At 41.1% G+C, this 51,200-nt stretch overlaps 1 protein-coding gene and 1 pseudogene across 1 annotated transcript; one reads left to right on the plus strand and one right to left on the minus strand.

Annotated features, from left to right (window-relative positions):
• Window positions 1-10,741: 10,741 nt before the first annotated feature.
• Window positions 10,742-10,797, minus strand: LOC120098347 (U7 small nuclear RNA; annotated as a pseudogene).
• Window positions 10,798-13,065: 2,268 nt separating this feature from the next.
• Window positions 13,066-49,402, plus strand: Dcp2 (decapping mRNA 2). The gene is given in 11 exon segments (NM_001170469.1): window positions 13,066-13,251; window positions 20,964-21,115; window positions 24,988-25,115; window positions 25,750-25,848; window positions 30,651-30,803; window positions 30,898-31,010; window positions 31,092-31,199; window positions 35,469-35,601; window positions 37,752-37,862; window positions 46,837-46,888; window positions 49,017-49,402. Coding segments are annotated over 11 exon segments (1,266 nt in total). The 5' UTR covers window positions 13,066-13,198; the 3' UTR covers window positions 49,181-49,402.
• The last annotated feature ends 1,798 nt before the right edge of the window (window positions 49,403-51,200 follow it).

Raw genomic sequence — 51,200 nt, forward strand, 5'->3', positions numbered from 1 at the left:
TAAAATGTCATCCTGAAAACCCTAATAAAGACATTGTGCTTGAAGCTGAAGGGATGGGACAGTCATTAAGAGTACTTGCTGCTATTACAGAGGACCTGGGTTCAGTCCTCAGCACATATGACAACTCACAACTTCCTGAAACTCTAGTTCTAGGTTATCCAATTCCTGTCCTGGCTTCTTGGGGCACTGCAGGAACTTGATGTATATACACACATGCAGGAAAACATTCACACACATAAAATAAAATCATTTTGTATATATGTATTTAAAAGTAAGGCTTTACTCATTATGCATTTGTGTTCTGGTCTGAGAAATATACACTTCCATTAAGTCTCTGTATTGGAGTTAACAGCAACTGAACTTATGAACTGTTTAGCCAGTAGGGAAGCTAAAGGCTTCAGAACTCCATACTTAGCTCCTTGCCTGCCCCAAGCTCTGAGCAAGTAGAATAACAAAACGAGAGCAAAGGTACTAGCTAACCAACCCATCAGAGCTGAGAGGAAGCAAAACATTCAAATGTGCAGAGAGGAAAACAAGGTCTTACTGAACATAAGTGTCTCAGGCTTAGTAGCTGTCAGTGATTTACAACTGACAGTGACTTGGAAAGACAGAACCAGAACTCAAAGTCTCTGTCTTTCTTGCCTTTTGATTTTGGTTTCTGCCTCTTCTCTGTTGCGGGAACTCTTCTGTTTACAGTTAGAGAAACATAGATAAACCAAGAAGGCAAAATTGGGCTCTCCAATTTAGCTGCTTCTCATAGAAGTTTACACAAGGAGAAAGTGGCAAGAAGGCATGGGGCCAGGTGTTTAGACAGGAACAATAGGAGAAAGGGGAGAGGCAGGAGCACTATTCAATATCCAAGCCAGTGTCAGTTTACAAGACATCCAACCTTAGGTTTTCCCCATCCTGAATGTATAGTTACTACTTTTCTTTTCTCTACGGCTTAAACTTGTGTATTTAGATGTCCATTTTGTTGTTATTGTTGTTGTTGTTGTTGCTGCTGCTGCTGCTGCTGCTGTTGTTCCTGCTAAGGAGCACACCTGGCAATGCCCTACACAACCTCTGGCACACTCCTCCCACCGCTTATATCAGCAATTTGGAAGCTCAGGGCAGGAGGATACCTTCAGTCCAGGATTCAGAAACAAACCTGGGCAACACAATGAAACTCAGTATAAATGTAGAAAACTAAGGTTGTAGCTCAGTGATAAAGCACTTGCCTAGCATGCAGATGACTCTGAGCTTGATCCTTGCAAACTTCGGAGTTTTTCAAATAAGGATTTGCTATGTGATCCAGGCAGACCTGAACTAAGGACCCACTTGCCTCAGCCATACATTGGCTTCTTTTTCTTCTGATATCTGGGGGGTGGGGGTTGAGTGTGTGTGTGTGTGTGTGTGTGTGTGTGTGTGTGTGTGTGTGTGTGTCTGCATATGTATCTATGTATGTGTGTCTGTATGTGTGCATATGTATGTATGTATGTATGTATGTATGTATGTATGTATTACAGCTTAGCATGGGATGTGATTTGCTCTGGAAAGTTGGGAAGCAGTTTAGAAGCCCATGGAGATTTTCTCTCTCCTTCAGCAATTGTAGGAACATATCAGGATAGGAAGTGTTGAGACAGAGTCATCCCAGCCACTCAGCTATCACAGATAGGACAGTGGACTGTGTGTGTATAAAAAGTGATCTTATTTTCTGTTAGGTCACCATTTTGATAGTGCTTAGTAGAACAGGATAACACCAAGACCATCTAATGGCAATACACTATATGTGCAATAAAGTGAATGAGATTGGCAGATAGATATGTGTTCAAATTACAAATATGCAGAACACATTAAGTGGAAGGGGATATAACCATATATAAAATTATTATTTGTGGGGTTTTTAAAAAAAAAAAAACTTTGTAGAGTATGGAAGGCAGAGACGCTCTTTCAGCTCTTCCAGACTAGATTATACAAATAAGACATAAAAATTTGGGGCTGAAGAGGTAGCTCAACAGTTCAGCAGGTGACTAAACAGGACTAGCTGCTCCTGCAGAAGACTCAGGTTTGATTCCCATAATCCAAATGGCAGCTCCCAATCCTCTGTCACTCTGGTTGCAAGGGATCTGACACCCTGTGCTAACCTAAGTGGGCACCACACATGTGTCAGATACACATGCAGGCAAAACAACCAAAGACATAAAGGAATTAAACAATAAGATATGCAGCTGCTACAATATACATCTTAGATTGGCTCCTGAGCCAAGACCAAAGGTAGTTTTATCTTGCTGTACGATCTATTAATGGGGTAAATAGTGAGCTTTGAATCAATACATGGACTTATTCACTTTTATATCACTATCAAATGTTTGTGGTGTTAGAATTAAATGAGAGTCTGAACCAAAGACAGGAGTTAGTAGTGTGTCTAATTTGGAAATATAAAATGGAATGAGCACCCTCTGCTGGTAGCAGAGGTTTTTTTTCTTAAATTGTTTTTAAATTTTTATTTTTCTTGGATATTTTATGTATTTACATCTCAAATGTTATTCCCTTTCCCTGCTCTCTTGTACCTCCTCTATTCCCCCTGCTTTGAGGATGCTCCCACTGCCACCCACCCACTCACTCCCACCTCAACACCCTGGCATTCTCCTACATTGGGAAAACGAGCCTTTACAGGTCCAAGGGCTTTTCCTCCTATTAATGCTGGACAATGCCATCCCACATGCAGCCACCAAACCCAGTCACTATTGCTGATGCCAATAAGTGCTTGCTGAGAAGAGCATGATATGTATGTCTCCTGAGAGGCTCTTCCAGAACCTTACTTATACAGATGAGGATTCTTGCAGCTAACCATCGAACTGATCATGGGGCCCAATGAAGGAGTTAGAGAAAGGACTGAAGGAAATGAAGGGGATTGCAAACCCATAGGAAGAACAAAAATATCAACCAACCAGAATTCCCAGAACTCCGGGGGGACTAAACCACCAACCAATGAGTACATACGCAGGGACCTGTGGCTCCAGCCACAGATGTACCAGAGCAGAGTTTCAAGGAATGGCCATTCAGAGACTGATCCACATGTGGCCCATAAAACTAGATAATATTGATGAAGCTAGAAAATGCACGCTGAGAGACACATCCAGAGCATGTCCGAAACAGAGGTCAATGCTAGCAGCAAATCACTGAACTGAGAACAGGACCCCCTTGAGGGGAAATAGAGGAAGTATAGAAAGAGTTTAAGGAGTTTGCAACCCCATAAAAACAACAATGCCAACCAACCAGAGCTTCCAGGGACTAAACCACTATCGAAAGTCTATACATGGACTGACCCAGGGCTCCAACTGCAAATGTTGCAGAGAATAGCCTTGTTGGGGCACCAGGGGAAGGAAAAGCCCTTGGTCCTGCCAAGGTTGGACCCCCAGTGCAGAGGAATATGGGGGGCAATAAGGGGGATGTATAGGGGGAATATCTATATTGGGGAGGGGAAGGGGAGGGAATTGGGGCTTATGGACAGGAAACCTGGAAGGGGAATAACCTTTGAAATGTAAATAAAGAAATATATCTAATAAAAAATTTTAAAAAAGAAGAAAGAAACAGATTCAGCAACAAAATCCACTCACAGATTTAACATAACCTTGTTGATAATTTAGCTGCTGAGACTTTATACAGTTAGCCAAAGGAAATTAGTAGAATGAGAAGTGCTGTGGAGATTGGATTTCTGACTTTTAAATTACATGGTCACTTTAAAAAGTCCTTAAATATTTTTAAACATTTTTCCTCCTTTTTTTTCACATAAAAGAATGTTGTTTGTCAGTAGCTTGGCACTATCTTGCTTTTGCATTTGCTCTGTTGACTCTTTCTGTGCACACATCAGTGTCTGAGGGTAAGATATGATAGTAAGAAGATGTTGATGGAGAAAAAGGAGAGAATCTAAAGTCTTACCATTGTTTTATGCAACATATATTTACACATATGCCTTTATTTAATGCCGACAGCCATGAAGGAGGAACGACAAATGGCTTTAGAACTCATGGAATGCAGCCCATGGGTTACCACAGCCACATGGTAAACCTCAGTGTGTCACTGCTCCAGGACTCTGTGTCCTGAAGACTTTATGCTGTTATGGAGTTCTGCTCTGCTTGCTACCCTATAGACTTCTTAATCTAAGAATTGTATGAAAACTCTAAGGAGGCTTCCAGTCCCTCACTGGGCAGTATGTTTGGCCCTCACAATAATAATGCTTGCTCACTTTCAGGCATTGCTGCTGGAGCAGATGAATGATTCAAACAACACCCTAGGAAAGAATTTAGAGAAGCAGATTGTCAGTAATGATTACCACCATTAGAAAGCATTTGGAAAAATAAGGTCATTCATAAAGCTAGGATGAGATGGTTTTACTACTGGCTCTGATGTAGAAAATCTTGGGGAGCATTTTGAAGTTCAGAAAGGCACACTTTTCCTAGGTACCTTTTGTTGGTCAGAGAACAAGAACAATGGCACCACTGGCTGATGTGACTCTCACTGAGGATGGACTGTTGATGGTTGATTTCTCATCCCCTCAACTTGATTTTTGCCTTCAACTTCCTGATATCATTTATTAAGAATTGCTGATGAGTAGATATGCATTTTGAGGATTTAAGGTAGCTATGACTGATTTTTATATAAAAGTTCAGATTTATGTAGTTTATTTTTATAATCTAAAATAAATAATAAAATAATCACTTCTTTCTTTGTAACTACAAATTGTTGCCTGCCAGTAAGAGAAACTGACTGAGAAAACTATGGTGTTTGATTGCACTTTGTTAATTTATTACAAGTTTGTTAGTTAGAAACATACAGGGGTTTCAGGAATAATTTGTTTTCTCTACCTGTACTATGTAATGTTATTTTTTGTAAAGATATTGGGGAACATACTGTTTTTTCATAGTTATTCACTAGAAGAAAAATAGAATACAATCACATTGTAATTTTATACTACTTGAAATATTTTGCTGGGATATATAAGTGGTGGAAGAAAGAATAAAGTATGAAGGTTGGAGTATCCACCAACTATGTGTATGTGTAAGGCTTGTGTGTGTGCTGGGTTGGAGCATTGTTCCATGTATCCACTAACAATGTGCATGTATATATGTGTGTAAAGTTTGTGTGAATGGGGGCTAGAACATTGTTCCTTCCACCAATCACTTATGTTTATGTATGTATATATGTAAAGCTTGTCTGGGTGTGTTGGAGTTTGATGCATCCAGTAATTGTGCGTATTTATGTATGTATGTGTGAAATTCTTGGAGCCTGCTTGCTGGAGATTTGCTTTAACTATTCTATGTGTGAATGTATATATGTCTGTCAGTAGTTCTGTATGTATGTATGTATGTATGTATGTGTATATATTTGTGTGTATGAAGTTTTTGGACTCTGTCTTTTGTTTCATCCACTCAGTGTGTGTGTGTGTGTGTGTGTGTGTGTGTGTGTGTGTGTGTGTCTACGTGTGAATTTCCTCTCTTCCTTTTTCTCAATGGCCCCAAGGAGTTAAAAGAGTTCATAGTTTTTCCATTGGCCATAGGGAGTGTCAGCCCCAGTAAATTAAGCTTTGCTCTCTCAGAAAAAAGTCTGCTGAGCAGCTTCTCTAATTGTTGGCTGACTTTGGCAGCAGCCCCTGTAGGTGTTTGGATCTACCTCTGTCAGCCGCTCTAAGCACTGACCCCCAGTGGCTGCCTGCCAGTTTACCCACCACATGGATGCCAAAGCTGGTTACCTGCAATTTAATATAGGTGTTTGTCTTATATTTTAGCATAATGAGTTCTGGGGATTGACACCAGGAACTTTTATGTGCTGGGCAAACATTGATGTGTTTATAAAAAGATAAAGAGAGAGGGGATATGTTCTATGGAAGTGTAGCAGGTATGGGGGAAAAGGGTGCCTCCTTGGGCCCATGCTGAGCATCCCTTCCTCCTGAGGGAGCAGCCATATGGCAGTATAACATAAAATACAGTTTATTCAGGCCATGGGGAGGGGAGTTAAGAGGATAATAGAGACAGAGAAAGGGGAGGGGAGAGGGAGAAGGAGAAGAAAGGAGGAGAGAGAGAGGGGAGAAAAGTAGAGAAGTAGAGGCTGGCCATCAGCACATGGAGAGAGAGGGGGGGAAAGGGAATGGGGAGAAAGTGGGAGCAGGAAGGCAAGAGCAAGAGAGGAATAAGAGAGCAAGAGCGCAAGAGACGGGGGAGTGGGCAAGCAGGCCCTTTTATAGTGCCAGGTAACTGTGGGTTGGAGCTTAGACAAGAATAATAATGAACATTCTACAACAGAGCAACGAACACCCTTGATATGATATGTTTATAATTTATATGTTACATTTATGTTATAGTTCAAATATGGAGTGCCTTTCTCAAGGCCATTCCACGAAAGACTTACTCTCCAGATTGGCACTTCTAGGAAACAGAAGAACCTCTAAGGAGTGTGGTCACTAGGTCACTATGGAAATAACCCTGGGAGATTATGGCAGCCTAGAAGCTAGACAAAACTAGAATTCAGTTTTTCTAAACTCAAAGAAGAAATTCTGCTATAGGTAGAATGACAAACAATAATTATTAATGCCTTATAGTAGTTTCCAGCAAATTTTTCTTTTAATATACACATAATTCACAATAAAACATCTCAATATCTAAAATATATCATTTAACCATTTAAAAAGTTATTTTTATTTATGTATGTGTGCATGTGAATGTATATACAGGTACATGCAGAGACCAAAAGAGGTCAGCAGATTATTTAGAGCTGCAATTATAGGAAGCTGTGAACTGTTCAACAGGAGTTCTGGAAAAAAAAACTCTGGTCCTCTGCAAGAGGAGCAAGAACTCTTAAACCAGTTAATGTTCATAGGACCTTTAATTTTTATAAGCTTTATTCTGATCCAATTGCCCCTTGTAGTTATAAAGATTAATTAGTGTATTTTATAACTATAAAGGTTTTCATCTATCCAATTTTTAATACCCAAATCAACATAATAATTTAGGAGCCCCAGCATCCCCATTCTCTCAAAACCAAGTTTCAATTTATTGGTACTTATCAATCCAAGGGCCATAAAAAATGAGATAGGGGTGAGGTTTTGGGTTTTGAGAATTATCGTTTGGTGTACTATCTATTAGAGACCTGTGGGTGAGAAGGCTGGGCACAGATATGAAGAGACCAAAGAAAAAAAATGCCTAGCAAGATGCTTGATAATAAACATCTCCAGAAATTTAAATTGAAGCAGCTAGGTTTAGCACTTCGTGAAAATTGGGAACTTACTTGCACCTAAAATGATATGGTTTTGTTGTGGTAAATATTTAAAAAAAAAAAAAAAAAGAGGTAGCCTTTTATCCCCTGCTGGTGGAGCACCGTTGGGTCACATGGCCCTGAAGGGTATCTTTATCTCAAAAGCCAGTTCCAGCACGTGTTACCGTTCCATGCTGGCCCCAAGTACTCTCTGACTCAGGCAGTCAGTAGCCGTTCCAGCTTAGTACCTTGCCATACTGGTCCCTAGAGTTAGTTCTGGCACCGGAGGGCCACATGGAACTAATCATGATTTATCTCTGGGTAGTCTCTCTCCCGGTGGCTCTCTACTAGCTGCAAACTCTCTGGTTCCAGGGTTTCTCTGGAATCCTGTGAGATCATGAATTAAGAAGCTGTAAATTTATCAATCAGATTTATGTGTTAAATTCTCAATTCCCAATATATCCACACAATAAACTCATAACCATTTGATAAAGATATAAACCGCCCACCGAGATAAGACATATTTACCTATTGAAATCCATCCCTTGAGAAATATACATTACTACCTAGGGCCATTCAAGATCACCCGGATCTGGGTCATCCTTCTCCATCTCCATCTTGCTTCTATCCCTTTCCCTTCTCTCTCACTTTACAAAGACTTTGTCCCGACCTTACTTTTTTACTGTCCAATCATGGCCTTGACCTAACTTGTGCCAGCCCTCACCTGCATATAGACATCAATCTATAGGATTTTGTATATCCTATATTTATGAAAGAAAGAGTTTATGGGCTTGCCGTTTTAGAGGGTTAGCCCATAACCATTAAGGTGGGGAGCATGGCATCAGGCAGGAAGTCATGGTACTAGGGGAGTAATCAAGAGCTTACATGTTGAGACAACAGCCACAAAGTAGAAAGCTCAAAGACAACCTCCAGTGACATACCTGCTCCACCAAGGCCACACCTCCTAATCCTTCCCAAAGAGTTCCATCACATGTAGACCAGGCCTTCAAATATAAGAACCTATGGAGGTCATTCTATTTTAAACTATACCCCATTTTCTGTGGACTAACTGTAAAATATGGTTTACACTATCTCCGGATTTCCACAGTAAAAGATTAAGTTCATTAAGTTCCAGTTACCATTAACATTTTCTTAATAATAAACCTTTAGTGTCTTTATTATCATCCTTGACTAGCTTCCTTGTTGTAGCAGAATTTTAGCAGACCCATGTGTCTTGCATGAATATGAAGTGATGGCACCTAAGCTTTGAAGTAGCCTTTTGTCAGTGAATGTTATCTGAGATTTTATGGGGTTATTCTTTAGAAGGATTCTCAGAGTCCTTACATAACTTAGTGTCAACATGCCTGACAAACAGGAAGTCTTTTATGGCTGAGAATTTCTAAGGTGATGGACTTTCAAGTCAACCCATAGATCCAATAAAAAGATTTGGTAAGGGGGAAATTAGTTACTAAAGGTGCCTTTTTGTATAACAATTAAAAGAGCTCTGAGTAACAAAGAAAAGAGTTTCTAGGAGCTGCTAGGAGTTAAGCAAGGTGATGTAAACCTTAAATTCCAGCACTCTGGGAACCAAGGCAGGTAGATTAAGGCCTGCCTGGTCTACAAGATAAGTTCCAGGACAGCCAGGGCTACACAGAGAAACTCTCAAACAAACAAGCAAACAACTTCTAGGAAGTTGCCAGTATCTAGTCCCTGAGAGACTGATTCCCTGCTGCTGAGAAGCCATCCTGCAATGGCTCTCTTTTCTTTGATCAATCATCCCATATAACCAAGAACACCAATACCTTGTAAGTGTTTTCTAGGATTGCTTTCTTCATACTACTTGAGCTCAACTTCTCTTCCAAGGCCTGCTTCTTATAAAAATCTAAGACTCCTCTATGAGAGAACTGGATAAATAGAATGGAATATGCCAGCCTGTATTTCCCTCCATTATTTCCAGAATGCTTTGAACCTGGAAGCATTTTTGTCCTTAAAGAATTTGTTCAGCCAGAAGGAATGAATAAGTTGCTTTGAAAACCTTTCTACTTTCTTGTTGCTCTAGGCTCCATTTTGCTGTTAAATAGGTTTCCATCTATTATGTTTCTATGATCCTTAACTATTCAAAAGTACTTACAAGTAAGGCCTTAAAACCAAAGGACAAGGGGCAGGAAGATTATAAGAACCAACAGTAGTAGAAGTCTCCAGTGAAATATTATTTGCTGGTTATAACAAGGATATTACACACATGAATTTACAGTGGCTATAACTTCATTCACAAGATCAAGTCAGCTGAAATTATATTAATTTGGAGAAAGTTAAAAAAAAATCCCTAGCTAAGAAACTATTGATAATGTACAGCTGCAGAGGGGAGGGAAAGTATGTTTCCTTCAGCGATACTGCCCATGAAATACCACGTATGCTCTACTTCATGCACATACAGGAGGAGTCCATGGATGTAGGGTGAGGGCAAGAGAAGTTGTATACAAAATATAGAGAAGTAATTGGAATAGACAGAATGGGAGGTGGGTTTGGTAAAATTCTCAATAGGAAGTATCTAAAAAATAAAAGTCAAGTACCATCCCGAACAATCTATTAGGGAAAAAAAAAAAACTCCACTGTGTTGCAAGCTTTCATAGCACTAGGCTCCGGCGTTCCTCTTAAGTGTGTGTTGTGGGGCGGGGGTCAAGGACATATGGTAGCTGGAGACCAATTTAACATCAAATGCGGCTGAGTGGGATAACAAAGTAGGAAGAAGAAAAACTTTAAAATATGTTACTTATTTTTTTCTGAGGATGAGGAAGTCAATGAAGGGAAAATACAGCCTCAGAAGAGTCACAAGAAAATAAATGTGAACTTCAGAAAGGCAAAGGCCCTGAAAATACTAGAAGATTGATTTGAGAGATTCTCTAAGAAAGGCAAAAAATATAGTCAGGAGACTGTAGAGCAAAGCAGATGACTGCAAGTTTTTAGATCTTGAGCCCAGAGAGAAGGGATAGCACCCATCTGCAGCTGATGAGGCTGATGAGGGGATAATCTAAAGCTGAAAAAATAGTAACCTGGTTCTATTGAATAAAACAAAACAAATGTATGCAAGTTTCTCAGGCCTAGAACGGATGTAGAAGTACTAATTAGGCAGCTCTTACAGGTGTGCCGATAAATTATGCAAAGCTAGAGTGTGGACTGAACAAAAATTAAGAGAAAAAAAAAGGAAATTAAATGGTAAAACAAACTGAATCTGTGACAGAGGAGATATGTTGGGTAATGGTGGGACCTAGGGTGAGAAAGATCTGATTTAAGAGGAAGTGCCAAGTACCAAACTCAGCTTAGAGAGGTGGTCCTAAGAAAGGGGTATTTGGGAGTGACTGAAGAAATGACTCGAAGTCAGTGATGGGAGCAAGCTTACAGCTCTGTAGTCTTCTTGAGATGGCCCTCTAGATAGCTCTCTGCTTAAGATAGCTCTCTGCTTGGGATAACTCTTTAGATAGCTCTCTAGATAGGTCACCAGATAGTGCTTAGGTTTTCTGACTAAAGTCAGAAAGCTAGAAAAATTTTAAAAGAGCTATATTAGCTCTTTAGGTAAGTTTTGGCTTTTTTAACCAAAGTCAGAAAACCCAACAGAAAAGAATAAAAGAGCTAATATTAGCTTTCCAAGCAGCTCTCTCTAGGTAGCTCTTGCAGACCAAAGTCTAATATTTTATTTTCATATCAATTTAGTCATTTACCCAAGATTCCCTTTTGGGTATCCCATGAATTAGCATTTTATGACCTTAGCCCCTTGGTTCTTAGAAAAGGACAAAAAGTACATTTTTTTTTTTTTTAGCATAGCAAATGAACTCAAGAGATCCGCTTGCCTTTGTAAGCACAAACAATGAGTTTAGCTGGGTGGGACCTTGCCCTGAGATCACTACTCCTGAAATCTCTTTATCTCCTTCATTAATATCTTTCTGACCAGCTGACTCATTAGTGCAGCTGCCCCTGTTCTTTTAGGCCCATGAAGCCCCCCACATATATAATTGACATTGCATCCTTATATTTTGTGTAGTTGAGAAATTCTTTAAAGGACAGCTCTTGCATTGATTTATGTATTCTTGAATTCATATTTTCAGAATTCCTTCCCACAGCCTTAAGGGCTGTCCTGCAGTCCTCTAAATCAGAGATACATTCTCACTTCCCAGGATCATGGAGTCATCAACCTTGGCAGAGAGGGCATTCCCCCAAAAGAAGAAACATAAAGTAAAATATGTACATTGTTATACAAAAAGCCTTATGGCTAGCAACTGTCAACAGTCATGGAGGCCCATACCTGTTGGCTTTGCTTCAGGGGCAGGAACCCTGTCACACTGTCCCTTCCACAGCCATGCAGAGCAGGGCAAGGAAGAACAGATGGATTCAGTTTCTCCATGTTTCCAGAATGAATTAGACTCCTCTTGGCAACATGAGCAATGAATGTGAAACAGGCATGTATAAGTGGTGTGTTTGAATGTAGGAAGTGGAATAGTGACCGCAAGTTTGTCTTTTTTGAGCTCTCCTTTGGTATCAAATAGAGGGGTGAAGTTCTTGTCTTCACTTTACAGACCTTGCTAGGGTTGGAGCCTTGGCCTACATCAGTGCTACTGAGATAGCAAGCCACTTGTCCTCCAAGGGAGAAGGGAAGCAAAGGAAGGTGATGCTTTCACTGTTTGCACACTGGGAAGAGAATAAATAAAGGGGTCCAGTGAAACTGAGAGATAGAGTTTTAAATTAGCCCAAAACTCAGCAACTGGACCTGACTAAGGAAGACAGATTGTTAAAAATGCAAGAGAACTACTTTGCTTATCACCTGGTGTGAGTAACTGTTCTTTGTTCTGCCCGGTGATGTTTATTTAAGCCCCTACTTGTGCCTTCCAGCCATTTTGTCCTGCAGAGAGCATTCCGAGAAGCTCTGGGGAATCTTTCAAAACCGTCCCCTCAGTCTAGCTTTGGAGTTCAGATGTGAGATTTAGATTTAAATACTTGAAGACAAGAGGTATGCACGACTAAGTATCCCTGGTCAAGGCGTGTCTCTGCTCAATACTCACCCATCACTATCTCAGCACCAATCTGTCCTACAAAGTAGTCCCACTGAGCTTGCTTTTAGGAGCTTAAAATCAGAGGGACCAGAAGCAGGGAGATCTCTTTGTTAGAGGCGAGCCTGGTCTACAGAGCAAGTTTCAGGATCTCAAAGACAAACAAACAAACAAGCAAACAAACAAAGCACATTGGTAGTGGGGGCAGGCCTATAATCCCAGCACTCAGAAGGCTACACAGGAGAACTGTGAGTATAAGGCCAGCCTGGACTATGTGGTGAGACCCTATCTGCCAACAAAAACCGGATTAATATTTCTTCAGAGGGTTGGCATTTGACGTAGAGGTAATGAAATACGGTGGTGAGCATGTGTGCACAATACTTGGTGACAGCAATCGTGGATAACCCCTTCTGTTTAATATGTGCTCTGGGCTTGCCGCCAAAAAACGGAGTGCCTGTTCAGTTACTTATTACCATTAGTTAGAGCCACTGTGACAAAGCCTGAGATGCTGTGGCGTGTATGTGGAAGAGAGGAGTCCTAGAATATAGGAGCTCAAAACTTTGCACTAGTATAGTAAGAAACGCACAGGACACGCAGGCGCAAAAGACACCCTCGCCTGCACTCAATCAAAGGCGGCGGGGAGTTGGTCTTAAGAGCAGGAACTGAGCAGCCTGAAGACCGATTGGAGGCCACGGCCCAATAAACAAACGTCTCATTGGCGAATCGCGCGCAGGCGCGGGTCGCCCAGCCTTACTTTGGGCCTTTCACGCAGAGGGGGCGTGGCTCCAGGGCTCCCCCCCTCGCCTCGGCCCAGCCTCTGGGTACGAGCAGAGGGTTCCACTGTCCGCGGGACCTCAGCTCCTTGCTTCTCTACGGTGCCGGCTGCGCGGAGCCGGGATGCCCTGCGCCTGCTGCGGGTCCTCACTATGGAGACCAAACGCCTGGAAATTCCCGGCAGCGTCCTGGATGATCTCTGCAGGTACTAGCGGTTCACCTTCGCCTCTGCGTTCCCTCTGCCTAGGGGCGGCCCGGACCACTGTTGCCTCTCCCCCTCTCCTCTGTTCCGCCTTGCTCTTCAGACTCGGTTCTGCCTACCCATTCCCGGGTTCCGCTACTCACCCCCGGCTCTTTATACGTCCCGGGTCTCAGCACTGAGCCCGGGCTTCGGCTCGCCCTCCCTGTCCCCGGGCCCCTCTTTTCGCCCTGGCCTTGATTCTCTATTCCCGGGTATCGCTTTGCGTCCTCGGCCTCAGCTCACCTGAGTTCCCAGGTCCCGGTTTGCACCCCGGTTCTCAGCTCTTCCTCCTTCCCCGGGTCCTGCCCGGTCTCTATTCTTCCCCATCCCTGGGACTAGGCCCTTCTCTTCCTCAGCCCGGGGTCTTTGCTGTCCCTGCCTCTCCACATCCCTTGGTCTCACTTTCCCGCCCTGTTCGCCAGTGTCCGACGCCCATTCAGTTCCTAAGTCTTTCAGTTTCTGTTTCTTTTATCCCGTCCTCCGAGGAGCACTGGAATATCTCATTTCTACTTCAAATATTCTGTTTTTTCCTGCAAGTGAATCCCCCTGGCCCAAACCTGAATTCCCTAGTGGTTTTCCGCCCAATTCCTTCTTTGAAGTGTGTGGGGCTTTTTTGTTTTGATTTTGTTTTTTTCCTGACTCTAACTTTAACCTGTGGCTTTCTTCCTCCTCCCTTCGTCTCTTCTCCACGTGGGTGGAATCCACTGTTTTAATTCAGTTATATGATCTCAGGTACCTGGATCTACACAGGGAACAATTTTCACGCTTAAACTTGTATGTTCACCTGTGGCATTTTCTGTAAAGAATTAATTATTCTTTCCAGAATTTCCCCGGATTTATCTTTGGGAACAAGAGGAAAAAGTCCAAGAGTTCCTTCCCTTTAATCTCTTGATTCTCCAACTTGGAAGGAAATGTACACCTGTGGGTCTTCACAGGAGTGAATTTCTACGTTCTTATCAACAGTAATTGCAGCCAGCCAAAAATATGTTCATGATATTTCCTTCTTTGTCAAAGTAAAGCGTTGTTATGAAGTCATTGCTAGTGCATCGACTTTGGACTATGAAATAATTTATTAAGTGTGAATGCTGGTTCTGTATTCACTTCTGGCCACTAATATCTGGGCTTAAAAATGAAACTCAGTGGTCATGCCTCATGCAAGCTGTTTACTTTTTTATTTTTTAAGTATTTGTTTTATTCCTGATTAGTGGAGGCAGGGGACATGTGTATAGGTATCTGCCCATGCCAAGAGTCTGTGGAAGTGTGTGCTAAAACCTGAGTATTTCTCTAGAGCCCCAGGCACTCTGAGTCATTTTAAGAAACGAAATATGCTTGTGAAGTTTTTACTGGTGTCCTCTCACATTGCATTAAAACAGTTGGCGCAGTGATTTCCACTGTCACCTGGACAAACAGATATGAGTATTAATTTATAGAGGGACACATCCTAATTTAGAAAATCAAGATTTGAAATCTTCCTTTCCTCTATGCCATGTGAGTGTAATGAAAAGTCTAGTCAAGCACTTTAAACGTCGCAGGTGTACATGCAGAGGACATACATAGGCAAATTGTATAGATAATAAGCGCTTAGTGCTTACTGTTTTCCCAGCACCCACATGGTGGTTTGCAATTGCCCATAATTCCAGTTTAAGGCCATCTGATTTCCTCTTCTGAACAATGTGGGCACCAGGCATGCACATGTTATATATAATACATACATGTAAGCAAAAACCACGTACTTGAATAAATTTTAAGTCTGATTTAAAAAAAGATTTAAAGTTGTAATTCTTTGGGTTTGGGAGAATTATACTTTTGACTTATGGTAGATTCACATGAATCTATAAAAGTTACAAGGAATTTATTTTCTGTATTCCAGAATTTGATAAGAGATAACTTAATGCATGTATTCGGATTAATCACTAGCAGAATTTGCGACTGAAGTGGGACTACTGGGCTGTAATTTTCATTTTCTTTATGTTTCCCAGTTTTTTATTTTTTTCCGCAGATGCAAGTTTAATAATTAGAAAAAAAAATCAAGGTGTTTGGGAAAGTGAGTGATTGTATGTGAGTTAATAAGGATGAAAGTTAAAAGACAGAGAAAGATCGTATGACTGTCCACCTTTTCCCCGGCATCTGCAACTAGTCTTCCTGGGAGTTTTCAGGCTGGTCTCTAATACCTGGGGTTCCATCATCTGAAGAAGTAACGTTAGCTGCTGTGATTGCTGTGGCTCTGACCACAGAATACTACATCCTGTTGTGCAGACAGTACGTGAAGCAACTAATAAGTGTTATAGAGGTTAGCTCTGGTGAATGTTTAAGCTGCTTTCTTACATTACATTTTATTAGACACTGATCTTTTTAGCAGGGTGATATGTTCAGCTGTTGGGGCTAGATGCTTGATAAACTAGTTACTAAGCCATTTCCTCATGCTACAGTTGGTAAAAGTTTTCAAGTTGATATTTGTCCCTCAAGCTCTAAAAAATTATTATAAGAGGGAGTGGTGCTTATCAGTGTGCATGTGTGGATAGCTCTGTGAAGTTGCTGCTGACCTTCCACCTTTACCTGGGTTCCTGGGATCTAATTCAGGTTCCAGGCTTGCACCAGGCTGACCTAGCTCTTTCCCTAGCCCTCCAGTTGGCTCTGTTGCACCATTGGATTTTGGTTCTCTAGTACATTCGTCTTAACCTTCCTTCCTAATGCCACAGCCCTTCAACACAGCTCCTGCTGCTATGGTGACTCCCATAAATTATCTTGTTCCTGTTTCATAAGTGTAATTAGCTACTGTTATGAATCATAATGTGAACATCTGATATGTGACTCCAGAAGGGTTGCAACCTACAGGTTGAGAACTGCTGCCCAGATGTGAGAGTGTTAGGGGTGATAGGTCCAGGGCCTTTTGGAGATGATGTAGGGAAAGGAGCTGTGTGTGGGTGTTGGGAGTAGGGATTCTTTATGAGAACAGTTCATAAAGGTAGCCATGATGGCAAAAGTGGGCCGGGAAGGGCCTGGGGAGATGGCTTGGTGGTTAAGAACACTTCTTGCCCTTCCAGAAGACCCAGGTTAAATTCTCAGTTCCCACATGACACTGACAACTATCTGTAACTTAGTTCCAGAGAATCTGATGCCGTCTCCTGGCATCTGTGAGCACTACACGAATGTGCACAGGCATAAGTGCACATTCCAGAGTTCATAGCCTAGCCCACCAGTAAGAGACTCTGCATCAAGAAGTAAGGTAGGAAGCTGTTTTGTTGTGCCTGTGAGGAGAGCCTGGGAGTTTGGAGTGATGTTGGCTTCTGGTGCGTGGCTTGATGAAATGTTAAGGCCCTTCCATTGGGAAGATTCAGAAAATTGGCTTTGAAACCATCCCTCTGGGTGGTCATGAAGCCTTGGTCGTGTAAGGGGTATGTTGTGGGCATGGGATGGAGAACTAAGGCAGCAGGGAATGAAGTCCGGCTGCCTGTTGATCTGTTTGGGTGCTATCTTGAGACGTGTCAGAATGATCTTTTTGATGGGCCTTGTCATGAATAGTAGCTGCCTGTATTGGAAGCTAGGTGGCTTATACTAGGGCCAAAAATTTTGTATTTTTCTGTTGCTATGATAAATAAAACTCCTTGACTTTTCTTAAAATTCATAGAAGGAGTTTGGTTTCTTTGGTTTACTGTTCCACAGAGGTAATTGTTTTTGATGGAATGGAGGTGGCAGGTGGTAGCAGTTGAGAGAGCATACTTGAAAAGGCACAACTCTCAAAACCTGCCCCCATTGACAAACTCCTGAAACTGGGCCAACAAGGTCTCCATATTAAATATCTGATCCCACAGAGGACATTTTCATTCAAACCACCTCAGCACATTTAATCATCACATTTAGGGCAGTGAGCATGTCCTGTTCTTATGGAGAGTATAGGCTAAATTATGTAAATATTGTCATTGATGCCCCAGTTGAAAACAGCAGTAAGAGCAATTAGTTCTGCCTTTGAGGCTAATGTGGATTTACCCAGAGGGCTCCTGTGACCTATGCTTTCCTGAGGCTTACTGTCACAAACCCTGAAGATTTGCATCCTACATCCATGAACCAGGTAGCCTGCCTTGGGAACATGGAGAACCTTGTAGATCAGGTCTAGCACCACAGATAGGATTTTAACCTCCACACAGGAGTACTCCAGAGAGACCTTGGGGTTAGGATATAGTAATACGGGGACAAAACTTAAAGTTTAGCAGGGTTTTGTGTCTTTTGAGACATTAAAGAATCTGGAACCTGTCTGCTCTGTTACATGAGACATAGTGCAAGGCCCACTGGGAAGTAAAAGCTTAACTCCAGGGTCTTCCAGTTAAAACATGGAAATCATCATTCTCTGTCCAGGGTTTAGAGGCTTCCCACCAAGAGCCACAGTTGGCCAGTGCACCGACTCAGGAGAGTTCTCCCGTGCCCCCAGATGCAACTGGACTCTTGGAGGGCTTTTTGCCATCATCACTTTAACTTTTGTACATAGAAGAAAGGGTTTAGTAAGACTATAAAGAGCCAATGTTGGGGTAAGTGTTTAAGGAGGCCTAGGGCCCATATCATTTCAGAGATTGTGTTGAATGCCTCCTTTTCTGGTTTCCCCTTGATCTCATAGCAGGGTCTAACTATTAGTCTAAACTGGACATTGCAGAATTCTTCAAAATTGTGTCAAACCTAAAAAGGTCTGTAATAGTTTTGTGAAAGAGCTCCCTACAGTTAAAATGAGATCCTTATGGTACTAAAAAGGTTCCTTATGCCTGAGAGTAGTCTAGTTCCTAGAAGCTGCACCTCTTACAGGGAAGATTGGAGCCTGTTAAGAAACCTTATAGGTCTGTTTTGCTCTCACGTGAGTATGTCAAGGCTACAGATGAATTGATTGATCATCTTTGTATTGAAGCAGGCTACTCTCAGAGTAAAGAAGGACAGTCAGATCTTTGGCTAGGGACTACCCAAAAGGTGGGGGCCATCCTTAAAGCTAAAGCTCTCGTGTGCTGTCAAGTACTCTGAGCATAGTCCAGAGATTTGGAAGCAGCCAAGAACTCAGTCTGCGAATACAAATGAAAATGTCCCTTAGGTCATTGTCTGGCACAGTCACATTTGTGGCCCCCAGACTGTGGTGCGGGGGCAGGTAGTATACTCATTGTGGAAATAGTACCGAATACCTTGCTGTGTGAGGTGTGCAAAGCTGCTCCTCTTGCTAGAACTGCCTGCTTTCAGAGATCAGCAGTGCCATGTGCTGGCAGTGGTGGCACTCACCTTTAATCCCAGCTCTCTAGAGGCAGAGGCAGGCAGGTGGATCTTTGAGTCTGAGGTCAGATTGGTCTACATGGTCCAAATAGAAGCAAAGCTGCCAAACTAGACAGTGGTTTGTTGAGAGAATAGGAAGAAGGAAATGGCCTAGGACAAGTGTAGTGAGTTGATCCTCTTCTGTTGTGGAAGCTGTTCTAGGCTGAAACCTAGAAAAGAAACAGCAGTTTTAGTTAGATTTGAGACTAACCAGGCAGGAGGTCTAGTTTCTACAGTGCTCTTTTCTCTGTGCCACCTAGTGGCCAGTCAGGGATTTGGCCAGCGGTTTTTTGTTTTTTGTTTTTTTTTTTTCAGTTCACTAAAAGATTATAAACCGGCTTCTCTGGGTCTAATCAGAGCATGTGCAGAATAAACGTCAGTGCTCATACACAGTTTTATGGGCCCATTTCCCTGGAATTCTCCTCCCTTACTTCTGCATTCCTGGGCAATCCTATGTGCTGAGCTTTGGAAGGACTTTATCCTGTCTGCCAGACTCTGTCTGACCCAGGAAGAGACTTGGAGCTTGCCCACCCGTGTCCCCAGTTGCACCAGGGTATACCGAGGAGTGCGGACCTGGGACTTTGTTTTGATCTTCATCTTTTCCAAGCTTCTTCCTTCCACATGTACTCTCTTTTCAGAGAGTCGTCTAAAATAAGTTATTCCATGTATTTTGTCCAGGTCCTATGGCTGTGTCTTATGGCAGGGATCAGCCTAAATATTTAAAAGGTAAATTACAACTATCAGCATATCGTATACAATCACTAAACAAATTTGTATATTTCGTGAATCTGAGAGAGCATGAACATGTTCAGAGGAATCTAGTGTTCCGGCACAGTGAAGGTAGTGTTTCTGAGTCCCTGGGGATGAGTCTGAGGTAGACCAGCCAAGGTGAGGGTAGATAGAATAAACAGGTTCACTCAGATCCCCTTGCAGCTCTACCAGTCATTATCTCTTTATATTGATCCATCTATCATGTTTGTGCTGTTGTTGATTTATTTGAATGGGACACTGATGTTCAAATTTTAGAGTATTTTCTTTCAATTTGATTTGAAATATGAGAACAGAAATAAACCACTTGGCATCATAGCAAATAAATAATGCAATATGACTAATTAGTTGAGTGTTAGCTCTCTTTAATAAAAATGATCTGAAAGGCTAGTGCATTTATTTCGTTTAGTTGAATTTGCTTCTAATGCTTGAAGGACAAAGGAGGTTCTAAAATGCTCAACTGGGAAAGAAGCAATTAGTAAATCTTTCACACCTCCTGGCATCCATGTTCACTTAGACTTGTGTGTTCTAGCCCGTGTGCCTCACTAAATAAAGACAACTCCCATCTTTATTACCTTTATGCAACTAACTGTTGTGTGTCCCTGTAGGAAAAGCAAGCGTGCGTGTGTGTGTGTGTGTGTGTGTGTGTGTGTGTGTGTGTGTGCGCACACACACACTTTCCTCCTTTCTTGGTAAGTTTTTAAAAGTTAGTTTTGGGCTTTTGAAAGTATTTGGAAGTTAGTGTGGGTCAAGGCTCTGTGGTTTTGCATTTTGAGAAGCAGTTGTCTCTGTGTTGTTTGTATCTGGGGACTACATGGATGTCAGGCACCTTTGCTGGGTTATAATGATGCTGGTGTATTCTTGACTCCAGAAGAAATCCAAGGATTTTCTTCGCTTGCTTTAATTGCTAGGAAGTTCTTAAATTAATTTCTGTATTTGGGAACAGTATCTACACAGTTCTTCAAAATATTCTCTACAAGTCCTCTACTTTGAGCCAGTTTTAGGCCTGCAACCCTGCCTCCCTGATGGTGGTAAGTTTCTCATTACTGCTCCAGTGTTGTGGATTCTCAAGTGAAAGACAGGCACACACAGTTTTCTATTTTAATATGCCTTAATCAGCTCAGTGGTTGGGCTACTCCCAAACTTCCATGTTGCTAACACCTCCCCTCCTGAGTTATTACTTACTAAAATCTGTATTCCATCTTTGCTCCCTGGAGGGGGAAGAGTGGCTCTCTTCCCTAGCTCTTAGAAGATTGGTATGCTTTCTCTTATGCTGCCTGCTTTCAAGCCTGGATCTTACCCCTGGCTTGACAATCCGTTTTCCTCATCAACCCCTCAGCCGCAGCCCCTGCCTCCTGTGTTTCTTGTGGGAATCCTAAAAGTCTCGCCTCTGCCTCCCTGCCCAGCCATTGGTCGACAGCAACTTTATTTACCAAACGCAGCCAATTGGGGACAGGGATCCTGGGGTCTTTACCTGCAGGCATAGGAATTCCCATGTAACTTTGGGAACCCAATTAACATAATCCACCACACTACTCCTGCTCTCCTTTCTTAGTTGGTTGGTGGGGTAAATATATTAAACTGTAATGATTGTAGTTGTAATTTCTGTACGTTTTTGTTTTTGGCAGCCGATTTATTTTGCATATTCCCAGTGAGGAAAGAGACAATGCAATCCGAGTGTGCTTCCAGATTGAACTCGCCCATTGGTTTTACTTGGATTTCTACATGCAGAACACACCAGGATTACCTCAGTGTGGGATAAGAGACTTTGCCAAAGCTGATATCCTTTTTGTTCCTAATGATCGTCTTTGATTCTTTCTAATAAAACATTTTTGCACAAACTTCCCTTTAGATTTTCTTTGTAACTTCTGGATAACAATAATGAAATAGACTTGAGGCAGTTTCGTTGTGCTCTCTTTTTTCACAGCACTGAAGTGTATAGTGATTAGGAGTGAATTAGACTTGATTTTCCTTTATAAAGAGCTAGGCCATTTCTGGGACAGTTCTGATGTTTGCTCCACTCCTGCTATGCAATCATTAATCAGGTGATCAGATCGAAGACGCTTTTCTGCGTGTATAAGACATAGCTTAGTCATAAATGCTCATCCATTTATTGTCAGCACTTGAGGCTGAGGCAGGTGGATCTCTGAGTTCCAGAAGGACAACTGGTCTACAGACCAAGCTCCAGGACAGCCAGGGCTACATAAGAAATCCTTGTCTCACTATACATGGACTGACCCTGGACTCTGACCTCATAGGTAGCAATGAATATCCTAGTAAGAGCACCAGTGGAAGGAGAAGCCCTGGGTCCTGCTAAGACTGAACCCCCAGTGAACTAGACTGGTGGGGGGAGGGTGGCAATGGGGGGAGGGTCGGGAGGGGAACACCCATAAGGAAGGGGAGGGGGGAGGGGGATGTTTGCCCGGATACCAGGAAAGGGAATAACACTCGAAATGTATATAAGAAATACTCAAGTTAATAAAAAAAAAAAAAAAAAAAAAAAGGAGTCAAGCATCTGCACTTTGGGAAAAAAAAAAAAAAAAAAGAAATCCTTGTCTCAAAAACAGACAGACCAAAAAAAAAAAAAGTTTGTTTTAATGTAGTTGTTATGAATGTCTAAAATTATAAAACTGTCTACATAGCAAAAAATAATGGATCGTTGTATTAAATGTTCTTAGAATTTAGAAGTAGGATAGAAAGAATTTAGACAAAGCATTTTTAAAGAAGATTCAGAATTTCCTGTGGAGAGTTAAAAAAAAAAAAAAAAAACTAGTTGGTGCCAAACGGGATTATTGTGGGGCCATGGTGGAAGTGGGTGGAAGAGCCTAAGGTGAGGTGGGGCTCTTAAATCATGACTAGTGTGATTTTTACTTATTTGTTAGATACTGTTCTTAGCCATTCACTGTGTGTTGAGTGAATTTGTTCCCACAAATTCAATGTGTTACAACTAGCCTTACAGCAGGTACAAATGACCCAAAGTACCAAACTACTAATACCCTGTTTCTTCTTCCCACACCCGTAACATAAGGGATTCCTGAGGCTCCATAGAAAATGGGTAACATACTGTTTGGGAGACGTTAGCAGAGCCAGCCAGCGTTTTGAGCAAAGAGAATTGCTCATCATGTGAAAATGATACCCAAGATGTGTTGGTGACCTAAGCCATAGGTAAGCACTAGTACTTAAGACAGGAGTAGGGTTCTGAGCCATGGTTATAGGGTCCAGAAAGAACAGTCAAAACAAGTACTGAGGACACTTGGCAGAATAGATGTGTAGAAGTTGGTGTTGAGTCCAAGGGAAAAAAAGATCAGACTGAATACTATTTTTGCTAAGGGCTTGCTTGATGGCTGGTTCTGTACAGAAAAAAGGCCTTGCTTTTAGGAGTTATAATCCAGCTGTGGGAATCCTCTGTTTTGGTCATCTTGTGTAGACTTACAGTTTTTCCAAACAGCCATATATTCTTGGGTTCTGAATAAGAATTTACTTATGAGTACATGGAGTTTTATACTTAACCTTAGTGTTCCAGATATTAAAACCTTGGTGCAGTTTTTCTTTTTACTCTTGTTATATGGCGAAGGAACCTATATTGAGAGGGAACTCTGCTTCGTCAAATAACTAAATGGTTACTGTGTGCCAGGCATTTTGCAGTGAACAAGGTAGGCTTACATTTAGGGTCATGAGAGACAAAGGAACATGCTCTCACAATTCGGGGTAGTGGAGTGCCATAGTAGAGAACAGAGAAGAACTATTCCAGATTCAATTCGAGGGCCTCAAGACCCACCCCTGACTTGGCTGGTGGAGATGATGACGTTTTAAGTTTCTTGTACTCCCAGTTCCCTTCATCATATAATAAATAAGTGAACGTCGTCCAATCAAAGATTAAGTTCAAAAGTCAGGCTACTTGTTTAGGATCGGCTAATTATCTAGGAAAGAGCCAGTAAGTGTTAACAATTGTGAAAAACAGACATTTTTGAGATTAGATAGAAGTCTACTTTAAAAATAATTTGGGAAGAAAAACTTCCAAAAAGCTGTTTTAGAATAATGGAAGAGTGCGATGCTGGCAGGTTACTCAGCTGAACTAACTGTGGGGACTCGGGCATGTTTGAAACAGAAGCTGTAGGGTTGGGATTTTTGTTTCCTTTGTGTTGGGTTTTGTTTTTCCTCAAACCCTTGATTGGGCTGCAGTCAACTTACAGAGAGGGGAGTAAGAACGTTAGGTTTTTGTTTTTAATTGGATGACTTTACAACAGAATTTTATTGACTGTAGAGAGTCAGCCTTTTTTCAAGACATGATTTCAGTATCTTGGTGACTGAGGAACCACAGGTATTCATGGATGGCTAATGTATCTGGGCTTGGCCTTGAAGTCGTGAAATAATCATGCAGATTGACTGTGTGTTTGTCTTTTAGTTATGATGTCAGATGATTGGCCTCTTTGGATTCGTAGAGGGCCTTTTTACTTATCCGTAAAACTATAAAATATAGAGCTCATAAAATTATATTTATGAGATGAATTAAATATGACTTCATTTTGTCCAAACTTCTTGTCACTGTAGATGGTAGTACAGAGTTTCTGCTCTGTCTGCTATAGCGTCTTCCTTTTACTTGTCATTTTACTCTAAAGTATCGCTTATGTATTGGGCTCCTGCTGTTATTACCTGCAGGGTTTAAACTAGTGTTAGTCTCATCGAGGCCTCTAGAATTGACTGATAGTATTTGTGTGAAGTCATCGTACACAGTTGAAACACATTCCTGTCACATGCTTGTAGAGTTAACATCAGAATAAAAACAATATGCAAGTTTGTAAGGGCTTGAGAACCATTACAAAGGTCCTCAGGTTGAGAAACTGTCATAAGTTAACAGCTTTCTCCACATGCGTCACTCTGTTTCAGTGACATCAAAAGACCTAGTATACAATTACAGTGTTTGTTTTTGTCTATAAGTTTGTTCTTTAATGTTTTACACTGTTTTGTTTCTTAGGTACATACTATATTTTTCGTGAAACTGACACCCAAGTTTTCCTACATAAACTTCAGTTAGGCTTGCCTTTAATGATAATAATCAGAAATGAATACTTGAATGTATGTGGCAAAAAACATAGGTGTGTACAGTATCCCTCACCTGCTTCCCAGGATTCTAGTACTTTAATTCTTTATGGGCCCGGTGGCTATTGGTAGAATGTGTGCACATTCTTGGGGCTGACTTCCTGTGAACCTGAGACAAGGATGAGTACCGAGTCAGAGCTTCTGCATTTCTGTATAACTTGGAAGTCTAGCACTGATTGTCTATCAGACATGTAGCTCACTTTGTGTCTAGGTTAAATACAAAAGTTAATGTTTTGCTCAAAGAAAAATGAGTATGCTTGGGAGAACCTAAATAAAGTGCAGGCTTGAGTAATTTCATATGACCTACGGTTGATTTAAATAGATCCGTTTCTACATAGAATTTGTGGAGATTGATTTACCTTTTTAAAAAATTTCTGCATGGTATTTGTGTGTCTGGGTGTCTGTGGAGGCCAGACGAGGGGATCGGACCCCCTGTGGCTGACTGGAGTTATACATGGGCACTGGGAGCTGATCTCTGACTCCAGCCCCTCCCTGTTTTCACTTCTTCCGCTGTGTTGAGGCTAGTGGTAGTTTCCTTAACATTATTCATACTCTTCAGTCACTGTCCATTTCTGCTGCCACAAGGTGAAGACGTGGAAAAGATTCTGGATGAATGGAAGGAATATAAAATGGGAGTACCAACTTATGGTGCAATTATTCTCGATGAGACACTGGAGAATGTGAGTGTACCAGAACAAAAGATTCTAGTGCAGTGGTGACTGACTTAGTTTTCATCCTGTTGACAAAGTTTTTGATGTAATGTTTTGAATTGAGGTTTTAAAATACCCATAGATTCCTGTTATTAAAGAGCTAAATTTTGGATGGTTTGCCTGCATCCTGTATCTTTTCCCCTTTACTTATTCACTTCCATCCTCAGCACAGCCCCCCTTCTTCCTAGTTCCTCTCCCTCACAGGTCCCACTCTCTCCCCCTTCCATCTCCGAGAAGGGGGCGGAGGTCTTTCCTGGGTACCAGTGCAGTCTGTATCTTAAAGTTTTGTACCTCCTATGGCATAATGTAAAGACAGGACACATTTCATTGTTGAAACAGTATGTTTTATATTTTTGGTTGTGAGCCTAGCCTTTAACGGCTGAGCCATCTCTCCAACCCGAAACAGTATGTTTTAAATACACAAGGAGTGTTTCTTCATACTAGTATGTCTGTATTCTTGGAAGATATTTAGGGCAAATGCTGTCTGTACAGCTTATTGGTAAATAATTACCGTAAATACAGAGAAAACTGCCTTTGGTTGGGGTATGGAATGTGGAAAATATATTTCTTTGCTTTTTGATTTCGAATTTCTGCTTGTTCACAGGTACTGCTGGTTCAGGGGTACCTGGCAAAGTCAGGTTGGGGATTTCCAAAAGGAAAAGTAAATAAAGAAGAAGCACCTCATGACTGTGCAGCTAGAGAGGTGAGTGCTTGCTCTTTGGTGGGTAACTTTCAAAGTCTTAAAACCACACAGATCTACCCTTTTGGACTCTGGAAAAAAATTCAGCATTTTCCCAAAACCTGAATACATAGTTTAACTCAAGAGATAGCCTTTGTGCTGGAGAGATAGTTAAGATCCCTGATTCCTCTTTCAGAGGACCTGGATTTGACTTCTAGCACCTACATGCTGCCTTAAACCTTTTGTAACTCCAGACCCAAGGATCCGATGCCCTCTGCTGGCCTCCTGTGGTACTAGGCACACACATGTTGTCCACGCAAAACACTCATACATATAAAAAATATGTAAGATACCCTGTCTCCCTCCTCTTTCTGTCTCTATCTCTCTTTGCTTTAGGGGGCCGTTCATCCTCACTGTAATTTTAAAGCGTCTATCTGGCTCTGTTCTTGTAATGGTGTCTTTCCACCTTTTGCCTTAAAATTGGATTTTCTTTTGAGAAAATATTTCAACTTCTAACTATATTCTTTATTCTCTTTTTCTTTTTCATAATTCAGAAAAATGAACAATCTGGATATTTTTCTAAGAAATTTACATTTTTCTCCTCAAAACTCATTCTAGCTTTATAATTGCCCTATAAGATATAGTTTTTAAAAATCCTTCCTTTCTCCCATCTTAGCTGTTATTACAAGGACTTATTCCTTATCTTTTGAATTAGATTATTTCCAAAATTTGACTAAAATTATTCCTACCCAAACCATCCCTGCCAATCCAGACCCTAGGTTGCTGCATCAGAAATAAGTTAATGGAAGAAGACCTGGTTTTTGGCTTTCGCTGATAGCCTGGGTCGACCATGGCGAAGGTGTAGCAGGCACAGTGTGGCTCTTGGTGTCTTGGGCAGTGCCACTGCCTGTTCGTATGGTGAAGAACCTAGGGGCTCAGCATGGTTGGAGCCAGGGGCTGGTTGAACTGCAAAGGTGTGCTCACCTGTTCTTAGCAGCCAGCTCTTCCTCCTAGACTCCATTAGCACTGTGAGGGGAGGCCTAGTGCTTTTCTTAGGCATTCCAGGTTTAAACAGAAACAATCTGAGCCAGGCTCAGAGGATCCTTTTCCTTGGAAGTTCTGTGGCCTAGTATTAGCACTATAAGGACTGGGCTTCTTTAAAGAGAAATGATTTCTTTCTCCTTTACCTTATATAAAATTTCATTTACTGGGTAGCTCTAGTCCATAATGGTTTCTGAACGTAACAACTGCTGTTACCATTTTTGGCTTTACTATGTGGACAGTCTGCAGTTGGCTCTTTACCCTATACCATCTTATAGGTTGTTCTAGTTCAGTCTGTGTTTCTATATAAGCCTAGCAACTTTGGACGAGTCATTTAACCACTCAAATGTTTTAAGGAAAATCTCTTTTAAGGACTTCATAGCCAGAAGTAACGTCTTTGAGGGGAAGATGGCAGAAATGTGATTCAGAGATGTTTTTGAGGTGTGGTGTGTTTGATACAGTGGTTAGTTATTGCATGCTTTTAGTTTGGGTATAGCTTACTAGTGAAGAAGTTATAGTTCTTAAAAGCCACTATGGGGTCTGGGATTTAGCTCATTGTGCAAGGTCCCTGCAGCCCTAGCAGAACTTAGTTTGGAGTATGTACCCAGCTTTTGTGTACGTGCTGGCAATGTCAATTTAAGTAACAGAATCTCATCTGCAGGAAATGATCTGCAGACCCAGAAAGAAATACATTCTCTCTTCTTAGGGAACCTGAAACATTATGTCGATCCATTAAATCATGTATATATGTAGGACATGACAAAAGTAAGATTCGGGGAATGACTGGAAATGCCAGGGAGGGATTGGGAGGAAAGGGAGGATGCAGGTTATGAGTTACGGTCAGAGAACACTTGCATAGAATGTCTTTATGGATGCTGTCCTGGGCTTAGACAGGTCAGAGCAATGACTCCGGAGGTAAGAGCACTTGTGCTTAAGCATAAAGACCTGAGTTCAAACCGCGTAAAATGGCAATACCTGTGCCAGTAACCTCTGGGTGGGACTCAGCAGGGTAAAGACAGGACCATAGGCTTCCTGGCCTCTAGTCTCAATAGGAGACCATGCCCCAGAGAGTAAGGCCGTGATAAAGCAGGACACCTGACTTCCTCCTCTGGCATCTGCATCTGCATACACAAAAATTTGCTGTTCAGTAAACACACACCAGTACAGTTTTATGTTAAAGCCCTTGTATGTACCTTGGGATGGGGGTTAGTGGTTATTTACTTTAGAACAACATTGGAAACATAGCTAGAAGTACTGCATTTTAAACTCAGGATTAAGCACTTATCTACAGTATATACAGAAGCTTGCAGACAGAACAGTTTTATTCAAATAAATAAAGGTAGAGTAGCTCTTAAAACTGAAAACCAGGCTAGGAGCAAAATGTGCCAGCAGTGGAATGCTTGTCTGGAGGTATGAGGCTGTCAGTTCTGGTTCCGATACCAGGTAAACAAAGCCCAGAAAGCTGGAGTGGTGAGGAATTATCTCCCCTAACAAGTTTTCCTTTGCTTTCTGTAGAGGATAGAGGATGTAAAAAAGTCTTCCTTTTATATCCTCAAGCCGTTAATCATAAAGCTTACTTATAAGGAGAAAGAATAAGAGCTATGGCATCCTACTTAAAGGAATTGTGCACATGTAGTTCTGTTGGTAGTTGACCACCTCATGACTGGTAATGTCTGCTTCCAGAAAGGCCCTTGAGTAAGTAGAAGTTGAGGTTAAATTGTGTGGTGTCAGCTGTCTGTGTAACTGGACCTCCTTATAGAAGATCAAGCACCTCCACTAATAAAACTGAGCCAGAACCTCAGAACTTAAGGAATCTCTGTGTCCCCACTCAGACTCTTCCTCTGATAAGATTTATAAGAGTTGCTAACGTGTAGGAGAAGAAAAGGCAATCAGCCTGTGAACTTCCTTGCTTGTCCTGTGTAGGGCGCCAAGCTTCCCTGGTGGAATGTCCCTGGTAGCATGGCTATGGCTACATTTTGGATTACTGCTTTATAGGCACTCAAAAGAATATTTGCAAGGGGATAGATCTTTTGAAAACAGAAAGAATTTATGGATTTTAAAAGCTATCTAGTTGTGGTTAACTTTTCTGACTTAGAGGAACAGGAACTGGAGAGACAGTTCAGCGCTCAGGAGCACCGAATGCTCTTTTAGAGAAGCCAGGTTCACTTCCTAGCACCACAGAGACTCATAGCTGTTTGTAACTCTCATCTCAGGACACTCTGCTGACCTCCTCAGGTACTGCACACAGGTGGTACACTGATGTACATGCAGACAAAACACCACACATAAAGAAAAATAAATATTTAAAACAAGGTACAGTAGCAGAGCAATAGCCAGACAGGTATTAGTATTAGTGTTCTAACTGTAGAGTGAACTACAGTAACTACTGTTGTTTTACATAAGCTACAAATAATGACTGCTCTTTCAGAGATGTAGCTCACTCACTTTTATGTTAAGTCTAAGGGGGAATTTTAATTCCTTTAGAGTTGTTTGTTTCTTACTTGACTAAGAAAGAAAAGATAACAGTGATACATGGTGCTTGGGTAAACTCGCTGAGAAGGGAGGGAACAGACCACAGAGTCTCACTAAAATGATGACACCCTGGATAAGGACCAAGTGTACGGAAAACCAGGCTTGCTGCTCCAGAACGAAAGGGACCCCCTCCCTATAGCATAGAGAGAAAATTTAATATCTTTTATACTGATGGAGCCTGAGCCTTGGTAGTTACACAGGTGCTTCCCAGCAAAATGAGCCTTCTGTTATCTGCCCAGTCACGGGGGAAGGCCAAGGGGTTGTCTGGGTCTTCATCTCTGTGAAGATAAGAGGCATTTGTCTTCTGGATCTCTTTCTTGGTGCTGCAGCCTCCTTGGCCTTAGACTGGTTGTCCTCAGCCTTGACATTGCTGTTCAACCTCAGCCTGGCCTCCTGGTTCTTTCAGTTATGGGCCTTGGACTTGGGTTCTCCAGCTGCAGCATCTGCGGATCCCCTGTAACTGATCTGCCATGGTTATGGAAGCTTACAGAACGAGGCATTGACCTAAGTCCATACTGTGGCCCCTTGGGCAGATGGATTATTTTAAAGGCAAGCTTTGATTTTGAATCCTGATTTCTAAATGATCACCTTTGTCATAAAGAGCTAAAAGGTTGGGGACTTGGCTGGGATGCTACTGTTTAGTCTTGTTGAGCTGATTTAATGCAGTTGACTGGGTGGCTTGAACAACAGAAGTTTACTTCTTAGCAGATCTGGAGAGTAGGGATTCATGCTTGAGGCTACAGCTAATCAAGTTTCATTGCAGGCTGTCTTCCTGACTTATCAGAATCCAATTTCAGGCTGTGTGTCCACACAGACTTTCTGTACATGTCTAGAGAGCTGCTGGGGTCTTTTCTTAAACAAGATCAGGATTGATTATATGCATTTACACGTTATTACTTCTACCCTTCCTTCTTCCCCCACCCCCCCAATATAGTCAAGATGGTTTCAGACTAGGAATGGTTAAGGCTGAGTTCCAGCCATTGCCTTTTTTAGTGTATATGAGTAAGAGTCCTAGAGTTGCAGCCAGTCCTTCTACCTCTTGGTGGTACCACTGTACAATAGAAAAGCTCTGTCGAAAAGCAGGCTACCATCTGAGCCTAATTTTTTAGCTACAGATTAGATTTAGCCTGATGTCTTTATTTTGTTTTGATAACAAGTCTCAACTATGTAACAAGCTGTCCTTAAACTCATAGTCCTTCTTCCCCAGCCTCTAATGATTAAAAACCAAACATTTTATCAACATTTATTTCCAGGTCTTCGAGGAAACTGGTTTTGACATAAAAGACTATATTTGTAAGGATGATTACATTGAACTTCGAATCAATGACCAGCTTGCTCGCTTGTACATCATTCCAGGAGTTCCAAAAGACACAAAATTTAACCCCAAAACCAGAAGAGAAATTAGGGTATGTAAGAGTTGAGAATATTGATAGGTTGCTGGGGAGTTGGTGTTGGTTACTCTCTGATAGTAATCAACTAAATGCAATTGTTTTGTTTCAGAATATTGAGTGGTTCTCCATTGAGAAGTTGCCATGTCATAGAAACGACATGACTCCCAAGTCCAAGCTCGGCTTGGCGCCCAATAAGTTTTTTATGGCCATCCCCTTTATCAGGTATGCTCACTTCGTAAACGGCAAAACTGGCCTTGCTGTTGCTAGTCAAACAGTTTAAGTGAGTTGTTAATGTTTCCACAGACCACTACGGGACTGGCTGTCTCGAAGGTTCGGAGATTCCTCTGACAGTGATAATGGTTTTTCCTCAGCTGGTAGCACACCAGCTAGACCCACCGTGGAAAAACTGAGGTAAAGAAATGCGCTCATGAGAGTGTGGCTTTCTGGTGTCAGTACCATCTTGCTTCTTGGGTCAGAGAAGTATAAGATTCCTCCTTAGAAACTGTTGTGCTTTAAAAGTTGCTAATAAGATGAAAAGCGTTAATTGGAGGGAAGATGCTTCCGGCACATTTTAAAATAGTACACCCAAGAGGATACCAATGGCTTAGAGCACTAGGAAAAGGGAAAAGATGTGTATTGAATATCTGCTCCCCTACATTAGTGATGATGTAGTTTCTGAGGTGATTGAATGGGTCTCTTGCAGTCTCTACTGCACAGAGATGCTGATGGATAATTTGTTAAAGCCAGTGACAAATATGACTTTACAGAATTTGTATGCATGTGAATGTGTATGCTCACATGCCATACATGCATATGAGGAGGGCAAAGGTCACCCTCTGGTGCCATTCAGTTTGTGTCTTGTTACATGGTCTCTCACTGGCCTAGAGGTCCCAAGGGTATCTTTGCCTGTTTTGCCTCCCCAGCTGTGGGATTACAAACCCACAGCATCACACTTGGCTTTTTCCCATGGGTTCTGGGGATCTAACTCATGTCTGTACAGCAAGTACTTTACTGACTAGCCTAAGATACCTGTCTCCCCAGCTTGCTGTCAGCTTTGCTATGAAGAGGGACCAGTAAGTACACAGGTATAAGCTATCAATAACATTCATTTGATGAGAACTTAGGACAGCCTTGGGAAGTAACATTGTTAAATATGCATACTATATCATTTTAAAATTGTTTATTCTGTGTAAGTGTATAGCTGTATGTATAACATGGTGACACCTTGAAAACAGTTCTCTTCTACCACATGGGTCCCTGGGATCAAACTAAGTAACAATCAGGCTTGGCCCTGACAACTTTATCCACCTCCTCTCACTGAGCTTAGTTTATGTTCTTTTCTTCTCTCTCTCTCTCTCTCTCTCTCTCTCTCTCTCTCTTTTGTTGGCTTTTTTTCGTTTGTTTGTTTTGTTTTTTTGTTTGGTTGGTTTAGTTTGTTTTTTTTTTTTTTTTTTTAAAGACAGGCTTCCTCTATGTAGCCCTGACTGACCTGAACTCAATCTGTAGTCCAGTCTGGCCTAGTACTCATCAGAGATCTGCCTATCTCTTCTCCTAAGTACTAGATTAAAGGCCTGCACCACGGCCCGTCAGTTCATCAGTTCATGTTCTTTTTTTTTTTTTTTTTTTTTTTTTTTGGTTCTTTTTTTCGGAGCTGGGGACCGAACCCAGGGCCTTGCGCTTCCTAGGTAAGCGCTCTACCATTGAGCTAAATCCCCAGCCCCCAGTTCATGTTCTTATAAGCCACTTGGTATTACTTATATTGCCAGAGTTGTGGTTTTGTTTATTGTTTTACATTTGTTTTCCAATTTGGTGATCTTTTTAATCTAGGAATTTAGTTTTAAAATAAAACAATATAAATAGACCACATTTGTGGTTAATAAATTTTAACTAAGTACTATTTCATTTATATTGGTTTTATGAGGAAAGAATTTGGATTGAATGCCTTAAGAATCATTTCTGTCTTCTAAAATCTATATTATTCTAGTAATGATCTGGTAAAATTAAATCTAGAATTATTATTACCAAGGCACTGCTAATAGAAGTAAGAGAAACAGTGTGGCAGAAGTCAGGAAGGGCAAGAGTGTGACCCAGAGTATAAAACAGATATTACCAAGAAGTCATTAATGGAGGCAGTTGATCACTGGGAAGGTCTCCACCAGTCCGCATGTGGGTACTCTGCACAGTTGAACAGTCCACAGGGTTCTTCTTTTTGTTCTTATAGAGGGGTTTGCACAAACTCCAGCTGCTCCTACATTTTCTTGACAGGCAGTATTTATTTTGTCATAATTCTGTGATATGTTGGAGGAAATGTCATATTTTTGTCTGATAGTTAGAAAATAAATTTTACTATAAGATTTATCTCAATTTGCTTTGGTTTTTAAAAAATACCTTGAGACAAGGTCTCATTTTGTAGCCCAGACTGCTCTAGAACACAGCATGTAGCCCACGCTGGCCTCAGACAGAGCAGTCCTCCTGCTTCAGACCCTTGAGTGCTATAATTACAGCCTAGAGCCACCAGGCTTAAGGTATTCAATCCAAATTCTTTCCAGGTGTTAAATGGGAAAAGGGAAGGACTCTGAGAGCAGTCTGATATTCTTACTGTGTAGTTCTTTAGAGCAGTGCTTACATGTAGATTTGGGATGCCATCTGAAATTTCATACATTGCAACTTAGTCTGCAGAGAATCCGAATCCAGTTCTTTGGCATGACAGATCAAGGCTGGATTGTCATCTGTTAATTTACTTCTCCCTTGTTTGGTGACACTTTTCTCTATAGTGTAGGCCTTAAACGTCATCCTTTCCATCATGACTCCTTTTACCTACCACACTTTTAGGCAGTTATAAGCATGGATATATAAAGGATACCTATCAAATATTCACTGATAGCCAAAGACATTAATAATTATCTTAGAACAGTTTTTTCATACACAGTATGGTTTTACTATTAAGATTGAAGCAAACTTGCATTCTAGAGATAGAGAGGTGTTTGCTTTTACTAGAAGAATTAAGTCTTGGGCGTAGTTGCACACACCTTTAATTCCAGCACTCCGGGGCAGAGGCAGGGCGTTCTCTGAGTTCAAAATACCCACCTGGCTTGAAAGGAAAAGAAAAGAAAGATGAATTAAGTCCTTGGCAAATATTTTTACTGCCAGACATGATATAGATCATGTCTCTAACATTTTTCAGAGTTGACTAATTCCTCATAATGTTTGCTCCTCAGAGCTTAGAACATGGCCTCATATGTATAGACATACCATGCAAAGTAGAAGGTGGATGCTTAGGACCGAGTCAAAGTTGTTATTTTTCCTAACTCCAAGCGAAGATTCACTTAACTATTTTTCATGAAACTAAAATAGGCATCTCAGGCAGCACTTTTCAAAATGAAGCATTCTTTAGGGGTGTACATGTACACAGGCAGGGAAGCCTGTAGAGATCAGAAGACAACCTCTTGGAGTCACTTTGTCTTTCCACTTAGGGCTTTCAAAGCTTGAGCTCAGACCACTGGGCATGTACAGCAAACAGTTCTACCTCTTAAGCTAGCTGTTGGACCCAAGATGAAGCAACAGAAGACAATCCAAAGATGTAGTGATTTGATATATATGTGCTGGGGGGTGTAAGAGTCTCTGTGTTCAATAGCAAAACCATTTTCTTTCTGAAAGAATCAAAGCTATACTGTCTACATAATAAGCCTACAACATATTTTAGTGTAAGCAGAGATCTTTCATGCAGTGTTATGTGGTATTCCTGGCTTGTTGGTGTGTTCAATACAAAGTGTGTGTGTTGCATGTTCAAAACAAAGGCTGCCGTGAAACTAGGTGATAGAACAGTCCAGAAACACCTCAGATTTGGTGTGCATCAGGCTTTGTGGTGACTTGGTTTTCTACATTCAGAAGTCTATACCGTCGCAGGGTTTTGACCCTCTCGTGGTTTAAGGAGGTGTGCTCTAGTAAGTAACCTAGCTTCTCAGATCTTATCTAACACTAGTAGGGTCTATAAGCACCCTTTTTAATCAGTCCCTTACTGAGATCACATCTGGAAAGAATGTGTCTTCTATCCTGTTAAGAAAGTCCACATACATTTCTTTGCTTCAACTAAATGTAGAAAGAACTCTTTTAAACCTTCAAGCCTATAGTTTAGAGTGATAGTTTAGCCTATAGGGAGGTGATGGTATAAAAGCCTGGGATAAAAAAATGGTAGATTATTAATGTAAGAAAGATGTTTTAATACCAGCTACTGGTGTAAAAGACGGGGCAATATATAGCCGGCAAAAAAGATCAGAATTATGGGAAAGGGGGTTGCCAGAGGAGAAACCAGGAAAGGGGATAACATTTGAAATGTAAATAAATAAAATTCCATTAAAAAAATGGGGGAAAAGTGATCAGAATTTCTGCTTTAAGCTGGTTGTGGTTAGTGCATGACTTTAGTCCCAGCACTTAGCATGCAGAGGAAGGTGAAACTTGAGTTTAATGACAGCCTGCTCTATAGAGTGAATTCCAGGATAGTCAGGGCTACACAGAGATGCCCTGTCTTGAAAAAAATTTCTGCCTTTATAACTTAAAATTACAGTGGGCAAAGGTAGATTCTAAAAAGTAAAGCATATAGCTGGTCAGCTAAACTATCCAGGCTTTCAAAGAACTGCCAGAAAAAAAAATCTCATCATATTGTTTTAAATGTTGGTGTAGTCGAACGAAATTCCGCCACAGCCAGCAGCTGTTCCCTGAAGGTTCTCCTAGTGACCAATGGGTAAAGCACAGGCAGCCGCTGCAACAGAAGCACAGTAACCACACGGAGGTGTCGGACCTTTGCAAAGCAAAGGTAAGTGATTGAAATTTGTTCAGAGGCTTTGATTGTTTGACTTCAAGTTATTTTCAGCTGAGGAACTGTGTGTAGCAGTTAGTGAGCTGCTAAGATGGAACCCAGGGCTCCCTCTTGTGCCTGGAACAGACCATGGACTCCTTATTTTCCACGGCCTCGGGATGAATCCAAGGTGGTAAATAATGGAGTGTGACACTTGAGCCTTTTTAATGTAGCCACCAGTGAAAGGTCATAAAGAAGACGATTCTGAGTGAAGATTAATAGGCTCTGTTGTTTATGGAAAAGGGACAGTATGTTATAACATGTTTTCAGCGCTGTGTTACTTGGTAAGCAACTATACCACGGTTCTTCTATTCTGCACTTAAGGAACATTTTATTGGTTTCTAGATTGCTGCCTCAAGAATAGTAGCCATTAAAACATTCTATAAAACCCAGCCCTGTTTGAAGACATTTGACCAGGCACTTCTCTAAGGATGGCTCAGGTGGCCTCCTAAGTACAGAAACGATTCAACAGTGTTTGCCTTTGGGGAAATGCAAGTCAGTTATGCTTCAGAATGGCTGTTGTAATAAACCAGCCAAACAAAATCATCCTTGTTTTGAGGGTACAGAGAACACGTGCCTTTTTGTGCCGTGTTCTCGGAAGCAAAAGAAGGGACAGCTGCTTTGTGACGGCTTCCCATAAGTTCCATGTGCTCTTATCACCAGACTCAGCGACTCTGCACCTACATAGATAAATAGATATACTGAAACAGGGCTCTGATAGAGAATATCACAGCATCCTTCAGAGCGCGGCCCTGGGCTGTTTGCAGCCTTGAGTGAGTAAATTCTGAGCCATCTACTGTCTAGGTGATTCTTGAAGACATTGGTTGAGTGAAGTAAGGCAGGGACAGAAGTATAAAATTGTGTGGTTCATGTTTTTTGCTGAGGATGGGCACAAGGTACTTCAGTGGTGATTATGGCTGCAAGTGGTAGACTTTAGGAATAGTTCCTTTTGGTTTGGAACAAGGTTCTGTTTTGAAGAAGTAAAATGTTTGGAAAGTGTGCTAGGGCATAGCGGTATGGGACCTCCCTAGATCTTAGCTCTCCAGAGCTATACAAGAGTCAAATAGCAGCAGAAAAGCCCCTAGGTGTGGGACAAAGTATTGCTGGTGTTGACAAACATGGCCTGTGCCACCAAGTTACACAGTAAGGCATGGCACAGGAAACGAGCCAGTGCCAAGAGAAAAGCGAGGCTGAGACCCACTGTTCGCCTCAGCATTTGTTTGCCAGTTGTTCCACCTGCTTTCGAAGTTTTCTGTGAGTGAGTAGGTGGATGGAAGAGAAACATCTTGATGAGTTACATTCATTATTCACAATTCTCTAAAATAGCTGACTTTCAAAATCTAAAGTAGAAAGTGACATTGAAAAAAGTATCTAAAGTTAAGACTAAAAGCCCAAGTTTTCAAAATACCAGTCTTTATTTTGTAAAAGATTATCCTCTTGATGGCACTTACTTGCTTATTATAGTTTAACTGAGTGTGCCTACTGCCTAATTTGTACTGTAAAGAACTTTGGGGAATGGGAAGATGGCTTAGCATGTAACACTCCCTGCACTAGCCTGACAACCAAGTATGATTCTGGAACCTGTGCAAAGGCTAAAGGAGAGAACCGAGTCTGCAGTGATATTCTCTGACCTCCACTCTGACACACAGTCCCATCTGCATGCATGATATGAAAGGAGCCTGAAAGAAAGGAAGCCTCGTGTGTGTGCTCATGTGCTCTGGCCTCTCTTCCCAGCTGGGTCTCCCACAGTCCTCTTCCTCCCTCTTGTTTCTTCTTTTATCCGCATGCTAGAGTTTGACTCAGTGGCTCTGCATAAACTTTACCTCTCAGCTGTACCCTGACATGTTTTTGTGTGATAAGGAGTTTATAAGCAAACATGGGATAAAGTAAGAGGTGTGGAAAGGACCGAAAGAAGGATATATTTGCTGTTTCCTGTTTGAGAGAATGTTCCTTTGCAAAGGAATCTTCTAAGAAAATGAAATAGTACAGCACTGTTAAAATATCCTGATGGTGCCTTATGAACTCTGTTCAATCAGGATGAACATATACTTATGCCTGTGGTTTTTACTGTAGTTACATGTTAGTTGTTTTTACTCATATTTTCACAGAATCAAAATATGAGAGGAAATGGCAGAAAACAGTATCAAGATTCACCTAATCAAAAGAAGAGAGTGAACGGAATTCACGGTCAGCCAACAAAGCAGCAGAATCCTTTGATGGTAAGAGTTGTGTGCTCAATGTCCAGTAGACAACTCTTGTTCCTAAGACCCGAGCAAGCATTGTCTAGGCAAGTGATGCTGGTTTAGTTCTTTACTTGCTTTTTAGCAATATGATTTTATTAATTTAATCCTGCAATATTTAATTTAATCCTGTTTTAATGAACTAAACTATTTTCAACTCTCTGTGGTCATTCTTTTTTTTATTTTCTTTTATTTTTTTTTCATCTTTATTAACTTGAGTATTTCTTATTTACATTTTGATTATTATTCCCCTTCCCGGTTTCCAGGCCAACATCCCCCCTAAGCCCTCCCCCTCCTCTTCAATGTAGGCTTCCCCTCCCCATCCTCCCCCCATTACCACCCTCCCCCCAACAATCACGTTCACTGGGGGTTCAGTCTTGGCAGGACCAAGGGCTTCCCCTTTCACTGGTGCTCTTACTAGGCTATTCATAGCTACGTATGTGGTTGGAGCCCAGGGTCAGTCCATGTATAGTCTTTGGGTAGTGGCTTAGTCCCTGGAAACTCTGGTTGGTTGGCATTGTTGTTCATATGAGATCTCAAGCCCCTTCAAGCTCTTCCAGACCTTTCTCTGATTCCTTCAACAGGGGTCATGATCTCAGTTCAGTGGATTGCTGCTGGCATTCGCCTATGTATTTGCTATATTCTGGATGTGTCTCTCACGAGAGATCTACATCTGGTTCCTGTCAGCCTACACTACTTTGCATCATCCATCTTATCTAATTGGGTGGCTATATATGTATGGACCACATGTGGGGCAGGCTCTGAAAGGGTGTTCCTTCTGCCTCTGTTCTAAACATTGCCTCCCTATTCCTTGACAAGGGTATTCTTGTTACCCTTTTCAAGAAGGAGTGAAGCATTCACATTTTGGTCATCCTTCTTGAGTTGTATGTGTTCTGTGCATCTAGGGTAATTCAAGCATTTGGGCTAATATCCACTTATCAATGAGTGCATACCATGTGTGTTTATCTGTGATTGGGTTACCTCACTCAGGATGGTATTTTCCAGTTCCATCCATTTGCCTATGAATTTCATAAAGTCATTGTTTTTGATAGCTGAGTAGTATTCCATTGTGTAGATGTACCACAACTTCTGTATGCATTCCTATGTTGAAGGGCATCTGGGTTCTTTCCAGCTTCTGGCTATTATAAATAAGGCTGCTATGAACATAGTGGAGCATGTGTCTTTGTTATATGTTGGGGCATCTTTTGGGCATATGCCCAAGAGAGGTATAGCTGGGTCCTCAGGTAGTTCAATGTCCAATTTTCTGAGGAACCTCCAGACTGATTTCCAGAATGGTTGTACCATTTTGCAGTCCCACCAGCAATGGAGGAGTGTTGCTCTTTCTCCACATCCTTGCCAGCATTTGCTGTCACCTGAGTTTTTGATCTTAGTCATTCTCACTGGTGTGAGGTGAAATCTCAGGGTTGTTTTGATTTGCATTTCCCTTATGACTAAAGATGTTGAACATTTCTTTAGGTGTTTCTCAGCCATTCGGCATTCCTCAGCTATGAATTCTTTGTTTAGCTCTGAACCTCAGTTTTTAATAGGGTTATTTGTCTCCCTGAAGTCTGAGTTCTTTGTATATTTTGGATATAAGGCTTCTATCTGTTGTAAGATTGGTAGAAAATCTTTTCCCAATCTGTTGGTTGGCGTTTTGTCCTAACCACAGTGTCCTTTGCCTTACAGAACTTTGCAGTTTTGTGAGATCCCATTTGTAGATTCTTGATCTTAGAGCATAGGTCATTGATGTTTTGTTCAGGAAATTTTCTTCAGTGCCCATGTGTTCGGGATGCTTCCCCACTTTTTCTTCTATTAGTTTGAGTGTATCCGGTTTGATGTGGAGGTCCTTGACCCACTTGGACTTAAGCTTTGTACAGGGTGATAAGCATGGATCGATCTTCATTCTTCTACATGCTGACCTCCAGTTGAACCAGCACCATTTGCTGAAAATGCTATCTTTTTTCCATTGGTTGGTTTTGGCTCCTTTGTCAAAAATCAAATGACCATAGGTGTGTGGGTTTATTTCTGGGTCTTCAATTCTATTCCACTGGTCTATCTGTCTGTCTCTGTACCAATACCATGCAGTTTTTATCACTATTGCTCTGTAATACTGCTTGAGTTCAGGGATGGTGATTCCCCCAGAAGTCGTTTTATTGTTGAGGAGAGTTTTAGCTATCCTGGGTTTTTTGTTATTCTAGATGAATTTGCAAATTGTTCTGTCTAACTCTCTGAAGAATTGGATTGGTATTTCGATGGAGATTGCATTGAATGTGTAGATCGCTTTTGGTAAAATGGCCATTTTTACTATATTAATCCTACCAATCCATGAGCATGGTAGATCTTTCCATCTTCTGAGGTCTTTAATTTCTTTCTCAGGGGCTTGAAGTTCTTATCATACAGATCTTTCACTTGCTTGGTTATAGTTACACCGAGGTATTTTATATTATTTGGGACTATTATGAAGGGTGTCGTTTCCTTAATTTCTTTCTCGGCTTGTTTTTCTTCTGTGTAGAGGAAGGCTACTGATTTGAGTTAATTTTATACTCAGCCACTTTGCTGAAAGTGATTGTTTTGATGTGCTCTTGGATTCAGTTTGCCAGAATTTTATTGAGTATTTTGCGTTGATATTCATAAAGGAAATTGGTCTGAAGCTCTCTTTCTTTTTTGGGTCTTTGTGTGGTTTAGGTAAAAGTAATTGTGACTCCATAGACATAATTCTGTAACACTCCATCTGTTTCAATTTTGTGGAATAGTTTGAATAGTATTGGTATGAGGTCTTCTATGAAGGTCTGATCGAATTCTGCACTAAATTTCTCTGGACCTGGGCTCTTTTTGGTTGGGTGACCTTTAATGACTGCTTCTATTTCTTTAGGAGTTATGGGGTTGTTTAAATTGTTTATCTGTTCCTGATTTAACTTCCGTACCTGGTATCTGTCTAGGAAATTGTCCATTTCCTGCAGATTTTCTACTTTTGTTGAATATAGGCTTTTGTAGTAGGATCTGATGATTTTTCAAAATACCTCTGATTCTGTAGTTATGTCTCCCTTTTCATTTCTGATTTTGTTAATTTGGACACACTCTCTCTGTTCTCTGGTTAGTCTGGCTAAGGGTTTATTTATCTTGATGACTTTTCTCAAAGAGCCAACTTTTGGTTCTGTTGATTCTTTGTGTGGTCCTTTTTGTTTCTACTTGGTTGATTTCAGCTCTGAGTTTGATTATTTCTTGCCTTCTATTCCTCCTGGGTATATTGGCTTCTTTTTGTTCTGGAGGTTTTAGGTGTGCTGTCAAGCGGCTGATATATGCTCTCTCCTGTTTCTTTCTGCAGGCACTCAGAGCTATGAGTTTTCCTCTTAGCACAGCTTTTATTGTGTCCCATAAGTTTGTGTATGTTGTACCTTCATTTTCATTAAGTTCTCAGAAGTCTTTAATTTCTTTCTTTATTTCTCCCTTGACCAGGTTATCATTGAGTAGAGTATTGTTCAACTTCCATGTATTTGTGGGCGTTCTTCCCTCATTGTTTTTTTAGACCAGCTTTAGCCCGTGGTGGTCTGATAGAATGCATGGGATTATTTCTATCTCTCTGTATCTGTTGAGGCCTTTTTTTTGACCAATTATATGGTCAATTTTGGAGAAAGTACCATGAGTTGGTGAGAAGAAGGTATATCCTTTTGTTTTAGGATAGAATGTCCTATAAATATCTGTTAAGTCCACTTTGTTCATGACTTCTCTTAGTCTGTCTATGTGTCTGTTTAATTTCTGTTTCCATGATCTGTCCATTGATGAGAGTGGGGTTTTGAAATCTCACTATTATTGTGTAAGGTGCAATGTGTGCTTTGAGCTTTAGTAGGGTTTCTTTTATGTATGTAGGTGCCCTTGTATTTGGAGCATAGATATTTAGGATTGAGAGTTCATCTTGTTGGATTTTTCCTTTGATGAATATGAAGTGACCTTCCCTATGTTTTTTCATGGCTTTTGGTTGAGAATCGATTTTATTCGATATTAGAATGGCTACTCCAGCTTGCTTCTTCAGACCATTTGCTTAGAAATTGTTTTCCAGCCTTTCCCTCTTAGGTAGTGTCTGTCGTTGTCTCTGACGTGTGTTTCCTATACGGAGCAGAATGCAGGGTCCTCATTTCGTATCCAGTTTGTTAATCTATGTCTTTTTATTGGGGAGTTGAGACCATTGATGTTGAGAGATATTAAGGAATAGTTATTATTGCTTCTTGTTATATTCATATTTGGATGTGAGATTATGCTTGTGTGCTTTTTTTCTCTTTCTTTTGTTGCCAAGACGATTAGTTTCTTGCTTTATCTAGGGTGTAGCTTGCTTCCTTATGTTGCGCTTTACCATTTATTATCCTTTGTAGTGCTGGATTTGTAGAAAGATATTGTGTAAATTTGGTTTTTTCATGGAATATCTTGGTTTCACCATCTATGTTAGTTGAGAGTTTTGCAGGATACAGTAATCTGGGCTGGCATTTGTGTTTTCTTAGGGTCTCTATGACATCTGTCCAGGATCTTCTGGCCTTCATAGTCTCTGGTGAGAAGTCTGGTGTGATTCTGATAGGTCTGCCTTTATATATTACTTGACCTTTTTCCCTTACTGCTTTTAATATTCTTTTTTTTTTTTTTTGTGCATTTGATGTTTTGACTATTATGTGACAGTAGGAGTTTCTTGTCTAATCTATTTGGAGTTCTGTAGGCTTCTTATATGTTTATGGGCCTCTCTTTCTTTAGGTTAGGGAAGTTTTCTTCTATGATTTTGTTGAAGATATTTACTGGTCCTTTGAGCTGGGAGTCTTCACTCTCTTCTATACCTGTTATCCTTAGGTTTGATCTTCTCATTGAGTCCTGGACTTCCTGTACGTTTTGGGCCAGTAGCTTTTTCTGTTTTACATTATCTTTGTCAGTTGTGTCGATGATTTCTATGGAATCTTCTGCTCCTGAGATTCTGTCTTCTATCTCTTGTATTCTGTTGGTGATGCTTGTATCTACGGCTCCTTGTCTCTTCCTTTGGTTTTCTATATCCAGGGCTGTTTCCCTTTGTGCTTTCTTTATTGCTTCTATTTCCATTTTTAACTCCTTCACCTGTTTACTTATGTTTTCCTGGAATTCTTTCAGGGATTTTTGTGATTTCTCTCTACAGGCTTCTACTTGTTTATTTATGTTTTCCTGTGTTTCTTTAAGGGAGGTCTTCATGTCTGTCTTGAAGTCCTCCAGCATCATGATCAAATCTGATTTTAAATCTAGATCATGTTTTTCTGGTGTGTTTGGATTTTCAGTGTTTGCTTTGGTGGGAGAATTGGTCTATGATGGTTTCTGTTGCTTGGATTCCTGTGCTTGCCTCTTGCCATCAGGTTGTCTCTGGTCTTACCTTGTTCTGCAATTTCTGACAGTGGCTAGACAGTTCTGTAGGCCTGTGGGTCAGGAGTGCTGTCCACCTGTTTTCCTGTTTTCTTTCAGCCAGTTATGGGAACATAGTGTTCTGCTTTCGGGCATGTAATCTTTCCTGTCTACTGGTCTTCTGCTGTTACTGTGGGCGTGTGTCCTGAGTTCACCAGGCAGGTCGCTTGAGACAGAAAAGTTGGTCTTACTTGTGGTTCCGCAGCTCAAGTTGCTCGTGTGGTGCTGCTTTTGAGCTCTCGGTGAGGACAGCAACCAGGAGGGTCTGCCCCACCTTTTCCCAGAGTCCTGGTGCATAGGGGTCCCAGATGGCATTAGGTGTTTTCCTCTGGATTCAGAAATGTGGGCAGAGTGTAGTCTCTTTTGGCTTCCCAGTCGTGTCTGCCCCTCTGAAGGTTTAGCTCTCTCTCCTAAGGGGTTTGGGTGTAGAGAATTGTTGACCGATTCCCTTCAGGTCCTGGTGGTTTCTGGACTGCAGGGGGTCTGCCGTAAGAGTGCCCCTATCTTCCAGTTCCCAGAGGCTGTATACAGTTTCCTCTTGGGTCCCGGATGTGTGCAGGAGTGGGCAGTATTGGTGGTTTCTCTAGCTCTGCAGTCTCAGGAGTGCCCACCTGTCAGTGTGGCGAACTCTCTCTCCCAAAGGGTTTGGGAGCAGTGAGCTGTGAGCTGGGATCAGCAAGGCTGGGGCTCCAGTTAAAAACAGGAAGTGTCAGGTCCCAGAGGAATTTTGCCCCTGTGTGTCCCGAGTCCACCAGGCAGGTCGCTTGGAGGAGAAAAGTTGGTCTTACCTGTGGTCCCAAGGCTCAAGTTGCTCTTTGGGGCCTGCTTCTGAGTGCTCGGTGAGGGCAACAACCAGGAGGGTCTGTGCCGCCTTTTGCCGGAGCCCCCGTGCACCCTCTGTGGTCATTCTTAAGTACAGATACCACACTACTTTTGCCTTGTTTGATTTTATTTACCTTAATTTTAAAGCTTTGAAAACACTATAATAGAAACGAGCTTTTTATTTCTTTTCTGAAAACCCAGTGTTCAGAAGCCTGGAGTAATGGCAGTGTGGCTGAGAGAGCACCTGGTGCTCCTGAGAGCTGCAAGTCTAGTTCCATGACCAGAATGGATGACTCACATGTGCTCTGCCTCCCTGAGATTTGATGCTGTCTCATGGCTTCTCAGCGCATCTGTACTCATGTGGTACACACACACACACACACACACACACACACACACACACACTCACTACTTAAAGGTGTTAATTGAATTTGTATTCATAAGTTGATATATAAGAATATTGATATTTATGGGTTGTATATGCCTCAATATATGGATATGTCCTGTAATATTTATGGTGAAAACACTTAACCCTGACATGCTTCAACAGTGCTTGGGAGGCTAAGGCCCAAAGAAACAAAGCCTGACATTGAGGCCAACCTGGGGCATAAGGAAACACAACAATTGACTTGCTTTCTTCCAACATTTCAAATATATTGTTATTGTTCATCGTGATGCTTCTGTATAACAACATATTAAACTTTTGACCCATTCTGCTATAACTTATGGTCATAACTCACTCTCCTCCAGTCTTCTGTGATCTCTACTCTGTAGCTTTGATCAATACCATTCTCTTCACCATTCTAGTCTTTCTGTGACATCTGGTTTGTAATCCATCGATAACACTGCATTTAAAAATTTAAGAGAGTTTTCTCTAGAAGAGAGTTTAGCATCTTTACTAATCTTTTCCATTATAGTCTTGACACTTGTATGTTGGATTTTCTATTTGTCATGTCACTTGTTTGACATGTCTGTAAGAAATTAGCTACGTCAGAAATGTCAAACTTCGAGTGGAAAAAAGAAATCAAGACAAAAACCAGTTAACCTGAATGTCTTAATTATGGTGACTGTTGGTGTGATAAAACACTGTGAGTAAGGCAGCTGGGGAAGGAAAGGGTTTATTTCCTTCACTGTTCCATATAACAGTCCATCACTGAAGAAGTCAGGACAGGAGCCTGGAGCAGTAGCTGATGCAGAAGGCGTGGAAGAGTGCTGCTTTCTGTCCTGCTTCTCATGGCTTGCTCACCCTGCTTTCTTGTAGAACTCAGGACCACCAGCCTGAGGATAGCCCCACCCATAATGGGTGGGCTTTGCCCCACTGATCCTAATTAAGAAACTGCCCTTCTGGCTTGCCTACATAGGATCTTACTGAGGCATTTCTTTAGGTTCCCTCCTCTTAAAATGAATTTAATATGTGTCAGATTGTATCCAGCACACTTAGTCCCTAGAGTCACTTGACTTGGGTATACCAACTCTACCAGTAAAGTAAAGTTTATTGGTTTATTTTCAGACTTCTCACCTTTTTACTAGTTAGCAAAAACAAGACAATCAACAATAGATATTCAAAAGACTTCTAACAAAAGTTAGAAAATGCTTCTTTAATTATAATATTATGCCAATAATATCTCTTACTAAGTTACTTTGTAAATTTAACTCATTAAAAAGTTCCATTTGTTTTTTTGAGATTTGATGTGTCAGATTTGTTTGGAAAATTTTGAAATTTTTTTTTAAAAATTCTCTCCCCTAGTATTTAGTCTTTCTCGTTCTTTCTACATTATACTGTAGAAGTGTTAGCGGCTAAGGAAGAGCTGTTTGTGGCTAATAGATACGGTATGAAATGGGTTCTCTTTCTAGTTCTAACTCACAGGTTTGGGGTTTTGGTGGGTTGTAGGGTTTTATTTTTGAATTTTTTTGAGTAATAAAGTTTTAAATCATTTTTAAGTTTCTAAAGGAAAAACAATGATAAATCCAGAACAGAATGGTCTGTGAGAGGTCAATGGTCAGCCATGCAAGTCACAGGCAGTCTCCAGTAGAGGGCCAGCTGGGCTGTGTAGCAATGCCACTGTTCCCTGATCACACAGCAGCTGTTAAACTGTATTAATCAGTGCCTTTCCCCACAGTCAGAGAGACGAGAAGTTTGAATGCTGAAGGATGTGTTCCTGAGTATATTGACAAAGTTTAAGATTTACTGCTTGGTCTTCACAGAATAAAACTTGAAAAGTTGCTTGTTTTTCAAGAGAATAAATGTGATTGTCAAAATTTCTCCCTTTACTCATTTTTATGAAAACAGGAAAAAGATGTAAATTTCCAAGTGGTTGGTATTGTAGTAGTGCAGCATTGTGGGTCTTTCTGTTAGCTCTCCTTGAGTCAGCAGAACTGACAGTAGTGGTGGTGCTTGTTGGAAGGAATGATGCTCACTTGGTGTTAGGCCTAGGGGATGCTGTTCACTGCAGAGCTATCCGTGCCCTGCGTAGCTGGGTTTGACTCCTTGCACTGGGACATGGGAGAGGCTTTGAAACAGTCCTGTGCAAAGGTGGGGAGCTATACACGATAGTGCTCCTAAGCCATTATATGGTCTCCAAAGTGTTGAAAAGTTGAGCTTTGTAAAGCCCCACTGGGGATAATGATTACTAGTTTAGTTTTCTACCTGAAGTGTTTGATCATATATCTCTGGAGTTTTAATGAGTAAGAGTAACAAGAGACTGCTGTGCTGTGTTTGTTTTCATAGAAATGTGAAAAGAAGCTCCATCCACGAAAGCTTCAGGACAACTTTGAGACAGGCAAGCCATTTCCTTTGTAAAATCTGTGGGGCTGTGACTTCAGTGGGTTCCTCAGTGGTGGTGATTATTTAGGATGCACTGCCTATGTGCTGCAGAGATGGCATGTGTGAGGTTTTCTTGGTAAAAAATGGCTAGAAGGAGTGATCCAGATAACATCACTTGTCAAATGTCCTGTTCCTTTTGTTAAGTGCCAGGCCCCTAGTCCCCGTAAATAAATGTCATGAACACTGGCTTCTGGCCTCGGGGAATGGGGAATGTGGTAATGAGAACACCTCGTTCTCCTTTTGCCTCTTTAGGTAATGGGGTCAACCTAAGGAACTTTTATTCATCTGTTTTTTAAAACAAAGATAAGAAGAAAAATACTTTTTAAATCCCTATTTTATGACTGGAACTAAAAATTTAACTCCTTTAACTTGTTAATAGAAAGCTGTCTTTATATGCAAGTCAACCTTGTAAAATGCTGCTAAGCATAGTCCTTACTAAAATGATTCCACTTCTCCTTCCTCACATGGAACATAGTGTGTCTGGCTTGGAAACAATCTTTTACTGCTATGAAGAGACACTGACCAGAGCAACTCTTAAAAGAAAGCATTTAATTTGGGGAACTTGCTCACTGGTTCAGAGGGTTATGGCAGCTGGCAGGCAGGGTGCTAGAGAAGAAGATAAGAACTTTACCTGCTGATCTACAGGTAGCAGCCAGAGACAGACATTGGGCCTGGAGTGGACTTTAGAAACCTCAGAACTCACCCCCAGCAGCACAGCTTTTCTCACAAGGGCATACCCCCTAATCCTAAACAGTCCTTTGCCTGGAGTCTAAGCGTGCAAACATTAGCTTATGGACAACTCTCACCACCAGAGAAACTGACCATGATGAATATGCAAACTTACATTAGTGCTACTGATGTTTGATTAGTAAATGTCGTTTAAAGTATAGTACACTGGTTTTCTTAGTTGCTAATCTGAATAGTATGAAATTTCCTTGTACTGTGGTTCCATGTTCATCAAAACCCGAAACCTTTTATACTGAAAACTCTTAAGAAGTGAAGAGTGCTGGGCGTGGTGGTGCATGCCATTTATCCCAGCACTCACTAGGCAGAGGCAGGTGGTCTCTGAGTTTGAAGCCAACCTTGTCTTCAGAAGTCAGGACTACACAAGAGGAACCTTGTTTCAAAAAATTTTTTTCACCTGCAAATCCACCAATGATTTATCGATTGCACAGTCCTGAAGTGGTTAATTGAATCACCTACATCACTAGGAGCAGAGTGTGAAGCCATTAAAACAAATGAAAGGGAAAGCTGTCTGAAAGAAATGTTCTAGGACTGAGAGGGTAACTCAGTGGATAGAAAGACCTGAGCTCTGACCACTAAGACCCTTGAGTAGCCACACATCGAAGTGCAAGTGTTTAATCCCAGTGCCCCTGGGATTGGCCTGGGCATGGCCAATGCAGAAACAACCAAGAGGCCCCATCTCAAGGTGAAAGGCATGAACATGAGGTTGCCATCTGACCTGCATGTGTGCACCATGATATGCATGTGCTCGTGCTCTCACATAATGTCCACACACCCGATTAAAAAATAAACAAAGATGCTCTAACCTTACTATGGAAAGTTATGCTTGTCTTTTAAACATGGGACCCACCATTAGCGTTTAAAATTGATGTGTTCTCATGTATTTCTTTTAACTTTAGGTACTATATTTAACAGGCATTGCTAAGACTAATTGTCCAAAAGCTTCTGAGGTTTTCTGTCTTAATCTGTTAAAACTTGGTAACTTTAACTGTATTTTCTGTTCTTCTAATCTTTACAGTTTAATTAATTGTAATTTTTATATGAACCTCTGTCAAGAAGCTCTGGTTACTATGGCACAAAATACAAATATAAGAGCTAAAAATAGGCCCATTTTGAAAGCATGGGTCTTAAAAGGTAGGGTAAAATATCTGGATTAATAGAAATAAGTAGAAAAAAGTAGAAATAACAGATTCCATTGAATCCTAAGCTGAGGTGTTTAGGATTGAGTCAGATTATAGGAAGACTTAACACACAGCCACCTGAGTTTCCCTCTGAGTGGTGAAAGGCAGTGTCCGGTAAACTGTTTGAGTCACTGTCTACTAATTTTGTTTCCTAAGCAGATGCCGCATGTGATTTGCCTTGTTCTGGTGAAGACCCACTGGTAGAACATGCTGAGGGACATTCTGTAGCATGCAATGGACATTGCAAGTTCCCATTTTCATCCAGAACCTTTCTGAGTTTCAAGTTTGACCAAAACGCTATAATGAAAATCTTGGACCTTTGATCCAGCAAGTGTATTGCCGAAGTCCCAGTATCTGAGACCTGTTGCATGTGAGTGGGTGTCTCCTCGAGCCTTACCTTTCTCAGGTATTTGAAAGAAATGCAGGGAGGCAATGTTTCTAAAGAGATTTTCTGTACAGAAGAGAAACTAGAAAGAAACACAAGTTTGCACTGTAAGTGCATTTAGAACTTTTTATATGGATTTACCATTTCAGTGTTTGGAACCAAGTTTTTTAGTTGCCCCTGTTTTGGTTGGTTTTTTTTTTTTTCCCCGTTTCGTTTTGTTTTTCCTTTATCTTGAGTGACTTTTATTTTATATTCTGATCAAGAGTTGTTTTGATTGCATCATCAGCAAGTAGCCATGTTAATAGGAGTGTTTCACCTCCCCATCTTAGTGATTTTGAAAAGCTTGCTTATTGAAAACTTTAGAAGGAACTTAAAACCCCAGTTACCAATGAGCTGAACATCAGCTGAACCATGTTGTCAGGATGCAGGCATTTGCTCATCTCTCTGCTTCTAACCACTGAGAATCTGGCCCTTCTGACTGGAGTTTTGTAAGTTCATTCAGCACCTCGTCTTCAAAACAGTACTCATTTGCACAATGAACCCTTGAGCACTTCATCAGGACAAAGTCCACATTCTGAAGAGAGATGGAGTCAGTAGGGAGCTTATGCTATAATTTTCAGCTCTGATGTTGGTTGTCAAAAAACCTGTGAGTGCTGGAGCAGAGCATGGAAGCCACTCTGCAGTTACTCTGGGTCACCACACCTTGACTATCCTGCCTCCACCTGTTCAGTATTGTGCCATGATTATGCTCATGTGAAACATGTATACATATTCTAGTTGTGTGAGTCTGTGTGAAAACTGTATTCTTAGTTCTATATTGCATCTCAGTGTTGATCTGTAGAAGCTGATGTTACATTAGGTTCCAGTTTTCAGTAATACCAGAGTGACATGCTTTCAATTCATATCTTGAAGGTCCTGGGTTATAAAGTGAGAAGGAGTTCTGCAGTTTACCCAGTACAAGTAAATAAAGACTATCACTGGGGGACCCTTAAAGCAATGTACTTAGATCACACATAGGAATGTATTTTGTATTTTGCTCCTTCAGAATTCTTATATCTGAGCACTGATGACAATGCCCATTTTGCAGAGGATCTCCTGTCATTGAGGACAATCAGCAGAGCTTTAAGGGGGCAGGCAATACGGTTTTTACTGCATCCGACCTCACTGAGACTCTTTCTTGGGGTGGAATGAGGTGTTAGAATGCATGTGCACACATGCATCTGTCATGTGCGGTTTCAACAAGTGGTATCCACAAAGTATATCTCTGCTTATAAATATTACTATAGAAATCCTTATTCTATATATGTAGCCTAGTGAAGTGGGGTTCTATCTAACCCCATGGAACTTTAAAAGAAGGGCTATTATTATGAGGAATTCACTTGGTATTACTACTTTGCTTTAGCTTTTAAATGACTGATTTTAAAGAAGAAATTATATTTATTAATGAAAGTGTCACTCGGTGCTAAGCAGGAGACTTCACAGCGATACAGTGTGTTTGGAATCTTCTGTATGACTACTTTGTGAATCCTTCTGTGACCTTTCCTTTTTAATGCATTATATGATTGTGTTTGGAAGCCCTTACTGTTCTTGTCAGAAATGCAGCTGCTTTGCTTGGGTCTTCTTGAGCCATATTTATAGTTGGTCCCAGCATTCCAAATTTCTGTTAAATGGTTAAGGAAGTGAAAACTGAAGCTTGCCTGGCAGTGAGCCACTGTCACCCTCTGATTGCCATCTAGAAACCATTTAGTCTGTGTGTGTGTGTGAGAAAGAGAGGCACGGGATTCTTTTTTAGTGAGCACTTCAGTCAGTCTCTGGTGCCTGTACAAGTTAGATTCTCAGTTCTCAATACTAGAGCAAAGTCAATAGTTAGCAGAAGGTTTGGACCCCTAAAGTGATTGACTGTAAGAACCAAACAGTGATGTGCTGCTTCATTTTACGCACTGTGGAACAAAGCAAGG

The sequence above is a fragment of the Rattus norvegicus genome, chromosome 18 (genome assembly GCF_021556685.1).
Source record: "Rattus norvegicus strain SHRSP/BbbUtx chromosome 18, alternate assembly SHRSP_T2T, whole genome shotgun sequence".
NCBI lineage: Eukaryota > Metazoa > Chordata > Mammalia > Rodentia > Muridae > Rattus > Rattus norvegicus.